General features: G+C 34.5%; 3 protein-coding genes, 1 long non-coding RNA gene and 2 pseudogenes across 4 annotated transcripts; 3 read left to right on the forward strand and 3 right to left on the reverse strand.

Moving 5' to 3' along the window:
* Positions 1 to 459: 459 nt before the first annotated feature.
* On the forward strand, positions 460 to 1,269 carry LOC142620593 (uncharacterized). Its single transcript, XM_075793948.1, has one exon. The coding sequence runs from the start codon at positions 460 to 462 to the stop codon at positions 1,267 to 1,269; it is 810 nt and encodes a 269-aa protein (XP_075650063.1).
* A 4,183-nt stretch (positions 1,270 to 5,452) lies between these two features.
* On the forward strand, positions 5,453 to 36,607 carry LOC142620594 (uncharacterized; annotated as a pseudogene).
* A 15,816-nt stretch (positions 36,608 to 52,423) lies between these two features.
* On the reverse strand, positions 52,424 to 58,194 carry LOC142621311 (RAF-like serine/threonine-protein kinase 20). The gene is made up of 11 exons (XM_075794630.1): positions 57,989 to 58,194; positions 57,209 to 57,387; positions 56,979 to 57,126; positions 56,423 to 56,545; positions 56,227 to 56,314; positions 55,803 to 55,853; positions 55,629 to 55,691; positions 53,352 to 54,013; positions 53,135 to 53,240; positions 52,957 to 53,038; positions 52,424 to 52,838 (listed from the first exon to the last, which is right to left on the reverse strand). The coding sequence occupies exons 2-6, from the start codon at positions 57,250 to 57,252 to the stop codon at positions 55,849 to 55,851; spliced, it is 408 nt and encodes a 135-aa protein (XP_075650745.1). The 5' UTR covers positions 57,253 to 57,387; positions 57,989 to 58,194; the 3' UTR covers positions 52,424 to 52,838; positions 52,957 to 53,038; positions 53,135 to 53,240; positions 53,352 to 54,013; positions 55,629 to 55,691; positions 55,803 to 55,848.
* A 294-nt stretch (positions 58,195 to 58,488) lies between these two features.
* Positions 58,489 to 60,355, reverse strand: LOC142618744 (uncharacterized; annotated as a pseudogene).
* Positions 60,356 to 60,556: 201 nt separating this feature from the next.
* LOC142620595 (serine/threonine-protein phosphatase 7 long form homolog) lies at positions 60,557 to 61,724 on the reverse strand. Its single transcript, XM_075793949.1, has 2 exons — positions 61,156 to 61,724; positions 60,557 to 60,587 (listed from the first exon to the last, which is right to left on the reverse strand). The coding sequence occupies exons 1-2, from the start codon at positions 61,722 to 61,724 to the stop codon at positions 60,557 to 60,559; spliced, it is 600 nt and encodes a 199-aa protein (XP_075650064.1).
* Positions 61,725 to 64,117: 2,393 nt separating this feature from the next.
* On the forward strand, positions 64,118 to 67,933 carry LOC142619213 (uncharacterized). Its single transcript, XR_012841461.1, has 3 exons — positions 64,118 to 64,328; positions 66,225 to 66,267; positions 67,572 to 67,933. It is a non-coding gene; the product is annotated as an uncharacterized LOC142619213 (long non-coding RNA).
* Positions 67,934 to 72,089: the final 4,156 nt, after the last annotated feature.

Raw genomic sequence — 72,089 nt, forward strand, 5'->3', positions numbered from 1 at the left:
TTAAATATCGATAGTTATATTATCAATAAATTGTTTAAATTGTAATTTTTTTTTTTTGGTAGTTTAAAATTATGCATAATATATAAGTTTATAAATTATATAGTAAATAATATCTAATAATTTAACATGCGTATTAAGAGCGTAAAGAACATGTAATTCAATAGTTATATTTTCAAAATATGTAGTGATATTTATTTAATTGAATAAGATTATAGCCTTAAATTACAAAAAAAAATTTGTAGCTAAACTTTATCCTATTAAAATTGAATTGAAGGTTAAAAGGAGGAAAAGCAAATCTTTAATCATAGAAGGTGATGAATAAAACCAACTTCACCGTGTTAAAACACAATTGAATGATTTAGATGAACCAATCTACTGGTGGGTTGAACCTAGCGCCAATTGTTTACCCCAGTGCCAACCCGTGTGAATTTAGCTAAAAGAAAAGTCAATTCTGACAACATGTGTTATTGCTATAGACGCTGGCCTGAAATAAGAGTGCATGTGCTGTGGGAGTGTGGTGCTGCACAAGATGTGTGGGCGGGTTGCTTGGTTAGGATTCAAAAAATTCCTAATGGCCAAAGTGACAATTTTCAGCTGTTTGGGGATCTTATGGACAAACTTACAAGGCCGGAATTTGAGTTCTTTCTTGTTCAGGCTTGGTTTATATGGAATCAAAGAAACATAGTGATTCATGGTGGGAGTTTCAAGGAACCGGGTTGGCTTAACAAAAGAGCAACAGAGTTCTTGGAGGAGTTTCATCAAACTCAAGTGCAGCTGTCTATCTCAACACCCCTATCGCCCAGAAGCAGTTGGCAACCCCCTCCAGCCTCTGTGTATAAAGTAAACTTTGATGCTGCCATTTTTTCTAATCTGAATTGCTCAGGCTTTGGTGCAGCTATGTCAGTCAAAGGGCTACTTGTCACTTGCAGCGAGGAGGCAGAAGTTCTTGCTTGCAGAAAGGCGCTGGAGTTCTTAGTGGATGCAGGATTCTCAAACGTGATTATTGAGGGAGATAATGAAAATGTTATGCGGGCTGTTTCTTCATCGTCTCGGAACCACTCTTGGCTGGGCAATATCTATGAAGATGTTAAATGGCTTATGCGTGGAATGCAAGTGGTTTCTGTCAACAGTGTAAAGAAGGGTGGAAATGAGGTAGCTAATGTACTTGCTAGACATGCTAAGAATGTTGTAGACGAGATGTTTTGGATAGAAGACTCCCCTCCCCCAGCTGTCAAAGCTTTGTACCATGACTCTATTAATATTCAATGAATAATATATCATTGAGGTGGCTTTCAAAAAAAAAAAAAAAACAATCTCCTAAAGATACAAAATTCTCATTAGAGCACAATTGGTATGTTACAAAATAATTAATTTTTTATTTAGGTGTTATCATTTTATATTTGATAATTATTATGTCAATACCATTTATTCCTTTTGTAATTTATAATAATTATTTATTTCATTATTGTTTATCAAATAATATATATATATATATATATATATCTTATAAGTTTATGATAAACCCGTGCAACGCACGTGCCTTTAACTTTTTGTTTTTTTAAAAACAAACACACACATACAAAAGAGGAAAATGGGTTCTAACATAAACATACACCACAACTCCACTTAAACTATATATATATATATATATATATATATATATATATTTGAGTGGTAAAGGAGCACACAAGTAGGCATGATATAGGGATTTTTATTTATTTATAAATAAATTTTGTTATTTTTATTTCGTTGTATTGTGCGTTCATTACATAAATAAACATTACAAATATTTACAGACATATTGATTCAAAATATAGTGCTTGCCAAATGTGATGTAAAATAGAAGATGAGTTCCAGTTGAGTTTAGACTTTGGAGGGGAATGGGTTGGACATCATAGGCCCCCAAGCCCAAAGACTAGAAAAGCATGAAAGAGAACCTTGGGCCGGGCACAAGGAGGACACATGAAGAAAGACAATGGCCAGGCAGTGAGCACTACAGGAAGAGAAATGTCTAAGAAACTAGCAAGGAATTTTCTACAAAGGGCTCGGGGGCATGGTCTTTCACAAGCCCCAAGCCTTTCTCCCCCCTTTCTCATCCCTGAACACAACTAAAGTCCAGCTGAAAGACATAAGCAAAACACCCAAATTTTACCATGCATTTCTTCTTATAGATGTATAAAGAGGCCCATAAAACTTTACGAATCCCAATCAGACTGCTCCACTCCTAATCTCACTAAAATCATATCTTTATTAAATTTCAAAAACTTTGCCTTTGATTAATTATAGTAAAACAAGCATAACCTACCAGAGTTTCCCTTTTGAACTTACTGCACATATTCCTTTAAAATTTCACCTCTTTTTTTTTTCTTCACTTTATCCATACACTTTTCTCATGCTATAGTTTCAAAAATGGAAATTAACTTTGTTTTTCATGTTCTTATTAAGGCCTTGAGACTCTTAGAGTCCTACCTACTAAGGTGTTACAAATGCCTTGACAGTTCCATCTTAGGATTCTTGTGACGATGCATGGGGCTTAATAAGTCCCGTCTCCTTAATCATTTGGACATCTTGGAATAGAGTGACAAATACTTTTAAGAGATTCTCTTCATGAACTCGTATGTCAAAAGAGTTTGTACATGTGGATTGATTTTGTATCAACTCTATGCTAACTTGTCTTTCCCTTAATAGACACATTAGCCTTCTTTCTACTTCCTTCTTCATGTGTCCTTTGTTGTTTAGTTTTTGGGTACTTGAGCATGTTACACTGGGGATCAAGGTTGATGTTTCTAGGTCAAAGAATACCTCCTATTCTAAGTAGTGGCAGATTTTTGGTCTTTTACTTATGATGGTTTCCCATTCTTCATTAGGTCTTCTTTTCAAAATGTATTTGGGTATGGGCCAAGTCAGGTTATTTAGAGGGTTATCTGGGTTCACAAGATCTAGATGGGCTGAGTTCTTTTTCTTTTTGGATAGAGATGGGTGGGTGCACAAAATTTGTAAGTGGGTTATTAAAATTTTTTGAACTCTCTGAGATAGGTAGGTCATTTAATGGGTGGGTTGGTGGGGACAAGTTTGGAGTTGGGCTATTTGTGTTAAACCCAACTTCTTTAGGATGTTTAGGACAAAAGACCATCCCATTATTTCCTTTTTATTTCTTCATTGAGCTCGCATACACTTGACCTATACCTGTATTATCATGTATTGGTTTGCCTAAACCAAAGACGCCATATGTTAATGTTGAAATTAAGTAAAAATGGTTCTTGCAAAAATATGTACCATATAATTCTCCACCAAAAATTGATATAAATGTATAGTTTAGAAATGCAATCAACAAAATTAAATTATTTGGAATCAAAATGAAAATTAGCCATTACTTAAAAGATACAAGTCTAGTAACTAGTTACTCAAAGATACAAGTCTAGTTAACTAGTTACTCTTGAACTTTCAAGAAGTGTGGATTAAAATTGTAAAAAGTACATGACAATCCTCCTCCATTTAAAATCAAAATTCATATTAACCACAAAAATATAAGCCACTTTTCTATCAACCTTAATCTAAGTACACAGACATTTTGGTTAAAACATAACATGTTAGATCTCCTTCCTTAAAAGCAAAAACTTATATATTAATGTCCAACCACTTCCAATCTTTTTTCAAATCACCCTTATCTTTTTGACTTTATACATGCACTTTTATCTTGATTAACTTCACAAAGGAAGATAAGCTTGGTTTACATGCCCTTATTAAGGCTCTAAGGGCCTTAACTATTGAAGCTTTACAAATCTTGATAGTTCCATCCTCGGATTCTCATGGCGATTGATGGGGTTTAAAGTCGCTTAGTAAGGCTTGCCGCCTAGGCCATTTGGACATCTTGGGATTAGAGGATTAAGGTCATTGTTTTTGAGTTAAAGAATACTTGCCCCTCTTGACAACATATTCTTTCTAGGGTGTGTTTAGGTATGAACCAAGATGGGTTTTGAGGGTTATTTGGGCTCACAAGATTTAAATGGTGCAAATTTTTGTCTAGGATAGAGATTAGATGGATTGGGGGCTCTTGCCTCTTGGAAGATGTAGTTCATTTTGGTGGGTGGGTTGGTGGATAAGTTTGGAGTCAGGCTATTAGGATCTTTAAGACAAAACACCATTATATTTTTTATTGCTTTTTCCCATAGAATCCTCAAAATAAAATTAAAATAAAATCTAATTAGAAACAACTGTGGTCCAATGGAATCGATCAACGTTAATTTGGTGTCAGCACCATAATCTCCTAGGGGAGAGGTGGGGACACAATGGAATTTTAGCCTAATTGTTGGGTTGTAAGTTGAGTATAGCCTAGACATATTTGGGTTTGTCTTTGTGGTCAACTTTTAATGTTTGAGTGGTTTGGAAATGTAGCAGTGAAAATATGACATGAAGGTTTGAAAAGATTTTATTTAACTAAAGGAGCGAATATCACTCTTACGAAGAATACTTCATTTGAATTTAATTGCATTTTTTCTTTCTTTTATCATCTGTATTTATGTTGCTAATATACTAGAAAAACTTGAGAAAGATTTTTTGTGAGCCAGGATGAGAGATGAATCAAAATTTCATTTGGTGAGCTGGGGGGAGGGGGGGGGTGGGGGGTGTTCTCCATTGAACAAGAAAGGATTAAGGTTTCTTATGTTGAGGTGTACTAGTAGAGTTAAGTACGGGGTAGTATAGAGTGGATGGACATCTGTTGTGGTTAGAAGGTCATTTAAGGTGATTTTGTTGAAGTTTAGAGGAGGTTGGATTTATTTTTTTAAACATGTTAAGTTTGTTATTGATGCTGGCCTGAGGCTGTGTTTGGCATGATTATAGTTTGGTGAGTCTTTTTTAGTTCCCTGACTTGTTTCTTTTTGCTGCAAACAATGATGCTTTAGTTGCTTCATATCTAGGTGGCTCAGCCATTGAAATCCTTCAATTTGCCAATGCCTTTCAGATTGCAAATTTGAATTTGTGGCTAATTCTCTTAAATTTTTGGACTATCAGTTTTCCTATTGGAGGTGAAGATAAATTAAAATCTATTGGAAGTTTGGTTTGGAGAGTTGGGGGTTTGTTTGTTTTATGATGCCTTGAGAGGGTCTGATCGTGTGAAGTTTCACGGGGGTTGGTAAGGTGCCTCAAAAGTTTGAGGTTCTTCGGAGGATATTGATGATAAATTGGTGTTGTTTGTGCAGAAGTAGGAAAGTCAGTTTATCATGTTTTACTCCATTGTTTGTTGCAGGGGAGCTATGTTGGTTGTGTTTTTCTCGAAGTATTTTTCTCCATTGTTTGGTGGCAGGGGAGACGTGGTGGTTGTGTTTTCCTCAAAGTTGTTAATACCATACCGGTGTATCATTTCCGGATTTTATATGTATAAAAGCTAACACTTCTTTGGACAAAACAAATTCAAATGATTCATCTAAAGATAATGATGTAACAAAGAACAATGGAAGAGGTAATTTAGTAAAGTTTTGAATATTTTCGTTCTTTGTAAGAACAAAAGGCAAATAGCATGTCAGTACTTATTCATAAAAAGGTTCAAATAGGTAATTTTTGGTGAATTAATGCTGTGTGCTAGTTGATATCCGCCAGGTAATATTAGAAAAAACAAAAAAAAGGTTCTGATCTGTTGATCTTATTTTTCTTTCTGGAAAAAGAACAAGAACGTCACAGAAGCTTGGTTCTCTTCTGTACACTTGGACCTATGGTTCTAGAAAGTTCCAAAGCACAAATCAAAGGTGGCAATCAACTTGCGCTTCGACCATGTTTCAATAAGCTTTTGCTCAAATAGCACTTCTTTACCATGTAAAAACAAGGTGGAGGGTAAGATCATGGGGTTATGTGACTTACCCTAAAAAAGAAGGAAAGTATAGGAATTTTGATGGCATAGAACATTTTTGATAGAGACGGAGCCAGGACTTGAAGTTAGGGGGGACAGCTTTGTTGTTGGACAAAATTATTTTGTTTAAAATTTTTTAAATGGTCAAGTTGTTTGATTTGAGTAAAATTGGTTGATTGAGTTTAATTGTTTTCAGCTTTACTATTGGTAATTTTTGTTGTTGAATAATTTTTTTGGACTTCTTTATTTGCTTTAGATTTTAGATCTGGCCTTTAAAAGGAGTAAAAGGCTAGAAATACAATTTTTTTTATAAAAATTATTAATGTGGTGAGTGGTTATTAGTAAATAAAAATGTGATATAAGTAAGAGACCTAGATGTAAACTAATAAATTTTTACTACTTTAATAGCTTGTAAAAATGTTATTGAAAAGTTTGTGGCTAGAATAGTACTCTTAAAAGAATCAATTATAATGTTAAGGGGGCAAAGTGTGATTTTATAGAACAAAAATGCTAAAATTAGTGCCTATTTATATATTAATTTTTTTTTTTATAAAAAAAAATAGGGATGGCCATTGCCCCCCCTAGTCCAAGTCTCCCTCCCGTCCCTGATCCTTGACATATTAGGTTGTTCTTTTTTAGATCATGGTATGAATGGATGATTCCTTTAGATAGTGTCTCTTCCTATAACTTTTATTTATTTACTTGGATCTTATGAAGTTTATATTGTAATAATTTAGGAGTGGCTTTAATACAGTCGTAAATCTTCCTATGTATTTGATCATCTCCTTTATCTAATTAAGTTATTTACTTATAAAAAATGAAGACTTCAAAAAATTTAAAAGTATTGGCTTTATCATTTTATGCTTTATTGTACACCATGACCAAATTGATTTTAACAGAAATATGAGTAGTCTGGACATCTCCACAATCAGATCTTTCTACTTCGTTAAAAGTGTCACAACTTTTAGCATGAACTTCATATCTTGTTTAGACATGTCATGGGACCAGCTCCCTTAACTGATAGATTCAAACTCCAGCATTGGCAATATGACATGATGAATGCCATGACATGGGTTGGTTGCCGACCATCATCCAAAAAGCAATGATCAAAGAAAAATCAGTAACTTGCAGTTGACAAAATATCATAAAAATTTATTAAAATGATCTCAAATTGGATTGCTCAGTTTTAGTGTCTGGTGTAGCTTTTGCTAGGCAATTGTAACGAGTGAAGATAGTTTTTATAGTAACTCATGAGTATGTATTATATTGTATTTCCCAATGGTTCAAACCACTTGTAATGTGTTCTGTTAAATTTTCTAATGTTTTGTGTACCTATGCATCTTTGGTTGGTTAGTTGTTTTGACAATTACTATGATTTCAGTCTGTAACTTCTTCTGGGGATAGGAGTGACTGCTTGAATAACAAAGTAGGATTTCAGGAAGAAAGAGGAGGGTTGTGAATCATTTTTGTGAAGAGGCTGCATGTTTTCAAGATAAGTAAATTCTTTTTGTTACTTGTTTTATTCGTCACTAATTTTGGTCATTTATATCTGCTGAGTAATTGTTCAAATTTTATGGTTTCTTTGATTAACTGGATACTTTCTATTTGACATGTGTATTAATTCTAAAAATCTATATCTTGTCAGCAACCACCTCCTTTTTCTATTGTTTTTCTTTGATTTTCTATCTCCACATGTCACAATACTGTAGGATTTCAAATGTTGGCTTGGCTTATGTTTGCATTGTTGTCGCCCTCGGTTATGATCTTAGTGTCTCATATGGATTAAGTATAAGCTTAACCATATATTTATAAGCTCTTGCCCCTCCTCTTGTAAGCCAATTTTCAAGGGTGAGATCTAGCCATGGGTTTATAACATTTGGTATTAGAGCTAACCTCTTGGGGACACTTTCCTTGCAAGCTGGTTTTCAAGAGTGAGTTATGCTCATGGGTTTGTAACACCCTCCTCCTCCTTCTCCTTCTTTCTGTTCGTCTTTTCCTCAATAATAATGCTTTCTAACTTGTCAACCTGTTGTAATTTCAAATCTTTTTCTAACTTGTCAACCGGATGTAATTTCAAATCTTTTGCTTTGTCGTGTATGACAAACAATCTCTAAAGTTCAGTCTCCATATCAAAGTACTAATGGAGCTTTTATAGGTTAGGTTCCATCCTTTGCATCCTAAAATAATTGCAAGTGGGAGCTTCGATTATGGGATGCAAACACAACAGAGTGTATAGGATCACGGGATTTTTGTATATTTTACTAACTCTCTTGTTCAGTTACCTTCTGCAATAGTGGCTGCAGTTTTCAGTTAATAATATTCTTTAAGCTTATATTACTACTCATGTGGATCTTACTGCTACTTTTCTTGTAACAGATCGCCGTATTGCATCCATTGCTTTCCATGCTAAATGGGATATCCTTGCTATTGCACAGGACACAAGGTATTAATTTTTTTCGTACAACTTTTCTATAGTTCTATCATGCTTAAAGGTTTTTCTTTTGATCCTAATTTTTTCTTTTATATTTAAGTTCATAAGTCATGACTTTGTAGATCTATTATCAGCTTATCGCTGACAAATCAAATCCTGTTCAGTTATACATATGGCAGTATAAAAGAGAGGAGAAGCTTCACAACCAAACTTTATATTAAAGACAAGGCATTTGCATTGAGAAGTGCATTTTCACCCTCATGATGCTCCATTTCTGTTAACTGCTGAGGTCAATTATCCAAAAAACATTCAACACCTTTGGGTTTACTTGTGATATCCTCCTCCAGCTATTTTTATGGCAAATGCTCATTCCCGTGAATGTGTTAATGATTGCTGAACTACCTCTCATATCCTTACCTTTCTTCTTTGTGCCTCCATTTGCCATAAATGGTTCGACTAGCATGCAAGTCTTTTGCTTTAATGTAGTTTCAAGTGGATGCAAATGAAGTGCAGCGACATTATCATAGTAAGGTTTCTCCTATGGAAACATTTTGTACTATTCCTACTGGCTCACACAATGCTACTAATAATCATTTACCTAGTAATGACCCCACAGTGGATGCAATGGAAACTTATTAAATATCGCCTATTGGGAGAAGCCAACGGGGAAGCTCTACTAACTTAGATACTACTGGTGGTCAATACTGTGATTCGTGGAGTACCTGTGTATATTCCAAACAGCCGGGATCTTGCTGAGATTGGACACCATCAGTTCTTACCTAAGAGAGATCCAAGTGGTTGGGAGCTACCTTTTTTGCAAGGACGGTTTGTGGGTTAAAGCCAAGCTGGTCTTCCTTCAGTGCTACCTCTTAATGATGATGGCAGTAGTCATGAGCCATCAATTCAATATATAAATTTTTCCATCTTGGCATCTCATCTGTCTACGTAAAACGACATCAGCCTGCCTAGCATTTCTGGAAGATCTAGCTTGCAATATTACTTGTTAAACTCCCACTTCTCTGTATCTGGTTCTTTGAAGGGTGCTACTTTGGTTAATGCCCCAAGTGATTGGGTTGGTACTCAACCCATTATCAGTAGAATCCAGTCAAAAATCACCACCTCACTGGTTGTTGTAGCTACTGCAGAGCTACCTTACACTGCGAAGCTAAGGGTATGGCCACATGATGTTGAAAATCCTTTTTCCCCACTTAATGCTAAAAGATGTTGCTTACCTTACCCCATGCCGTCCTATGTAGGTAAGCAGGAAATTTTAATATTCAGATACAACTGTTACAGAGCTTTAGTATTGTAATAAGTATTAGTGCTGTGGCATGGGTGAGGTCATGGGTTCAAGTCCCATTATGTGTGTGTGTAACTTAACAAACCAAAAAAAAAGGGTGCCTTAGCATGGCTTTCAATTTTCAAATATCTATTGCATTTTCTTTTGGACAAAGGCCACCATTTTTATGGACCTGTAATATTCTTTATTAGGAGTGATGTCATTTTAAACAGGGTGTTGCATTTAACATTTTTTTGGGCTGCAATTGTATTTGAAGTGAAATGAGTGCCCATTTTTCGCCTTGTAGGAGATTTTTAGCGGCATATGTGGCATGCACTCTTCCTCATATGGAGGCTGATCCAGGATATCAAACTCTAATCCATCAAGATCCTGGAGCTGGAATATCCCCAACACAACATCTGATCTCAGCTTACCAAGTCATATACGAGCTTCACACTTATTCTCTTGAGAAGGTAGCATAAAGCTTCATTCCCATCATCAACTCGTCATGCATTCAACATTTCCCTTATGTTATTGTTTTTCCTGTTAAATTTTTATGTTGGTGTGTCACCTTATGAACTTGTCTATTTTACTTTTGCAGCTTTGGTTTTGTGCTTGTATCACAAGCCATAAGAGCTGCTCAGGGTTTGACTTCTATCCAAGTCAGTTGTCTTTCATGGATAAATGGAATGTGCATCTGAATTCATTGTCCTATTGGCTGGAAATTTGTGTCAAGTTCTCATATTTCAGTCTTTTAAACCACAATTCTTCATTGATCCATAAAATAACTGGGTTGCATGTCACCAATCCAACAATTTAGGCAATTGCAATGGGTCCATTATTCGACAAATGTATTAATTTTTACTTAAAAGTTTACTTTTTATTAGAAAGTGTATTCATAATAGGAAAAAAGGAAATTTAGAGACCTCAATGATGTACCGGTGATTTCACCAGTGACACAGTTCAGTGTTTTATGCACGAGTTGTTCACATATATTATACTAGTTTAAGTTTATACACCATGTTCATTGACATTTTTGTGTTAACATTGCTTCAAAAGGAATTGCAGGACGCAAGACGTCTCTGTAGTTCAATTGTAATCCACCAGTTTGACCGGTGATTCAAATTGTTTAATATAGTTTGACCAGAACTAAATCAAGACTGGTCAATGAGAGAATGGTCAACAGTCTAAGTAGTCCAACTGTCCAGTTATGGGTTAAGACATTGCTCATTACAACTGTGACCTATATAGTATAATAGGGAAGTCTTTGGCCCTTTTGTTTCTGGAATGGCATAAAGTTTGTAATAAGGTCAAAATGTTTCCGTTACAAATTCTGAAGGTGGGTGGACATAGGTTTGTTTTTGTATACTGCTTTTTCCCCTTGCTTCTTTATCTTACTTTTGAACACTCTTAATTAGTATGAGTAATGCAATTGCCATATAAAGTGATTGTTTCATAGAATTTTACAAGCCAAATTCATGAATTTTATAAAGAGAGGATTTAATTGAGGATGCTCAAAATTTGTGTGGGATTTTGCATATTGTGCAAAAAAACAAACCCAACCCCGTCCCCGTGGGTGGTCCTTTCTTTGCCTTCTAAATCTAGTTCTAAAATTTGACGTACTTTGTGAATGTTCATTTGGTTTATTTAATTGATTGAAGTGTTGATACTTCAATGTCCTGTTTGCATTGTTGTCTAAGATCCCAGAGGATTGGTACAACCAAAAAACTTCATATTATTGTGAGCTGAACATGTGCATTTGTTGTATTTGCAATTCTCACCTACATTTGAGTACACATCACTTGCCCAAGGTCGACATCATGGTTCTCTTCTTAAAAGCATTGTCAATGATGGGGAAACAACATTACATATTACACTATTCTGGAGGTAAAAACATTTTCTTGGCTTTATTTGTTACAATAGATTCCTTTCATGAATTTTCTTTTAACTGCTACTTTACTATGCTAGAAAATTTCTCTGTTAGACTCAGTTCTCTACAGAGTTTTAGATATGGAACTCGTGGGAGTGCTTCCAAGTGCAAAGGATGAGCTCTGGTCAATGTTGTTTGCTTTCATCCATTTGCTGGAAGAGGTCTATTTGATGGAAGAAAGGTGTGGCTGGGTACGTTAAGAGAAATCTTGGTTATAATCAGTGTTGATATTATTAAAATAGCTTTTTTACTGTTGAATACAGGAAAAGGGAAGCATAGGGTCTTGCAGTGTGATGGTGCTCGTGGTGTGAATTGTACTGGATTAAATTACATTCCTGAGGAAAACATGGCTTTTGTAAGATAGTGATCAGTTTGTGGCCTATTCTTCCTTTTTTTGTTGTTTATGATTTTTATTTTTGAATATGAAATGCCTTGTTCTTTTTACATTTTTATGCATATTCCTCCCCCCAAACTCTCCCTTCCCTTCTTTTTTTCTTCTTATTTTTCTTTTATTCCTCCTTTCGTTTTGTCACAAAACTATTTCTAACTTAATTGTAAATAATATTGTAGCTTAAAGAATTTTAACATGCTAACAAAGCGGGGGCTTATCTTCTACTTGTCATGTAGGTGGTTTCATTAGTGTGTGTGTGTGTGTGTATTATTGTTTGATATTTACAGTAATGAGAGAGGGGATTTGAGCCTTGGTTCTCCTTGTAAAGGAAAGCAGAAATGCCACTAAACTAGGCTCTTGGCAGTGATCTTACTAATATGTAATGTAAAAAAAGCCTTTTCTATTTTATCTAGGCCTACTTTTGGGCGGAAAAGATTTGTCAAATTAGTATATAAAGCATCCCAAATGCAAATTTGGGTGTGTTAACTAGTAAGTGAGATTAAGGTTCCCTAAAAGATTAACCATTAGAATTGCTGCTAAATGACTAAAAGAGAGGTGCTTCTTTATAAAAGCTCTAATTCACTAAATTATTTGAAACTTAATTTATAGAATTTTCCCTAAAGTATAAACCATCATAACAATGAGGTACATGAACTCTATTATTCCCTTATTATTACTCACAAAAAAAAGTAATTTATATATTTTACACATTAATTTTTGTAATTTTTTTTTAATAAATTTCAAAAATAAAAATGTTGAGTCAAACACTATGTAAAAAATATTATTTGAAAAGTGAAAATTATTTTCAAAAAAATATATTATTTGAAAATTGTTTTTATATTGTTTGAAAACAAAAAATAAATTTTCTTTCTATCAAATATGCCTCAAAATGTAAAACAAAAAGATACGACTTAAAATAAAAACTATTAGGGCCCGTTGGGTAGTCGTGTTTAAGTATTGTTGTTCATTTTTTAGTATTGTGAAAATACGTATTTGAGTATTATAGAAATACGAAATATGTGTTAAAAATGTTATTATTATTTAAACACTGAAAATTATTGTTTAAAACTCATTACCAAATAGAATATCTCTAGAAATGCATTGCACTGTTGAAAACCCTCATCCACGCAAGTCTTTTTTCTTTTTGGTTTTTTAGAATGCCACCCACACAAAGTCGCTAACAACTTTGACCAGTGTGATATCATATGAATGATAAAACGCAACCTAAATTTGATAAATATAGAAACAAATGTTTTACTTTTAATAATAAATAAATATGACGTGACAACTTGTCAATCCAAAAGAGTGAAAAGACACAATCAAATAATTTAAAAAAAATGTATTTTATGGAACTAAACCAACGTATCTCTGGTGGCATTATTTGACAACTGATGATCAGATTTGATTGACTGATTTTCTTGAGGAAAAAGCAAACACAAAAAAGTTCTTATGCGAGCAGCTAGAGCCACTTAGTTACCAGTACTGCTACAATAACCACTATGCTTACATCAGCATGTCATTATTGTTTCTGGGTGGTCTACAGTCACACAATACAATGATACAATACGCATAGGATGGATACCCACTCCTCAATATAATGATACAATAGGCATAGGATGGATACCCGTAACAAATTCCATTGATAAAAAATTCATATTTATATAGGTAGTATCAGAAATTTCAAAATAAACCATTATTTAAGAAAAATTAGAAAAAATATGTGCTCTTTTTTTTTAATGATGTTCAAAACAATTTTGTTCATAATGACAAAAAAGAAAAAAAAAATAACATTTTTGTTTGCCATAATATAAATTCAATACAATAATTCCCCAATTTTCAAAGTTACAGGTTTTTATACAAGCTTTTTTTTTTTTTTTCCCTTTTTTTTGAGAAACAAAAAAGAATTGACAAGTTAGGGTAAGAAATGGAAACTTTTCATATTCCTTTTTATTTAGTGGATAATATATTCAGAAATTTGGATTAATATCATCAAGATTTAAGACACTTCAAAAACTATTAATTTAATTCCTAAAGACAACTTAACCCCTCCAACCCTCCGCTATCTATTATTTCCAATCAATATGCAAATCTTAAAAACTAACATTATATATTCCCCTATATGTGTGTGTTTCTCAAATGAAAAAAAATTATATATTATAATTAATAATCAAAATTAAAAATAGAAAAAAAAAAGAGCATGCCATGTAAATTCATTTAAATATATGATATTAAATCACTTTAAAATTGGAATAAAAATTGCAGCAACCAAAAAAAAAAAATCCCAAAATTTGAAAAAGATGTTGAAAACTTTGTAACACTTTTTTTTTTAAAGGATAATCGATGTTATTAGTAGTTTAAAATAGTGTAAGAAATTATTCAAACTACAATCCAGCTTCTTCCAAAACAATGGGCAAATCTAGTATGGTAATTACCTAGGCTAACAGCACTAAAAATTTGAACGATTAATGAGAGCATTTAGTAAGGTTAAAGTTGTGGAACTGCGTTCATAAAATATTAATAAAAAAAATTTGAGGAATTGCTAAAATAGCATCAGGACTGATCCAAATATAACCACACATTTCCAGGAAAACAAATTATAGTCTTGCTCATATTAAAGTATCTAAGCAAGAAAACAACTTTCGCAAAATTAAAAAGTATCTGAGCTGCAAGAGCTTTAAGAGCATCTATGCACACTTTTAAGTTGCTTTCTACCACAAAATGAAGAGCATAGATAGAAGTTGGAGAAAACTATACATGCACTCAGAATACCTAAACTTTCTATTGATTTAAAGCAGAATAGTTAAAAGAAAAACAGAAAGCCCTATGTATTCTTAAAAAAATCCTTTACAAATTCCCAAATACCCCATATAATTGAGCTACGGCTGCCATTTCCATTACCGTTTCCATTGCCATTGCCATCTTCTTTGTTCTCGTCCCTACCTCCAGCTCCCATTTTCTTTGTATATCTCCATCGCCTGCTTTCACCACATTTCTCTTCATTTTCTCTTCCATCTTCAGATTATCGAGCACTTCACTGGCATGAGTTAACATAGAGCTTAGGATAACATCCCTTTTTAGCTCGGAGACCCCATGAAGAAAATCAGAAGCTTCCTTATCCTACACGGTAAAAATAAAAAGTTAAAAACCGAGGTTTTTTGAGGAAAAAAAATGTAACTAGAAAAAATAAAATGAGAAAATACTAGTTTAATCGACGGATCCTGCAGTTTTGCCATGTGAATCAAACATGAAATGGTCTCCTCCGAGCCGTCAGTAGCAAGGGAGGAAGCCACGACAGTGAGATTGGCAACCTATTGAACAAATGTGATTACCAAAGAGATGGTGGCTAGCTTCTCATAACCACCACCTTAAAAGCCCTCTTTGAGCTCTTCTTTTGTCACTTTCCTAGCCACTAAATCCTCTCCATTAACTCCTATGGTAACAGACCCTCTTGTCACCGTTGTAGAAGTCTGTACGAATACTTCAAATCCCCGAAGGAAATGAAGTATTTTGTACACTGCACCGGCGGAGTGAGGAGAGAATCTTTTCATTTTTTTAGGTTAAGGTTGAGAATGTAGGAGAAGCTAATATTTTGAGGGTTTCAGCTTTTGGTGTTTGTAATATTTGATCTAAGGGTATCAACTAAGAAAGCAAAATGAGAGAGAAGATAAACGACTTGAACTGTGAGAGAAAAATAAGAGAAAGCTTACACAGAGAAAGTATGAGTATAAAAGAAAAGAGAGTAGAAGGTGATAGACTTAAAGCCTACACACTGAGAGTACGAGTATAAAAGAAAAGAGAGTGAGTATGAGAGAGAAAAATGAGAGAGAAGGTGAATAAAAGATTGTGAAAAATGAGAGAGAGAGAGAGAGAGAGAGAGAGAGAGAGAATATGAGTATAAAAAAAAAGAGAGTAGAAGGTGAAAGACTAGAATGTGATAGACTTAAAGCCTACACATAGAGAGTACGAGTATAAAAGAAAAGAGAGTGAGTATGAGTGAGAAAACTGAGAGAGAAGGTGAATAAAAGATATGAAAAATAAGAGGAATAGAACCTGATCCCCTCTTTCAAAATAAGAATACTGACACGCCAACCATTACGTTGAGTGCCTTTAACATTTATTTCATCATATCTATTTTATTTATTTTTTAGTTTAGAGTATAATTTTCAATTTATCATAATGCCTCTCACCTAATATATTATTATTTGATTAATTGGATAATTTTATTACCTGTTTAAGAATTATGCTTACATGGGAATATACAATTTATAAATTTATGTTGAAAATGATTTAATTTTAGACAATTTCTATTTGAAAGATTACTAAAGAAAAATGTTTTACGGCCAAAATGGGCAATTAGCCATAGATGCTGAAGAATATAGTTAGTAGGCATTGGTTCGAAAGTATATATAATAGTAACATCTCGACTCTTAGAAAGTTGATTTTGGGGCTATAAATCGAGTTTTTAATGCTCGATTTTTATGGTCTGATTCTGTCCGATGTGGCATTTTTTCCACATGGCGGCTACTTGGAAATCGAGTCTCTAAGACTCGATTTATAACCAAAAAAAATTTCCCCTGCCTCCATCCATTCCCAGAGCAAAACCCACCACCAAAAAAAAAAAAAAAACGAACGCACTCAGCCCACCTAGGTCGCGCGGCCTGGGGCGCGCTGCCTGGGCGTGCGGCCTGGGCGCGCGACCCAGGCCACGGCGCACCCAGGTCGTGCGAACCTGGGCGCGCGCTGCCTGGGTCGCGCGACCCAGGCCACCGCGCGCCCAGGTTGCGCGGCCCAGGCCACCGCGCGCCCAGGTCGCGCGCCGCGCTGCCTGGGCGGTGGGCTTACTCGCGTCCGTTTTTTTTTTTTGGTGGTGGGTTTTGCTCTAGGAATGGATGGAGTTAGAGCAAATTTCATTTGGCTTGTAAATCGAGTCTTAGAGACTCGATTTCCAAGTAGTCGCCATGTGAAAAAAATGCCACATCAAACAGAAACAGACCATAAAAATCGAGCATTAAAGACTCGATTTATAGCCCCAAAATCGAGTCTTTTAGACTCGAGATGCTAGTAAAAAATATAATTTGTAAACCTTAACTACTAATTATATTGTTTGAAAATTAGTGTTATTTTACTATTTTCTCCATGTTTTACACTATTTTATGCTTTATTATTTTCTAATAATCTTGTGAAAATGGTGAAAAATCATTTGAGAGTTGTATAAATTTTTTAAGACATATTTTTAGTAAAATTTTGTTAATGTTTACCATTTAATACCTTTATTTGTATTTTATTACTATTATAAATTGTATTCAAGTCCATCTCATAAACTAAAGCTTTTTTTTTTTTTTTTTAAGAGAATAAACTAAAGCAATTTAATGTTTTAGGTCATAGACTTCTACTAACTATATAAAAAAGAGCCAATGGCCCCATCTACAGTAGTCTTTGGTTTATTCAACTTAGTGAGGAAATTGTTTTGCTTGAGCTTGCTTTTTAAATATTTGTATGTGCCAACACAATATTGCTGTACTGACTCAAAATATTTTTACAATATTTTTACGATTATTGAGGTGTTAAATCTTTATTATTTAAAACAAGATAATAATGAGATTGGGACCAACTACAATTGAAAACATATGTGTTGTGAAAATGTTATAATATCTTATTGTTGTCACAATATTTTCACAATTTATGTATGGCAACAAGTGCCTTGCATGTGTATTCCAAACTAGTTATCTATATAAGTTTTAATTCCTACCATGTACTATATAAGTCCCAAATGGTCTTAAATTTAAATCTCATGGAATCTCATAGCTCCCATTTTGAATCCATCATCTGTCCAAGATTCCAAGTACTCTAAAAGAACCCCAAATACTCATCAAAATAAATAAATAAAAGAACCCTAAATCCATGATCCTAAGGCAAAAAACAAATCACACACATGCAAGCCTAGACAAGCTCAACCCTCGTTAGGCCGAGTACAGTGAGTAAAGGACAACCTTGGACAAAACTAATTTGACTATATGGCCCCACACATGCATGCCTCATTTAATTAATCTATATAAGTGTCCTCCAAGTCTTCAGTTGTGCTAGGGCCACATAAATGGCCACAATATTGTGCCACAACTCGCCATATGGTGAGTTATGATTGGCAAAGGTGTGTTAGTGGACTATATGAGGACACACTTTTGCTAATCACAACTTGCCATATGGCGAGTTGTGCACAATATTGTGGCCATTTATGTGGTCCTAGCATAATTCTCCAAGTCTCATGTGTAGATGCAATTAATGATGCAAAACCAGCCTGAGAAGGGAGAAACAGTCTAGTCTCTGTGGATAAAGCTTATATATATTTTTTGAATTTAGATAATATGAAAACCAGCCCTTTTTTTTTTTGTAGGATGCCACTACCATTCCCACACACCCTAACTCGACACTTGCCATCACCCTAATATCTTGACCGTCCATAAAATTTGATGAGCCAAGAATTTTATGTTATTTCCTTTTTATTTGTTTGAATTGATTTTGTTTAATTATTTTCGGTGCTTTATTCCTTCAAGAGTTAAGTATAAATTGTTAAAAGATAACTTAAACATAGTTACTTAGGTATGGTTTCTTAAATTTTCTAATTAAATTCAATTATGCAATTGTATTATATTAGTTATTGAGTTACATTAGTGAATTTTTGTATACTTTTGGAGTAATTTTTTATATATTATATTAGATTAGTCAATAGAATCATATCTATATGTATATGTATATGTATGTATGTATGTATGTATTTTGAATTTTAATTTAAGAAGTCAAAGAACAATATCTAAGATTAAGAAAACCTCTATAAATTTATTCAAATTTATTATAGAGAGCGTGAATGCATAGTGTAGGTCTTCCAAAGTTGACAAAGTTGGGAACCTTCTATAGTAATGTTTTTATATTTGAATTTTTAATGTACTATGTCAGAATCTTACAATGTAATTATAATATAGATGGGGTGGGTGTTAAATGAGGTTCTTCAACTATGCAATTTATACCCATTTGCAACAAACGTACGAAGGCAAGCGAGAGAAAACTTATCGAGTAGTTACAAGTCTTAGAACCCCACGCTGCATGCAACCCAATAAAATAGAGAATAAAGAGAGCCAATTTTATGAATTATTGATAACCCACTTGCAACTTGCCACTTACAGTTGAAACACATACTATTCTTTTTTCTTTTCGTTTTTTTGTTAACGAAACACATACTATTCATTCTGTTCTTTTACAAATCAAAAAAAAAAAAAATGGTGGTGAAGTAAAAACACACACATGACACATACATAAAAAAAAAAAAAAAAAAAAACCACATGAAAGTAACAAAGACCCATAAAAATAAAACCACATTGTTCAAGAAAACAAGACCACGTTGTTCAAGATATGACATATGAGTAATACTAAGACCACATAATTTTTTCACAACTTGCCATGTAGTGAGTTATGAGTGGTAGAGGTATGAACACACATGGATCTACTACCACACCTCTTTCACTCACAACTCTTCACATGGTGAGTTGTGGCCACAATTGTGTAAAATATATGGTCTTAGTATTTTTCTACACAAAAATGAATATTGATAAAGAATAAATTTTTTGATATTTTAAATATGTACCTAAATAAAATGGGTGCAAAGTAGTTGAGCAGTAATATGAATTGGGGTCACAATAATAACCCCATAAAAGCTCTAATGGTACACATGGAGTTGGGATTGGAGAGAGTCGTATCATAAAGCTTTCTTTCGTATGTTGGTCTTGGGAATGGGAGGAGTGGGTACCAAAGGTAGACCTTGTGGCTGTGGTTTTAACATTTTTTTTTTTTGGAAGTAAAATAGGATAAGTCTATAGAGTAAGAGAAGAAGGAATGACTGTCTGTTCAAAATTCCCTATTTGTAGGCATCATCAATCTTTACAAATGTTGGTTGCCTTAACTTTTTTCTCTCTAGGCTTCAGTGAAGCCTAGGGGTGAAACTTCTTTGCCTTTAGGCAATTTTCTTTCTCTGCTCAGGCGGTGGAACTTAGAGTTTACGCACGAATGGATGCAATCACAAACAAGTGTGCGAACCTTAATCTTTCGGAGAGGGAAGGAAGCGAAGTACATCTTGCCCCCCCAGGGGTAGACCAAGGTTTGGTGTTGGTGGGGAAATTTTGTACCAAACGAAGAGTGAACTTAGAAGCTATAGGGCGGGGATTACGATCAGTGTGGAGAACAAAGAGAGACTTTGAGGTCAGCGATATGGGAGAGAACAGAGTGCTTTTTTTGTTTCAGGAGAAGGAAGATCTAGATAGGGTTCTATTACAAGGGCCGTGTTCCTTTGACAAGTACATCCTTCTGCTGCATAAGCTTGAGATGAGTGAGTCAGTCTCTACTCTAACCTTTCACAAAGCTGCATTTTGGGTTCAGATTCATGGCTTACCAACCTTGTGCCAGACAAGGGAGGCGGGTTTGAGTATTGGAGGAATCTTGGGAAAGGTAGAAAAGGTGGATGTAAGGGATGAAGGATTTAGTTTGGGCTGCTATCTGAGGATTAGTGTAACATTGGATATTTCGCAACCTTTAAGCCGGGGAAGGAAGGTGCGTATGGGGGGCTCAGACCCACAGTGGGTTGAGTTCAAGTATGAATGTCTACCCATTTTTTGCTACTTGTGTGGAAGATTGGACCATGATGAGAAGGAGTGCATAGATTGGCTCCGCAGTGTAGGTTCGATGAACGCAGAGGACAAGCAATATGGTCCTTGGATGCGTGCCGTCCATCCCTATAGAAAACGCAAGTGGTGCTCGGGCAGTAAACTGGAGAGAAAGCAAGCCTTAGGCAGTCAAGTGTGGGGCTATCGGAACGCGCGTTGCAGCCGAAGCAACAAACGGCAGGTCCTGCTGTGCGCCGTTAATTCCACAGTGCAGCGGAGACCATCATAGATAGGGCTGACATAGAAGGTTGGAAACTAGAAAGCGGGAGAATCAAGGAAAAGCTGACCGAGGGAAAAGAAAAACCGGACTTCGAGGAGTAGCTGAGAGAGCTTGATGCCGAGATATCTGGTAAAGCTGACACGGGATGTAACGTAGGGAAGGCTCACAAGGTACGGGAACTAGAATTCGAGGTGAAGGTGTCAACGAACAAGAAGGAAGTTTGGGGAGGGGAAGACTCAACGCATGGACTTGGGCATGGGCTAAATAGTAATGGGCTGATGGTGCTTTGGGCCGAACTAAGGCTGATGATGGGTTTGTTGATTTAAAATATCCACCGGCTCAAGTAGTGGAGGCGCAATTATTACTTAGGCCTAAGTTACCATGTGCAACTGCACGAGGAAGGAACAAAAAAGCTAGGAGCCCAACCCGAACAAAGCCTTATGCACATGCAAATAAGACTGAGAAAGAAAACTTGGGGGTGGGTACGTCCAAAATGCAAAAGGGGAACGTCATGAAGGAGATAAACCGTATGGAGGTGGAGGAGATAGTTGCGGGTCCTAAACGAAAGTCACGGGCTCTCTTGGAAGAAATTATGGAGAATGTTGAGGTTGGGAAGAGACCCAAGCTAAAAGAGGAAGTTGCTGCGTTTGGTAAGTTGCTGGCCACAAAAATGAGATCGGCGGCGGCTACGGTGCAGCCCACCGGGAACAATGAGTGCTATATGTTGGAACTGTTGAGGGCTTGGGAACCCTTGGACAGTTGGCACTCTCCAAAAAATAGTTTTGGAGGAAAATCCCACCCTGGTTTTCCTAATGGAAACCAAGCTTAATGTGGAGGAAATGGTGGAGATTAAGCGTAAGTTGGATAGAAGCCATGGCATGATTGTCCCTAGCGTCCACCGGAGTGGAGGTTTAGCCCTTTTATGGAAAGATTCGTTGTTAGTAGAGGTGCAAACTTTCTCTCCTAGACACATAGATGTGATCATTATGGAGGACGGAGGAAATAAGAAATGGTGTTTTACCGGGTTTTATGGCCACCCTGAAACCAGCAAAAGAGGCGAGTCTTGGGCGCTGCTAGTGCACTTGAGTACAAGGAGTGGGCTGCCTTGGGTTTGCATGGGAGATTTCAAGCTGATAATCCATAGGGGAGAAAAGGTAGGAGGAGGTGAGAAACCTGAATGGCAGATGAAGACCTTCTCCTCAGCTATCAACAAAGCAAACTTAGAGACGTGGGCTTTGTGGGTCCAGAATTCACTTGCAGTAGGAGGTTGGGGGCGCGTTGGTGGGTCTGTGAGAGATTAGACCGGGCCTTGGTATCTACTAACTGGGCTTCTTTGTTTCCTCGGGTTAGGCTTTATAATGTGGCTAATTGTTCATCAGACCACAAAGCCAAGTAGGACTAAAAGAATGCCACCCACGCAAAGCCGCTAACCACTTTGACCAGTGTGATATCATATGAATGATAAAACACAATCTAAATTTGATAAATATAAAAACAGATGTTTTACTTTTAATAATAAATAAATTTGACGTGATAGCTTGTCAATTCAAAAGAGTGAAAGACGCAGTCAAATAATTAAAAAAAAAATGTATTTTATGGAACTAAACCAATGTATCTCCAGTGGCATTATTTGACAACTGATGATCAGATTTGATTGACTACTTTCTTGAGAAAAAAGCAAACACAAAAAAGTTCTTATGCGAGGAACTAGAGCCACTTAGTTACCAGTACTCCTACAATAACCACTATGCTTACATTAGCGTGTCATTATTGTTTCTGGGCAGTCTACAGTCTACACAATATAATGATACAATAGGCATATGATGGATACCCGTAACAAATTCCATTGATAAAAAATTCATTTTTATATAGGTAGTATTAGAAATTTCAAAATAAACCATTATTTAAGAAAAATTAGAAAAAATATGTGCTCTTTTTTCTTTTAATGATGTTCAAAACAATTTTGTTGATAATGACAGAAAAGAAAAAACAACATTTTTGTTTGCCATAATATAAATTCAATACAATAATTCCCCAATTTTCAAATTTACAGGTTTTCATACAAGCTTTCTTCTTCTTCTTTTTTTGTTTTTTTTTTTTTTTTTTTTTTTGAGAAACAAAAAAGAATTGACAAGCTAGGGTAAGAAATGGACACTTTTCATATTCCTTTCTATTTAGTGGATAATATATTATGAAATTTGGATTAATATCATCAAGATTTAAGACACTTCAAAAACTATTAATTTAATTCCTAAAGACACCTTAACCCCTCCAACCCCCCGCTATTTATTATTTCCAATCAATGTGCAAATCTTAAAAACTAACATTATATATTCCCCTATATGTGTGTGTTTCTCAAATTAAAAAAAAAAATTATAATTAATAATCAAAATTAAAAAAAGAAAAAAAAGCATGCTGTGTAAACTCGTTTAAAATATGATATTAAATCACTTTAAAATTGGAATAAAAATAGTAGCAACCAAACAAAAATCCCAAAATTTGAAAAAGATGTTGAAAACTTTGTAACACTTTTTTTTTTTGAAAGGATAATCAATGTTGTTATTAGTTTAAAATAGTGTAAGAAATTATTCAAACTACAACCCAGCTTCTTGAAAAACAATAGGCAAATCTAGTATGGTAATTACCTAGGCTTACAACACTAAAAATTTGAATGATTAATGAGAGCATTTAGTAAGGTTAAAGTTGTGGAAATGCGTTCATAAAATATGTAAAAAAAAAAAAAAGTTCAAGAACTGCTAAAATAGCATCAGGACTGATCCAAATATAACCATACATTTCCAGGAAAACATATTACAGACTTGCTCATATTAAAGTATCTAAGCAGGAAAACAACTTTCACAAAATTAAAAAGTAACTCATATTAAAGTATCTAAGCAGGAAAACAACTTTCGCAAAATTAAAAAGTATCTGAGCTGCAAGAGCTTTAAAAGCATCTATGCGCACTTTTAGGTTGCATTCTACCACAAAATTAAGAGCATAGATAGAAGCTGAAGAAAACTATACATGCATTCAGAATACCTAAACTTTCTATTGGTTTAAAGTAGAATAGTTAAAAGAAAAACAGAAAACCCTATGTATTCTTAAAAAAGTCCTTTACAGATTCCCAAATACCCCATATAATTGAGCTACAGCTGCCATTTCCATTGCCATTGCCATCTTCTTTGTTCTCGTCCCCACCTCCAGCTCCCATTTTCTTTGTATCTCCATCGCCTGCTTTCACCGCATTTCTCTTCATTTTCTCTTCCATCTTCAAATTATCGAGCACTTCACTAGCATAAGTTAACATAGAGCTTAGGATAACATCCCTTTTAAGCTCGGAGACCCCATGAAGCAAATCAGAAGCTTCCTTATCCTACACGGTAAAAATAAAAAGTTAAAAAATGGGGTTTTTTTGAGGAAAAAAAATGTAAGAAGAAAAAATAAAATGAGAAAATACCAGTTTAATTGACGAATCCTGCAGTTTTGCCATGTGAATCAAACCTGAAAGGGTCTCCTCCGGGCCATCAGTAGCATGGGAGGAAGCCACGGCAGTGAGATTGGCAACCGATTGAATGGATGCCATTACCAAAGAGATGGTGGCTAGCTTCTCATAACCACCACCTTCAAAGCCCTATTTGAGCTCTTCTTTTGTGACTTTCCTAGCCACTAAATCCTCTCCATTAACTCCTATGGTAACAGACCCTCTTTTCACCGTTGTAGAAGTCTGTACGGATGCTTCAAATCCCCAACAGAAATGAAGTATTCTGTACACTGCATTGGCAGAGTGAGGAGAGACTCTTTTCATTTTTTTAGGTTAAGGTTGACAATGTAGGAGAAGCTAATGTTTTGAGGGTTGTAGCTTTTGGTGTTTGTAATATTTGATCTAAGGGTATCAACTAAGAAAGCAAAATGAGAGAGAAGATAAACGACTTGAACTATGAGAGAAAAATAAGAGAAAGCTTACACAGAGAGAGTATGAGTATAAAAGAAAATAGAGTAGAAGGTAATAGATTAAAGCCTACACACAGAGAGTACAAGTACAAAAGAAAAGAGAGTGAGTATGAGAGAAAAAAAAAATGAGAGAGAAGGTGAATAAAAGATGTGAAAAATGAGAGAGAGAGAGAGAGAGAGTATGAGTATGAAAGATAAGAGAGTAGAAGGTGAAAGAGTAGAAGGTGATAGACTTAAAGCCTACACATAGTACGAGTATAAAAGAAAAGAGAGTGAGTATGAGAGAGAGAAATGAGAGAGAAGGTGAATAAAAGATGTGAAAAATGAGAGGAATAAAACCTGATCCCCTCTTTCAAAATAAGAATACTGACACGCCAACCACTGCGTTGAGCGCCTTTAACGTGTATTTCATCATATCTATTTTATTTATTTTTAGTTTAGAGTAGAATTTTTCAATTTATCATAATGCCTCTCACCTAATCTATTATTGTTTGATTAATTTATTATTATTTGATAATTTTATTACCTGTTTAAGAATTATGCTTACATGGGAATATACAATTTATAAATTTATGTTAAAAATGATTTAATTTTAGACATTTTCTATTTGAAAGATTACTAAAGACAAATATTTTACACTTGTTTATGCTTTATTATTTTCCAATAATCTTGTGAAAATGGTGAAAAATCATTTGAAAGTTGTATAAATTTTTTAAGACATATTTTTAGTAAAATTTTGTTAATGTTTGCCATTTAATAACTTTATTTGTATTTTATTACTATGATAAATTGTATTCAAGTCCATCTCATAAACTAAAGCTTTTTTTTGTTGGAGAATAAACTAAAGCAATTTAATGTTTTAGGTCATAGAATTCTACTAACTATATGAAAAAGAGCCAATGGCTCCATCTACAATAGTCTTTGGTTTATTCAACTTAGCGAGGCAAAACTCACCGTTTTGCTTGAGCTGGCTTTTTAAATATTTGGATGTGCCAACACAATATTGCTGTACTGACTCAAAATATTCTTACAATATTTTCACGATTATTGATGTGTTAATTCTTTACTATTTAAAACAAAATAATAAAATATGAGATTAGGACCAACTACAATTGAAAACATATGTATTGTGAAAATGTTATAATATCTTGTTGTTGTTACAATATTTTCACAAATGCTGAGAAATCAATTCCTTATAGATCGAAGTAAAAGAAAATGTCAAGTTCAAAAACTTTCACAATAATTTCAAAACAAATCTTAAATGGAAAGGTATTTTTGATGGATAAAAAAATGATATCAGTAATGAGACCAATTTAAAACCAGTAACAATTTGTTATCAAAAAATTGTTGTGAAAATATTGTAAACGTAACATTTTTCTAGAATAAAATAATAAAACATCAGATCAGGTTCTATCACTGCTAAAAATAAAAGTATCGTGGAAATGTTATGATATTTTTTTGTGCTCCTAGACTTCTTTTTTATTCTAGTCAAATTGAGTGAGTCAAAATTCATTATTTTAAGCACCATTTTAAAGTGCGGTTTTCTTATTTTTTTTGTATTTAATATACAATTTAAAGTGGTGGTTCCAATTTAAAACCAGTAGCAATTTATTATCTAAGATTTGTTGGAAAAATATCGTGAACATAAAAAAATAAAATATCAGACCAATACCTACCACAGTTGGAAATAAAAGATACTATGATATTGTGTTGTGTTTCTAGGCTTCTTTTTTGGTTTAGTAAATTTGCTAAGCCGAAGTTCATTGTTTCAAGCACAATTTTCTTCAATTTGCGTGTTTGTTTATTTGTTTTTTAAATGCACAGTTTAGAACCAGTAACAATTTACCATCTAAAATTTATTGTGAAAATAAAATATTAGACTAGGATCCATCATTGCTAAAAATAAAAGTATTGTAAAAATATCGTGAAATTTCCTTGCATTGCTATACTTATTTTATTTGGATTAGTTAGTTTTGTTGAACCAAAATTCATTGTTTTATACACAATTTTCTAGGGCTACATTTTTTTATAACACATTTTTTAATGTTTAAACACACACACACATAGTTTTATACACAAATAAAAAGAGACAAAAAAGCACTTTCACCCTTTTAAGTTTGGGTTAGTTTCATTCATTCCCTAACTTAAAGTTGAAGATTTTCCACCTTTATATTTTATAAAGGAGCATATACCCCTACTATTACACCCTTAGATAAACCCTAATGAAATTTTTATGATTTCTAGAATATTCTATTGTGCAATGTATAAAATACACCCCACGAGATTTTAATGTCCCAAAAAATTTCTTCGTGTATTTTGAATTTTATGTCCCAAAAATTTTCTTTTGTTATCTTCTTTTTTTAATTTATTTTCTTGTTTAAAAGGGCTTTTCATATTAAAACTTAAGTTAAACATCATATTAGTTATGCTGCTCATAAAATATGATAATAAAGAAAGAAGTATGGATAACAAAATCTTCATTGTAAACGATTGTAGGTATTTCATTTGATTAAGAGTTTCAATTGTAGCATATATTATCATTCATTGCGAAATTTTATATATTGTAACAATGTTTTATCAAAACTAAGTTGTTTATTGTTAGAAGATAATGATATTTATTATCATTCTTAGTATAATATTTACTGAGTAAATATTACATTTAGCAAATAGGTCACTGTTCGCAATGGGTGAGTCCATAGTGGGGTAAATCGCTGGCCTAGGGAGTGTTAAATAGCTATTCTAAATTTAAATACACAACTTTGTACTTCTTTCAAAAATAAAAATTACATCTTAATTTTCTCACTAAATTCGCAACAAGTGCCTTGCATGTGTATTCCAAAGCAGTTATCTATATAAGTTTAATTCCTACCATGTACTATATAAGTCCCAAATGGTCTTAAATTTAAATCTCATGGAATCTCATAGCTCCCATTTCGAATCCATCATCTGTCCAAGATTCCAAGTACTCTAAAAGAACCCCAAATACTCATCAAAATAAATAAATAAAAGAACCCTAAATCCATGATGCTAAGGCAAAAAAAAAGAAAAAAAAAAAGTCACACAGATGCAAGCCTAGATAAGCTCAGCCTTCGTTAGGCCGAGTACAGTGAGTAAAGGACAAGCTCGGACAAAGTTAATTTGACCATATGACCCCACACATGCATGCCTCATTTAATTCATCTATATAAGTGTCCTCCAAGTCTCATGTGTAGATGCAATTAATGATGCAAAACCAGCCTGAGAAGGGAGAAGCAGTCTAGTCTCTGTGGATAAAGCTTATATATATTTTGAATTTAGATAATATGAAAACCAGCCATTTTTTTTTCTAGGGTGCCACTACCATTCCCACACACCCTAACTCGACACTTGGCATCACCCTAATATCTTGACCGTTCATAAAATTTTACGAGCCAAGAATTTTATGTTATTTCCTTTTTATTTGTTTGAATTGATTTTGTTTAATTATTTTCGGTGCTTTATTCCTTCAAGAGTTAAGTATAAATTGGTAAAATATAACTTAAACATATATAGTTACTTAGGTATGGTGTCTTAAATTTTCTAATTAAATTCAATTATGCAATTGTATTATATTAGTTATTGAGTTACATTAGTGAATTTTTGAATACTTTTGGAGTAATTTTTTTTATATTATATTAGATTAGTCAATACAATCATATATATATATATATATATATATATATATATATATATGTATGTATGTATGTATGTATGTATGTATGTTTGAATTTTAATTTAAGAAGTCAAAGAACAATATCTAAGATTAAGAAAACCTCTATAAATTTATTCAAATTTATTATAGAGAGCATGAATGCATAGTGAAGGTCTTATAAAGTTGACAAAGTTGGGAACCTTCTATAGTAATGTTTTTATATTTGAATTTTTAATGTACTATGTCAGAATTTTACAATGTGGTTATAATATAGATGGGGTGGGTGTTAAATGAGGTTCTTCGACTATATAGTTTATATTAGCAACAAACATACGAAGGCAAGTGAGAGAAAACTCATCAAGTAGTTAAAAGCCTTAGAACCCCACGTTGCATGCAACCCAATAAAATAGAGAATAAAGAGAGCCAATTTTATGATTTATTGAGAACCAACTTGTAACTTGCCGCGTGTAGTTGAAACACATACTATTGTTCTTCTTTTTTTGTTAACGAAACACATACTATTCATTCTGTTCTTTTACAAATAAAAAATAAAAAATGGTGGTGAAGTAAAAATACACACATGACACAGACATAAAAAATAAAAAATAAAAACCACACGAAAGTAACAAAGACCCATAAAAAAATAAAACCACATTGTTCAAGAAAACAAGACCATGTTGTTCAAGATATGACCTATGAGTAATACCAAGACCACATGATTTTACATAATTTTGTCACAACTTGCCACCTAGTGAGTTATGAGTGGTAGAGGTATGAACACTCATGGATCCACCACACCTCTTTCACTCACAACTCTTCACATGGCAAGTTGTGGCCACAATTGTGTAAAATATGTGGTCTTCGCATTTTTCTACACAAAAATGAATATTGATAAAGAATACATTTTTTGAAATTTTAAATATGTACCTAGATAAAATGGGTGCAAAGTAGTTGAGCAGTAACATGGTTTGAGGTCACAATAATAACCCCATAAAAGCCCTAATGGCACACATGGAGTTGGGATTGGAGAGAGTCGTATCATAGAGCTTTCTTTCGTATGTTGGTCTTGGGAATGGGAGGAGTGGGTACGAAAGGTAGACCTTGTGGTTGTGATTTTAACCCTTTTTTTTAGGGGGGAGGGGGGGGGGGGGATGCAAAATAGGATAAGTCTATAGAATAGGAGAAGAAGGAATGATAGGAGTGATTATTGAAATTCGAGATTTGGCCTTTACAAATTTGGAAGAAGAGAAGCCATCATTTAAATAAATTAAAAAAAAAAAAAACTGAAAGTGGAGAAGAAAACAGTGTAGTTGATACCATACCGGTATTGGATGTACCGGTCGGTATGTACCTTACCAATATGTATACCGGTATCGAAACACCAATGTTTTGTACCGGTTTAGATACTGGCTGCACCGGCCATGTACTGGCCATACCGGCCCATCTCAAGCAATACCAGCCGGTACTGGATGTACCGGCTTGTACAGAAAAAAGCTTTTTTTTTTTTTTTTTTTTTTTTAGTTTTGTAATTTTTGAATTTTTCTAAAGGCAAAATGATAACTTATTTGCATTAACTTATTAGCATTAACTAAATTTTAAGGCTTAAAATTCCTCTTTAAAGTTTTGTAATTTAAGGTAACAAGCTGAGAACGAAAATTTTATATTTGTAATGGAAGCATGGCTCTTGTACTAGATATTGAATTAGTGATTTTGCTGGTATAGCTTAACCCAAACATGACCAATTAAATAATTGTGTCATGACCTTTCCCGATAATAGTTAAAAAATTAAATTAAATTAAATTAAAAAAAAACCATAATAAAGTAGGATGATACAACAATAACAATATTACTCACTTGACAAGCTTAATAAACAGTTTGTATCTGATTGACATGGAGGTGACACAAATACAACCCATTAAACTATATTTTTTTTAAAAAACCTAATTAATATTGTTTCTCATTACGTGAAATAGTTTTTTTTTCATGACATTAGTTTTTGTCCATCATATATTGATGAGAATATTTCTTAGAGTTGTCATGCATCCTTGGTGGGATTCATAGGGCTGAGAATTAAAAAAGAGGTAAAAAGAAAATAATAGCATTTAATGAGGGTGTACTGCAGTTGATGGTTTCAATTTTTTAATGAAAAGAAAAAGTATATCGATGGTGGAGTGGTTTTAGGTTTGTTTGAATTTTGAAGTAAACGTCATTGTCAAATTCCCATGTTAGTGCAACAAGAAAGGAAGGGTTTCCCTACCAACTTTGTTTTCACACAAAATGCAGCGCCTCAAACCCTACTGCAGCAACAGCAAGCATACGTGACTGTGATGGCTGAAGTGCTGAACCCAGCCCCTAAGAGGCACCACCTCCTGCAAAAGCACACCTTTTTTGTCTTTCCCTGCTAGCTCCAGTACAAACTAAGACAAAGTTAATTTGACCATATAACCCTGCACATGCAAGTCTCATTTAATTTATAACCTCCAAAATTTTTGTTGTCAAATTCATTAATTGTAATAGATGTAGAAAGTGTCCTCCATATCTCATTGTAAAACCAGTGTGCAGGGAGTAGCATATGTTTTGATAGGTACCGTGTCCTTAAGGGCATTGTTTATTTTGTGCCAGTGGCGGTGTTAGTGGTGGCCCTTGTGCATAGAAGCTAGTCTTTTTTTAAGGAGACTACTCTCATTCCCTCACGCCCTAACTTGACATTTGGCATCACCCATTCACCCTACCCTAATGTCGTGAATGTCCATAAAATTTTACCATTTGCCAGCCCCAGTCCAGATACAACAGCCAAGAATCTTATGTTATTTCCTTTTTATTATATACTTCGAAAGAGTAAATTGTACAATTTGATAGAGATAACTTAAATGTAATCTTCTAAAAAAAAAAAAAAAAAACTTAAACATAGTCCCTTAAGTAAGATGTCTAAAATTCTCTAACTAAATTTAATTATGTTATTGTATTATGTTAGTCATTGAGTTACATTAGTAAATTTTAGTATCCTCTGGAAGATAATTTCGTTTATGTGTGTGTGTGTGTGTGTGTGTGTGTGTGTGTGTATTTGAATTTAAATTAAGAAGTCAAAGTACAATACTTAAGATTAAGAAAAGCTCCTTAAGTTTATTCAAAATTTAAATTAGAGAGAACATAAATGCATAGTGAAGTTCTTTTCATGGTGACAAAGTTAGTAACCTTCTATAGTATTGTTTTTATATAGTTTGATTTTTTTAATGCACCACATCGGAATCTTACAAATGTAATTAAGTTAATGTATTTATTATATATATATATGTATTATTTTTTTGGTGAAAATGAATATATATTAAAACTAAACAAGAATAGAAATCTCATAGCAAGGTTTGATTAGTTACATGCCATTGAGTTCATCCTCAAAAACAGAATTATCCTAAAAAACAGAAGCAATCATCCAAGATAGGAGACACCAAAAACCGAAAAATAAAAAACCAAAAACCCTAAATAACTTTTGCTATAAAGGAAGTATTTTTGAGAAGTTACCTCATTAGTAGTCGTCAAAACTTGGCAACTTGTAGGTATCTTCTTTCTTTGTGGTTGGACCAATCAACCCAGGCGGTCGGCAGCCAACCACCTTCTTATGGATCTGCAATATCGTCGAGTAGGTGGTGACAAAGCTAGGTCTTGGTTCATTTTTCTCTGTCCCAGTCCATCCATCATTTTTGGTACCTAACAATGAAAATTAAGAAAGCATTAGATTAGATTAAGCTTAAAATTTATTAGAAATGCAAAAAAAAATCGAAACAAACAAACAAACTAACTAACTAACTAGAAGACTTACCAGCATAATGTCAGGACTCTTAAGTTTAATGGTTTCCCACAACTTCATGCCCGTTGTGGTTAAACCCACCGCAAGTAAAGATTCCACTACGGAAGGCACTTTCACTGTGTCTTCCAAGGTGGTCATGGCAAGTGTTGATTTTTTAGCAAATCCGCCTCCGTCAACTTTTTTTGAAAAAAATATTTTCAAATCGTTTGCGGTTAGGTTATGTTCCGACAAATCTTCCTGGTGCACAAAAACGGTGACAGTATTTTGACGTAAAAAGGGCATTTCTTCAACCACTGCTTTGTTGAGCAGTTGAAGGATTCAGAACGTTTTCATTGAAAAATTTTGTGGAGAGCAAAAAAATAGAAAGAAAGATGACGTTTTGGGCTTGAAGTGAGAGAGCAAAATGAGAAAGATGATGTTTTAGGAAGGGCTTGATAGAGAGAAAAATGAGAGAGAAGGTGCGCTTGGTTTCAGCCTATCTTTAATATATATATATATATATATATATATATATATATATATATATATATATATATATATTTTTTTTTTTTTTTTTTTAAAGCCATGTGAATTGAACCTGGGATCCCCTCTTTCAAAAACAGAATATCGACACGTTAACCACTACGCTAAGCACAATTGATGAGTCTTTCTTGGATTCTCTATTTTATTTAATTTAAGTTTAGAGTATAATTTTTCAATGAGGTTCTTCTACTATACCGTTTATACCCATCGGCAACAAACGTACAAAGGCAAGCAAGAGAAAACTCATCAAGTAGTTAGGAGTCTTAGAACCCCATGCTGCATGCAGCCCAATAAAATAGAGAAACAAGAGAGCCAATTTTATGATCCATTGAAAACCCACTTGCAAGTTTCAACTTGCAGTTGAAAGTTGAAACACATTCATTATGTTCTTTTACAAACAAAAAAAATGGTGGGGAAGTAAAAACACACATACACCACACAAAAAAAAAAAATCCACAAAAGTAACAAAGATCCACCAAGAATAATACCACATTGTTCAAGAAAATGAGACGTGCTTATGAGTAATACTAAGATCACACAATTTTTTTATCTTTTAAATATGTACCTAAATGAAATAGGGTGACACAACAATAACAACATTACCTACTTGACAAGCTTAATAAATAGTTTGTATTAGATTGACATAAAGATGACACAAATACAACCTATTTAACACTCTAAAAAAAGCAAGTCCTAATTAATATTATTTTAAATTTAAAAAACTCTCATAACATGAAATAGTTTTTTTTTTTGTTCATAAAATGACATTAGTTTTTATCCATCATATATTGATCAGTATATTTCTTAGAGTTGTCATGCATATGGCTAAGAATTAAAAAAGAGGTAAAAAGAAAATAATAGCATTTAATGAGGGTGTAATGTAGTTGATTGTTTCAATTTTATAAAGAAAAGAGTAAGTATAACGAGGGTGGAGTGGTTTATTTGAATTTTGAAGTAAACGTTATTGTCAAATTCCCATGTTAGTGCAACAAAATTAGATAGGATTTCTCTAACTATGTTTCTATTCTTTAACACACAAAATGCACAGTTGCGCATCAAACCCTGCAGCGGCTGCAAGCTTACGTGATTGTGTAGGCTGAAGTGTTGAGCCCGACCCATAGAGAGAGACTCAGTGTCAATCAGAGGCATACATTTTTGTCTTTCCGTGCTAGCCCCAATATCACCCTTGTGCTAGTGCTCTGCAATAGCCAATAAGCAAACTAAATGTACGGTATTTCTAGACTATATTTGATCATTCCTCTTCTAGCATACATGCAAACTTGGTATCATAAGATGTCACATGAACCTTCATTCATAAATAACTTTCACAAAATTACTAGCAAAGTTTCACATGAATCCAGTCAAAAATCACCACCTCACTGGTTGTTGTAGCTACTGTAGAGCTACCTTGAACTGTGAAGCTAAGGGTATGGCCACATGATGTTGAAAATCATTTTTCCCCATTTAATGCTGAAAGATGTTGCTTACCTTACCCCATGCCGTCCTATGTAGGTAAGCAGGAAATTTTAATATTCAGATACAACTGTTACGGTGCTTTAGTATTGTAATGGGTATTAGTGTCGTGGTATGGGTGAGGTCATGGGTCCAAGTCCCATTGAGTGTGTGTGTGTGTGTGTATGTGTGTAACTTAACAAACCAAAAAAAAGGGTGCCATAGCATGGCTTTCAATTTTCAAATATCTATTGCATTTTCTTTTGGACAAAGGCAACCATTTTTATGGACATGCAATATTCTTTATTAGGAGTGATGTCATTTTAAATAGGGTGTTGCATTTAACATTTTTTTGGGCTGCAATTGTATTTGAAGTGAAATGAGTGCCCATTTTTCGCCTTGTAGGAGATTTTTAGCGACATGTGTTGCATGCACTCTTCCTCATATAGAGGCTGATCCAGGATATCAGACTCTAATCCATCAAGATCCTGGAGCTAGAACATCCCTAACACAACATCCGGTCTCAGCTTACCAAGTCATATACAAGCTTTGCACTTATTCTCTTGAGAAGGCAGCATAAAGCTTCATTCCCATCATCAACTCTTGTCATGCATTCAACATTTCCCTTATGTTATTGTTTTTCCTGTTAAATTTTTATGTTGGTGTGTCCATTATGAACTTGTCTATTTTACTTTTGCAACTTTGGTTTTGTGCTTGCATCACAAGCCATAAGAGCTGCTCAGGGTTTGACTTCTATCCAGGTCAGTTATCTTTCGTGGATAAATGGAATGTGCATCTGAAATCATTGTCCTATTGGCTGGAAATTTGTGTCAAGTTCTCATATTTCAGTCTTTTAAAACCACAATTCTTCATTGATCCATAAAACAACTGGGTTGCATGTCACTAATCCAACAATTTAGGCAATTGCGATTGGTCCATTATTCAACAAATGTATTAATTTTTACTTAAAAGTTTACTTTTTATTAGAAAGTGTATGCATAATAGGAAAAAAATGAAATTTAGAGACCTCAATGATGTGCCAGTAATTTCACCAGTGACACAGTACAGTGTTTTATGCACGAGTTGTTCACATATATTATACTAGTTTAAGTTTATACACCATGTTCATTGACATTTTTGTGTTAACATTGCTTCAAAAGGAACTGCAGGACGCAAGACGTCTCTGTAGTTTAATTTTAATCCACCAGTTTGACCGGTGATTTAAATTGTTTAATATAGTTTGACCAGAACTAAATCAAGACTGGTCAATGAGAGAATGGTCAACAGTCTAAGTAGTCCAACCGTCCAGTTCTGGGTTAAGACATTGCTCATTACAACGGTGACCTATATAGTATAATAGGGAAGTCTTTGGCCCTTTTGTTTCTGGAATGACATAAAGTTTGTAATAATGTCAAAATGTTTTTGTTACAAATTCTGAATGTTAGTGGACATAGGTCTGTTTTTGTATACTGCTTTTTCCCCTTGCTTCTTTATCTTAATTTTGAACACTCTTAATTAGTATGAGTAATGCAATTGCCATATGAAGTGATTGTTTCATAGAATTTTACAAGCCAAATTAATGAATTTTATAAAGAGAGGATTTAATCGAGGATGCTCAAAATTTGCGTGGGATTTTGCATATTGTGCGAAAAAACAACCCCAACCCCCCCTCCCCCTGCCATTGTGGGTGGTCCTTTCTTTGCCTTCTAAACCTAGTTCTAAATCTTGACGTGCTTTGTGAACGTTCATTTGGTTTATTTAATTGATTGAAGTGTTGATACTTCAGTGTCCTGTTTGCATTGTTGTCTAAGATCCCAGAGGATTGGTACAACCAAAAAACTTCATATTATTATGAGCTGAACATGTGCATTTGTTGTATTTGCAATTCTCACCTACATCTGAGTACACATGACTTGCCCATGGTCGACATCATGGTTCTCTTCTTAAAAGCGTTGTCAATGATGGGGAAACAACATTACATATTACACTATTTTGGAGGTAACAGCATTTTCTTGGCTTTATTTGTTTCAATAGATTCCTTTCATGAATTTTCCTTTAACTGCTACTTTACTATGCTGGAAAATTTCTCTGTTAGACTCAGTTCTCTACAGAGTTACAGATATGGAACTCATGGGAGTGCTTCCAAGTGCAGAGGATGAGGTCTGGTCAATGTGTTTGCTTTCATCCATTTGCTGGAGGAGGTCTATTTGATGGAAGAAAGGTGTGGCTGGGTACATTCAGAGAAATCTTGATTATAATTAGTGTTGATATAATTAAAATTGTTTTTTACTGTTGAATACAGGAAAAGGGAAGCCTAGGGTTCTGCAATGTGATGGTGCTCATGGTGTGAATTGCACTGGATTAAATTACATTCCAGAGGAAAACATGGCTTTTGTAAGATAGTGATCAGTTTGTGGCATATTCTTCCTTTTTTTGTTGTTTATGATTTTTATTTTTGAATATGAAAGCCTTATTCTTTTTACATTTTTATGCATATTCCTCCCCCCAAACTCTCCCTTCCCTTCTTTTTTTCTTCTTATTTTTCTTTTATTCCTCCTTTCGTTCTGTCATAAAATTGTTTCTAACTTAATTGTAAATAATATTGTAGCTTAAAGAATTTTAACATGCTAACAAAACAGGGGCTTATCGTCTACTTGTCATGTAGGTGGTCTTATTAGTGTGTGTGTGTGTGTGTGTGTGTGTATTATTGTTTTATATTTACAGTAACAAGAGAGGGGATTTGAGCCTTGGTTCTCCTCGTAAAGGAACGCAGAAATACCACTAAACTGGGCTCTTGGCAATGATCTTACTAATATGTAATGTAAAAAAAGCCTTTCTATTTTATCTAGACCTACTTTTGGGGGGAAAAGATTTGTCAAATTAGTATATAAAGCCTCCCAAATGCAAATTTGGGTGTGTTAACTAGTAAGCAAGATTAAGGTTCCCTAAAAGATTAACCATTGGAATTGCTGCTAAATGACTAAAAGAGAGGTGCTTCTTTATAAAAGCTCTAATTCACTAAATTATTTGAAACTTAACTTATAGAAATTTCCCTAAAGTATAAACCATCATAACAATGAGGTACATGAACTCTATTATTCCCTTATTATTACTCACAAAAAAAAAGTAAATTATATATTTTACACATTAATTTTTGTAATTCTTTTATAATAAATTTCAAAAATAAAAATGTTGAGTCAAACATTTATAATGTAAAAAATATTATTTGAAAAGTGAAAACTATTTTTCAAAAAAAATTTTATTTGAAAATTAATTTTATATTGTTTGAAAACAAAAAAATAAATTTTCTTTCTATCAAATATGCCTCAAAATGTAGGAACAAAAATATACGATTTAAAATAAAAACTATTAGGGCCCGATTGGTAGTAATGTTTAAGTATTGTTGTTCATTTTTTAGTGAGATGAAAATACGTATTTGAGTATTATAGAAATACAAAATGTGTTAAAAATGTTATTATTATTTAAATACTAAAAATTATTGTTTAAAACCCATTACCATATAGAATATCTCTAGAAATGCATTGCACTGTTGAAGATCCTCACCCACGCAAGTCTTTTTTCTTTTTGGTTTTTTAGAATGCCACCCACGCAAAGTCGCTAACCACTTTGACCAGTGTGATATCATATGAATGATAAAACACAACCTAAATTTGATAAATATAAAAACGGATGTTTTACTTTTAATAATAAATAAATTTGACGTGACAACTTGTCAATCTAAAAGAGTGAAAAGACACAGTCAGATAATTTTTAAAAAATGTATTTTATGGAACTAAACCAACTTATCTCCGGTGGCATTATTTGACAATTGATGATCAGATTTGATTGATTGATTTTCTTAAGGAAAAAGCAAACACAAAAAAGTTCTTATGCGAGCAGCCAAAGCCACTTAGTTACCAGTACTACTACAATAATCACTATGCTTACATCAGCGTGTCATTATTGTTTCTGGGCAGTCTACAGTCTACATAATACAATGATACAATAGGCATAGGATGGATACTCGTAACAAATTCCATTGATAAAAAATTCATTTTTATATAGGCAGTATCAGCAATTTCAAAATAAACCATTATTTAAGAAAAATTAGAAAAAATATGTACTCTTTTTTTTTTAATGATGTTCAAAACAATTTTGTTGATAATGACAAAAAAGAAAAAACAACATTTTTGTTTGCCATAATATAAATTCAATACAATAATTCCCCAATTTTCAAAGTTATAGGTTTTTATACAAGCTTTCTTTTTTCTTTTTTTTTTCTTTTTTTCTTTTTTTGAGAAACAAAAAAGAATTGACAAGCTAGGGTAAGAAATGGACACTTTTCATATTCTTTTTATTTAGTGGATAATATATTTTGAAATTTGGATTAATATCATCAAGATTTAAGACACTTCAAAAACTACTAATTTAATTCCTAAAGATAACTTCACCCCTCCAACCCTCCGCTATTTATTATTTCCAATCAATGTGCAAATCTTATTCCCAAAATTTGAAAAAGAGGTTGAAAACTTTGTAACACTTTTTTTTTTTGAAAGGATAATCAATGTTATTATTAGTTTAAAATAGTGTAAGAAATTATTCAAACTACAATCCAGCTTCTTCCAAAACAATGGGCAAATCTAGTATGGTAATTACCTAGGCTAATAGCACTAAAAATTTGAACGATTAATGAGAGCATTTAGTAAGGTTAAAGTTGTGGAACTGCGTTCATAAAATTTATAAAAAAAAAAAAAGTTGAGGAACTGCTAAAATAGCATCAGGACTGATCCAAATATAATCATACATTTCTAGGAAAACATATTACAGACTTGCTCATATTAAAGTATCTAAGCAGGAAAACAACTTTCACAAAATTAAAAAGTAACTCATATTAAAGTATCTAAGCAGGAAAAGAACTTTCGCAAAATTAAAAAGTATCCGAGCTGCAAGAGCTTTAAGAGCATCTTTGCACACTTTTAAGTTGCATTCTACCACAAAATGAAGAGCATAGATAGAAGCTGGAGAAAACTATGCATACACTCAAAATATCTAAACTTTCTATTGATTTAAAGCAGAATAGTTAAAAGAAAAACAGAAAGCCCTATGTATTCTTAAAAAAAAATCCATTACAGATTCCCAAATACCCTATATAATTGAGCTACGGCCGCCATTTCCATTACCGTTTCCATTGCCATTGCCATCTTCTTTGTTCTCATCCCCACCTCCAGCTCCCAATTTCTTTGTATCTCCATCACCTACTTTCACCACATTTCTCTTCATTTTCTCTTCCATCTTCAAATTATCGCGCACTTCACCGGCATGAGTTAACATAGAGCTTAGGATAACATCCCTTTTTAGCTCGGAGACCCCATGAAGCAAATTAGAAGCTTCCTTATCCTACACGGTAAAAATAAAAAGTTAAAAAATGAGGCTTTTTGAGGAAAAAAAATGTAAGAAGAAAAAATAAAATGAGAAAATACCAGTTTAATCGATGGATCTTGCAGTTTTACCATGTGAATCAAACATGAAAGGGTCTCCTCCGGGCCATCAGTAGCAAGGGAGGAAGCCACGGCAGTAAGATTGGCAACCAATTGAATGGATGCCATTACCAAAGAGATGGTGGCTAGCTTCTTATAACCACCACCTTGAAAGCCCTATTTGAGCTCTTCTTTTGTGACTTTCCTAGCCACTAAATCCTCTCCATTAACTCCTATGGTAATAGACCCTCTTTTCACCATTGTAGAAGTCTGTATGGATACTTCAAATCCCCGAAGGAAATGAAGTATTTTGTACACTGCACCGACGGAGTAAGGAGAGAATCTTTTCATTTTTTAGGTTAAGGTTGAGAATGTAGGAGAAGCTAATGTTTTGAGGGTTGCAGCTTTTGGTGTTTGTAATATTTGATCTAAGGGTATCAACTAAAAAAGCAAAATGAGAGAGAAGATAAACAACTTGAACTATGAGAGAAAAATAAGAGAAAGCTTACACAGAGAGAGTATGAGTATAAAAGAAAATAGAGTAGAAGGTAATAGATTAAAGCCTACACACAGAGAGTACGAGTACAAAAGAAAAGAGAGTGAGTATGAGAGAAAAAAAAAATGAGAGAGAAGGTGAATAAAAGATGTGAAAAATGAGAGAGAGAGAGAGAGAGAGAGAGAGAGAGAGAGAGTATGAGTATGAAAGAAAAGAGAGTAGAAGGTGAAAGAGTAGAAGGTGATAGACTTAAAGCCTACACATAGTACGAGTATAAAAGAAAAGAGAGTGAGTATGAGAGAGAGAAATGAGAGAGAAGGTGAATAAAAGATGGGAAAAATGAGAGGAATAAAACCTGATCCCCTCTTTCAAAATAAGAATACTGACACGCCAACCACTGCGTTGAGCGCCTTTAATGTGTATTTCATCATATCTATTTTATTTATTTTTAGTTTAGAGTATAATTTTTCAATTTATCATAATGCCTCTCACCTAATCTATTATTGTTTGATTAATTTATTATTATTTGATAATTTTATTACCTGTTTAAGAATTATGCTTACATGGGAATATACAATTTATAAATTTATGTTGAAAATGATTTAATTTTAGACAATTTCTATTTGAAAGATTACTAAAGACAAATATTTTACACTTGTTTATGCTTTATTATTTTCCAATAATCTTGTGAAAATGGTGAAAAATCATTTGAAAGTTGTATAAATTTTTTAAGACATATTTTTAGTAAAATTTTGTTAATGTTTACCATTTAATAACTTTATTTGTATTTTATTACTATGATAAATTGTATTCAATTCCATCTCATAAACTAAAGCTTTTTTTTTTTTGGAGAATAAACTAAAGCAATTTAATGTTTTAGGTCATAGAATTCTACTAACTATATGAAAAAGAGCCAATGGCTCCATCTACAATAGTCGTTGGTTTATTCAACTTAGTGAGGCAAAACTCACCGTTTTGCTTGAGCTGGCTTTTTAAATATTTGGATGTGCCAACACAATATTGCTGTACTGACTCAAAATTTTTTTACAATATTTTCACGATTATTGAGGTGTTAATTCTTTATTATTTAAAACAAAATAATAAAATATGAGATTGGGACCAACTACAATTGAAAACATATGTATTGTGAAAATGTTATAATATCTTGTTGTTGTCACAATATTTTCACAATTGCTAATAAATCAATTCCTTATAGATCGAAATAAAATAAAATGTCAAGTTCAAAAACTTTCACAATAATTTCAAAACAAATCCTAAGTGATAAAGTATTTTTGATGGATAAAAAAATGATATCAGTAATAAGACCAATTTAAAACCAGTAACAATTTGTTATCAAAAAATTGTTGTGAAAATGTTGTAAGGGTAACATTTTTCTAGAATAAAATAATAAAACATCAAATCAGGTTCTATCATTGCTAAAAATAAAAGTATCGTGGAAATGTTATGATATTTTTTTGTGCTCCTAGACTTCTTTTTTATTCTAGTCAAATTGAGTGAGTCAAAATTCATTATTTTAAGCACAGTTTTCATGTGCAGTTTTCTTATTTTTTTGTTTTTAATATACAATTTAAAGTGTTGGTTCCAATTTAAAATCAGTAGCAATTTATTATCTAAGATTTGTTGGAAAAATATTGTGAACGTAAAAAAATCAAATATCAAACCAATACCTACCACAGTTGAAAATAAAAGATACTGTGAAAATGTTTGATATTGTGTTGTGTTTCTAGGCTTCTTTTTTGGTTTAGAAAATTTGCTAAGCCGAAATTCATTGTTTCAAGCACAATTTTCTTCAATTGGCGTATTTTTTTTTTCTTTTTTTTTTAAATGCACAGTTTAGAACCAGTAACAATTTACCATCTAAGATTTATTGTGAAAATATTATGAATATAACATTACTTTAAAATAAAATAATAAAATATTAGACTAGGATCCATCATTGCTAAAAATAAAAGTATTGTAAAAATATCGTGAAATTTCCTTGCATTGCTATACTTATTTTATTTGGATTAGTCAGTTTTGTTGAACCAAAATTCATTGTTTTATACACAATTTTCTAGGGCTACATTTTTTTATAACACATTTTTTAATGTTTAAACACACACACATAGTTTTACACACAAATAAAAAGAGACAAAAAAGCACTTTCACCCTTTTAAGTTTGGGTTAGTTTCATTCATTCCCTAACTTAAAGTTGAAAATTTTTCACCTTTATATTTTATAAAGGAGCATATACCCCTACTATTACACCCTTAGATAAACCCTAATGAAATTTTTATGATTTCTAGAATATTCTATTGTGCAATGTATAAAATACACCCCACGAAATTTTAATGTCCCAAAATATTTCTTCGTGTATTTTGAATTTTATGTCCCAAAAATTTTCTTTCGTTATCTTGTTCTTTTTTAATTTATTTTTCTTGTTTAAAAGTGCTTTTCATATTAAAACTTAAGTTAAACATCGTATTAGTTATGCTCATAAAATATGATAATAAAGAAAGAAGTATGGATAACAAAATCTTCATTGTAAACGATTGTAGGTATTTCATTTGATTAAGAGTTTCAATTGTAGCATATATATCATTCATTGCAAAATTTTATATATTGTGACAATGTTTTATCAAAACTAAGTTGTTTATTGTTAGAAGATAATGACATTTATTATCATTCTTAGTATAATATTTACTGAGTAAATATTACATTTAGCAAATAGGTCATTGTTCGCAATGGGTGAGTCCATAGTGGGGTAAATCGCTGGCCCAGGGAGTGTTAAATAGCTATTCTAAATTTAAATACACAACTTTGTACTTCTTCCAAAAAAAAATTACATCTTAATTTTCTCACTAAAATGGCAACAAGTGCCTTGCATTTGTATTCCAAAGCAGTTATCTATATAAGTTTAATTCCTACCAATGTACTATATAAGTCCCAAATGGTCTTAAATTTAAATCTAATGGAATCTCGTAGCTCCCATTTTGAATCCATCATCTGTCCAAGATTCCAAGTACTCTAAAAGAACCCCAAATACTCATCAAAATAAATAAATAAAGGAACCCTAAATCCATGATGCTAAGGCAAAAAAAAAAAGAAAAAAAAGTCACACACATATTTTTAGAAGTGTAATGAGAGCGGGTTCTTCTTTATTTAGCAAACAATTGTGGTTTTTTTTTTCTTCTTCTAAGTTTGGATGACAGCTTCAATAGTAATTTCTGGGTTTGGGTTTGTACAAGTCTGCCAAAGGACCATTTTTTTTTCTGGGTTTGAAAGTTTTATTTTTTATTATTAATTTTTCTTAGTTTTTTCTTTTGCTTCTTTCTTTTCTGGACAGTTGGCTTGCTGACTCCAACTGTATAGCAATTTGATTTAATTTCTTGCATTGATTTTTTTTTTTTTTCGATAAGCAGGAGAGGGTTGATTTGATTTTGTGGATGATTGTTTTGGGTATTTGCAGTCCTATTGCTGGGATTTTTTTATGGATGATTTATGCATTTGTATATTTCAAAGGGCTTTCATTCTCTTTTGACATGCAAATAGAGTAGAGATTCTCAGACCACACCACATGGAATACATGCGTGTTAAATGGAAACTGACACACTTTTTGGAAAAATTGTTGGGTGCATAACGCACATTGATCTAGCCCACACAAGATTAGAGCTTCGGCTTGAAATACCCCTAGGTTTAAGTAGAGACAAAACTAAAGGATAGTCTGGTAAAAATATACTAGCCTCATCCCACGCGCTTCGCGCATGAGATGAGGCTTTTTTTTTTTAGTGGTAGTGGCAAAAAAAAAATCTATGTTTTTTATTATATATATAATTTTTATTTTGAGAATATAATTTATAGGTGGATAAATAAATTTGAAAATCAATAGGAAAGTGATCCTATTTCTTAGGCAATGTTTTAGTGGAAGTTAGGGTTTTATTTTTATCGGATTGTCCTTTAGTTTTGTCTCTACTTAAACATAAGTATGCAAGGGTATTTTAGAACAAAAACAATCCGGATTGTCCATTAATTTTATTTTTGGATAAACGTGAGGTGTTTAACTTATTTTTCTATTTTAAAAAAAAAAACAATAAATATATAGTTACTTTGAAGAAGTGGATTAGTGGAAGAATATTCCTATTTTGTAGGCAATATTTTAGTACAAGTTAGACATGTATTTTTACCAAACTATCATTTAGTTCTGTCTCTACTTAAACATAGGGGTGTAAGGGTATTTTGGAATAAAAAAAAATACGGCCCAAACAGGTGCAGCTGCTTAAATAGTAGTATAGTATATCTAACTTGCACTAAAATATTGCCTACAAAAACACTCTTCTACTAACCCACTTCTTTAAAGTAACTATACATTTTTTTTTAATAGAAAAACGAGTTAAACAACCCAGCAACCCCACGTTTAGCCTAAAAAATATGGTTACTCTCCTATTGATTTTCAAATTCATTTAACAAGTTTATACTTCATGTTTATTGTACTTATCATTATTGTGTACGTTTTAAAGTCTCTATTAATAACACAAACACACACATTTTGTATCATAGGTTCATGGCAAATGCTGCTGAAAAGCAATTAGAATGTGGAACAAATAACATTGCTCCACCAACTTCTCCACCGTAGCCGGCATAATATTAATAAGTTCGCATATTCCATGTTTCAAATGTAGTGAATTATTTTACAGTTTTATCTGATGTAAATATTTTACTTTTCTACATTGATCCATCAACTTTTCATAATAGCTTTTGTAAAGGTCATCACATGCATTTTGTAAGTAGTTTTATTGTTATGATTTCCTTATGCATTTTCATTATATGCACTATTTATAAGATTTATTCAATGGATCTTTTTTCCTCCCCTATAGGTTAATACTAAATTATAGCATCATCTTCCAATTAATAACACGTTGATTACTACGTAAACAAAATTAGCAAAAATGGATAGTAATTACAGAATACTAGCCTTTGAGCATGCGCCCACGCGTGTGCTCAAAGGCTCTTCTATTTTTTGGATAAGGGTTAATTTAGAGCATCTATTATAATTTGGGATTACTACATTTTTCAATCACAAAAAAAAAAAATCTAAAGGTGTGATGAGTATTATGTTTGCAATACATACAATAATTCGTCATATTTTATAACAATACAAAAATGTTAGCATAATATAATTAAAACTAACGGAAGATATCCTCATATGTCTTCAAGTAATGCCAAAAGTAAATCCCCTAAAAGCCACCAATAAGAAATCTGCACAAATATAAAAACAATACTACATTAAAATCGTAAAGTAAAAACATTAACTATGTTATAAGAAACATTTCTAACAATGCATTAAGAGTAGCCACACCAATAAATTAAAATCACAACTCCTAATGTATAAGTTGTAGAAAGCAAATATAGATTTTCATGTGTAATATAATACAATTAGTTGACAACACTAGCTCTATTCCCCCATAGCTCTATTTTCATGTGCAAATATAGATTTTGGCTAAGCTTTGGTCTTTGACTTTCACAGATCTAAGCCTCTTTCTATTCCCCCACAGCAACCCAAACAACCACTAACCTTGTCATCACATTCAACCAAAAACCTTGTCACCAATACTAAAAAAAAAAAAAAAAAAAAACCCTTAGATTATGTCACCAATGGGCATTCATCAAAAGCCTTTACAAACTATATACAAAGAAAATTCAATTGATGGGTCTCCTATTAACCAAACCCATATAGCCAACAAACTAATAATATCAACAAAGTGCAAAGAGAGATAAACTCCAAAAACAATTCATTTATGTCACCATGTCCATTCCTAAAGTATTAAGCATTAATTTGACTTAAAAAAGGTTCCTATCAGAAACGCATTTCCTATAAAATGAAAAAAAAAAAGAAGAAGAAGAAGAAGAAGAAGAAAGCAGCCAGTTTAGCTCAAACATTAAAAAAATTTCAACATGCATATCGCCCAAGCAAGATGGAATCAATTTAATAAAAGCTCTTAATCATATATGACAATGAACACCCACGTGGGGGTGTATGTATATTACCTAAATCTATAACTTTTCATTTATCTAGATAAATTTTAGACTGTAACCAAATCTCATAGTACCTTTCAATCAAGATGGAAAGGTCAAATTACACCTATTATGCATCAATTTTAAACTTTTATGTTAAGTACATATATACCAAAATACTTAAACTTCTACCTTAAAGTGCATTGACAGTATTTAAAGTAACATTAAAGTGCTTCTGTTTAAACTAACCAGTGCCATCATGATCCTCATCAATACTAGTGTTAAATTCTAATTCCACAAAACCATTCACTTCACCTTTCACTTCACTTGTAATGTCATTCATATATCTCTATAGTCTATATCCTCATTCTATGCTAATCCCAAAAGATTTGAATTTAATCTTATGATAATTGATAACAAAGGACCCCACCCCCCAAAAAAAACAACCTTCATCAACCTGGTTTTAGAGACAATGCCATCCTAATATTCATTTCTTAGATTGAACACTCATTTTATCATCAAAATGGATGATAGAAAAAAACTAGTAATTAGGGAAAAAAATCTCATCATTTGTCTTGCAAGAAATATTAATAGAGTAGCATAACGTATCTAAAACATAATCTAGAGAACAATCCCCCATTAAATCAAGTCAAATAACAATCAAAGGACACAATCCCATTATGAAATCAGAGTATCATTACCTAAGCAATAATCAACACAAGAAAATTTAGAAAATGGGTAATCTCATTTTGAGTTCATACATTACACCTAATGTATAGGAACTTGTACACTACATATATCTAACACTAGTATCAATGTGGAAACCAAACCAAGAGAGTGAGGATCCAAAACTAGAATCATCCAAACAATAAGAACCATAGAAATAAAAAGAATTACAGCAATTGATAAGTACGTATATAAGAAACTTTCTTCACAACCATTACACAGTAAATATCAAATACCCAAACTAAACAAAAATGCATATACCCATTACTGTATCAAACAAAGAAATACCCAAAGGAACTAGAATCATTAAACAAAAATTAACAAGAAAATTAACTCAAAAGGGGAAAAAAAAAAACCCAGGCTTGGGGGTGGGAGGCGAAAGGTCGCCGGCTAGGTGGAAGGCGAAGGGTCGCCGGAAGCGTCACAAACTGAAGCGTCGCCGGATGAAGGATGAAGCGTCGCCGGATGAAAGATGAAGCGTCGCCGGCGAGCTGAAGCGTCACCAACGATCGTTGGCGACGCTTCAGCGTCGCGATCGGCGACGCTTTAGGTCGTAGATCGCGATGCTTCAGGTCACCGATCGTTGGCGACGCTTCAGCGTTGCGATCTGCGACCTGAAGTGTCGCCGATCGTGACGCTCAAGGTCGCGATATATATATATATATATATCTTTCTCCTCACTTTCTAAAATAGATATATATATATATATATATATATATATATATATATATATATTTACATACATACATATATATATTTATATTTATATAAATATATATATATATATTTACATACATACATATATATATATTTATATTTATATATATTTATATAAATATATATATATATATATATCTATTTTAGAAAGTGAGGAGAAAGATATATATATATATATATATATATATATATATATATATATATATATTTTTTATTCATGACCTAGGAAGTCTTTTTGCTAGCTTCGGTGAATTTATCTGCTTCCTTCTCTCCATAATTTGTATTAAATTTGAGTTTGTATATCACATATGGTATATTTAACTGTACATTAATGCCTTGATTTTGAAATTAGATGATATGTCTAATTTTGATTACTCATGATCAAATTGCACTCATTCATTTGCACATCCTCATGACTTTTGTTGTTTGGTTTGATATTTTTATTTATATTTTTGTTAGAACTGAGTCGAAATTTGGTAATGGGGGTGAGTTTTGTCTTTAATTTTTTTATTTGTTTGAGTACGAAATGATAATGATTGAGTGTGTTTGTATGTGATGTGGGGTGAGTATATGCAATTGTGGGGTGAGAAGTTGTAATTTTTGTACTTTGAGTAGATATTCAAGGTTTTCTAATTGATGTTAAATAAAAGAGATAAAATATGTCACTAACATATTATACTTTACTCTCTAATAGGTTCACAATCTCTGAAGAATATTGATATAAATGTATACTATGGTGGACCCCTTGACAATCCTGGAGAGATTGACGGATTCCCATTTAGAGGGCCGGGTATTGAATGCTACTACATGATGATACGTCGTAAGTTGAAGACGTTGGATGATTTGAAGAGGAAAATAATGCACTCATTGAGTTTGAACCCTGCTTGGTATGACATCAAGATTATTTATCGTTACCCATAAGAAGTCCTTCATGAACGGATAAATTACAGGTATATGGCGATCAAAGAAGACAAACATGTAAAGATGATGTTTAATAGGATCCAAAAAATGCCCCAAGTAAATGCTGCTGAGTTGTACGTAAGTTCGGAGCCGCTTGTAGAAGTTGATACTGAGGTGGTGCAACAAACAACTACGGCTTTACAATTTACAGCCCTAGATGATGGATGTACTACAATGGGAGGGTATACAATGGGAGGTTATACGCTCCCATCTCAAGATCATGTTGCGAATACTGGTGAACCCCTCCATCCTCAAGAGACACATTTAGCGGAGGAAGACGAAGACGAAGATCATGCTGCGAATGATGGTGAAAATATTGATGACGTGGATGAATACGAAGAGAGGATTGAGCGAGGCGACTTTGAGAACGATAGTCGTTCCCAATTTTGAAGAGGAAAATATGGAGTACCATGATGAAGGTGATGCAGACGATGATATTGGCATCCAGCATGATACAAATACGACCACTGCCTATAGACCTCCTGCCGACTCATTTTATGCAAATACTTGGGAAAATATGGTTGATCCTTCACGTCTTCAGATACCATTTGTTTCTACTTGGGAAGATGGGATGCATTTTCATAAAGGGTTGACTTTTGCAAATAAAGAGGCGGTAAAGCGTGCATTGGTAATATACGCAGCAAATGATAATAGAAATTTTATAATCCGAAGGTCGACCAAAAGTAAATTATGCGCTGCATGCGTTGATGACAATTGCAAGTGGTACGTTGGGGCATTCATGAAGGTTAAACTTAATGGTCTATGGATGGTCACGTCTTATGTGGGTCCACACACTTGTATACCCTTTGGCCTGCGAAGAGACGGTAAAATGATGGATTCTAATTTTGTTGCATCAGAAATTGGGGGAAAATTGCGACAAAATCACACTGCTCGTATACAAGATCTCTGGGACATCATACATACTAAGTATAAACATGAGCTTTCTTACTATAAAGTATGGGACGCAAAACAAAAGGCAATTGCTAAGATATTTGGGGATTGGGAGGAGTCTTACCAAAGGTTGCGAAAGTTGTTGTTGGCATACTTGGATCAGGATTCGGATACCCAGTACAACTATCACACCATACCTAGGCCATACGAGAATTCTGCGTTACTGCGCTATGTATATTGGGCATTTGCTCCATGCATTGCTGCATTCCAATATTGCAGGCCAGTGATCAGTATTGATGGGACTCATTTGTATGGTAAATACAAAGGGGTTTTGATGATTGCAATGGCAACCGATGTCAACCAAAAGGTTTTGCCTCTTGCCTTTGCTGTTGTGGACAAGGAGTCAGAGGCTAGTTGGGGGTGGTTTTTAAAGTGTCTCAGGGCTTCGATTGAGCATGTTATACCTGCCAATGGCATTTGCATTATTTCTGACCGACATAAAGGTATCAAAAATGCCATTCGACAGTGGCCTAGACAGAGAGACGGAACAGAACAGGTATATCACCGATATTGCCTTCGACATGTTGCTAGCAACTTCAACAGACGCTTTGATGACCCGATTCTAAAGGCATTGGCCTTGAAAGCTGGATATGCAACCCATGAAGCTAAATTTGAATCCATAATGCAAATCATTAAGGAGGCCGAGATTAATTTACTGAGGGGTGTAGACCCTACTGATCGCCATGTTGCACGCTGTATGCCATACACATATTTAATCAGTGAGGATTTGGACAAATGGACCCAGTCACATGATGGTGGAAGACGTTATGGGGCAATGACAACCAATATCTCTGAGTGCTTTAATGAGGTACTTAAAGGTGCCCGTAGTTTGCCCATTGCGGCAATGGTTGAGTTCACTTGGTCCAAACTTGTTGCATATTTTCACAATCGACATTAAAAAATTACGGAAGATCTCTCTCGAGGTAAGGTGTGGAGTGATTATGCAATGGAGATATATAACAAAAATGCGCAGAAAACCGCAGGTCACACTGTGAGCAATTTTAATCATGAAACTGGTGTATATCAAGTGCTTACCCCGTACAACGACCATAGAGGTGGAGGGGGAAACCACAGTCATGAAGTGCACGTATTTGATAGAATATGTGGTTGCGGAAAGTGGCAAAACTTGAAGATCCCTTGTTCACATGCAATTAAAGTTCTTCAAGGTCTGCACCTCGATGCGATTAGCTATATTGACCCATGTTACAGTTTGAACAACGCCATTCACACATATTCACATCATTTTGTGGTGCCAAAGTCAGAGTCATTATGGAGGGACGTTCGCGGACCACGGTGGGTGCCTGACCCATAGCTATTGCGGGCCAAAGGTCGTCCTGTGGCCTCAAGAATAAGGAATGAAATGGACGGGGTACGACGAGAACGGGGAAGCCGGAGGGAAGATCCGGACTTGAGGGAGATTCAACCGAGGCAGCGATGTGGAGTGTGTCATTAAGAAGGGCATAACCGCAGAAGCTGTCCCAATTCCTGTGGGGCTTCGACAAGTGGTAGTGCTACAAACTAGGCAAGTGCCCTCACTGTTTTTATATAATATGCATACTATTTCATTTGGTTTTTGTTCTTTGCATTTGGAAAGTAATGACTGTATTTTCATCTAATCAGGCGAGCGGAGACTCGATTGAAGCTTTGGCAATGTACGTGGGACTTGTGGTTATCTTCTATATGGATAAGTGTTGAATGTTGTTGCTAAATGTTGTGGTTATCTACAAGTGTTATTTTGTTTATTGCTGAATGTTGTTGCCGAATGTAGACTATGTTAATTTCAGTTAGTCTTCAAGGTTTGAATGCTTTTGATGACAAGTTTATTGCCGAATGTTGTTGTAATTGAACTATTTGCTACCCATTGTACTCGTTACATTAGTTGCGTTGTACAGCTGTTGCCTATAATGCCAGCAATGATATTACTTTCGCATTAGTAGCAACTACTTTGGCAACTATAATATGCCCATGAATAGTAACTGTTTTAATCCGGTTGTTTGGTTCTGATGTACTCTCCCTTTGATTGGTATCATATGCTTGTATCTAGTTGTTTACTGCCCATATGATGTGTTCTGGATCTAGTTTACTGCTGCAGGGGAAGGGAAAACTAGTTCTGGTTTATTGCTGCAGGAGTAACTGCCAAAGAAAAAAAAAAAAGGCTTGGCACTAGAAATCGAGTCACTAAAACTCGATTTACATTGCAAATATACGTAAATAAAGACCAATGTTGGTATGAAGCGAGTGAGAAGGAAATCGAGCCTTTATAACTCGATTTCTGTCACTGAAGCAAAAATCGAGCATTTTAAACTCGATTTCCTCTTAAGGGAGTGAGAAGGAAATCGAGCCTTTGAAACTTGATTTCTGTGGAAATAAAGTTTCAAAGACTCGATTTCCACCTAATTTTCTCAAACCCACTGAAGCAAAAATCGAGCCTTTTAAACTCGATTTCCTGTGGAAATAAAGTTTCAAAGGCTCGATTTATACTGGCTTTTTTTTTTTTTTCTCATTGTGCGAAAAGGAATTATTATTATTTTTTTCCAAATTTGATAACTAGTTCCTGAACACTATAAAATAACAAAAATGAAGCTAATCTTTAATGTTTAATTCCAACTTCTGGAATTAAATAGTTTAGTTTCAATTTTTAAATTTTTCCCTCTTACAAACCACCTTATATCATAGGCATGCTACTGGCCTTATACATGGCTTATTATCAACAGAAGAATCTAGATTTTTGTATAAATAAAATCATGCATATATTAATTGGAAGTTGGCCTAAGTTAAGTACTTGAATTGGATTGAAGGCTGATGTAACTCAAGAAGTTACAACATAAATAGCATAGGTATCTGAAAATTGTATCCATCATTTATTTGGAGACTCTTGCACCAATACAACAACAACATCACAGCTTATTAATTAGGTACACCAATACATTTTATGATAGCAAAAAAAAAAAGAGACCATAACTCTTTGAAGATGCCTCAAGACAGTTAACCACGAAATCAACGCCATATGTTGAAAGTGGTGCAAGTCTCCAGCGACCATATGTCCATAAACTCACATCATAACCCACACCGCCAGATAAAATCAAACATTGGGTAGAAATGTTGCTGATTTTGTCATCTTTTGGAGGTTCATATGTCGGCCGGTTTTCAAGTTCTGCTTCAGCAGCAACGAGGTTGTCTTGAGCTTAATGATTCTTTCTTGACGACATTCTTCTTGCTCCTCAGGTCTTCCATTTCTTTATATTTTTCCCTCGTACTTGCACCCCCTATAGAAAATGTAAATGAACCTCCAAACCTGAGAATAAATACAATCGTGTGAGAAGAAACGTACACCTACTGTGAAAGATCACCAAGTATCTTTCTTCACAAAATCAATAGCTGACTTTTCAAAAGGTATAAGATAGAACACTTACTTTAGCATACATTGCCCGCAATTTCGTGAGTGAAGGTAAAATCAAGCGAAGACATAATCGAAATTCAGTTGTAATAATGTACCTGATTACAATTTTGATAATCGTCTTCACATGAGGAAGAAGGTGAAGACATAACCAAAATAGAATAGTTGTAAGTTTAAGACGAAGAGAAACTCACATTAACACCCGCTGAAGACAAATTTTTTGTCATCTCCTCTCCAAACTTGTCCTTTCCAATGGAGCCAATGTAACCAATTGCACCATTACATTTGGAGCGTCCACAACTATCAGACAAAAAAGGGAGACGAGGGTAGGGAGAATTAATCAATTCTATTTTATACAAATTTAGCCTAAAAAAAATGTGAAAGATGTTTCTTGGAAATACGAAACCAGACCTGGATGGCTCAAACTTGATTGAATTCCAATGTAGCACCTAAAGTCATCTGTGTATGATATGAGTTCCCCATTACAAAAATCAAGAACACCAAATAAAATCACGTAGGTCTCTTTCATAAAGACATATTAGTAGCGGTATCAATAGTAGTCCTCTCAATCTTCTACTGACTCCTTCGTCGTTTGGATGGCTCAAAACAAGCATCACTTTCAATGACAGTATCACTCTTGTCTCCTAAATCCTCAGGTTTACATTCATTTACATTTTCTATAGGGGGTGCAAGTACGAGGGAAAAATATAAAGAAATGGAAGACCTAAGGAAGCAAGAAGAATCTCGTCAAGAAAGAATCATTAAAGCTAAAGAGAATCTCGCTGCTGCTGAAGCAAAACTTGAAAACCTGCCGCCATATGAACCTCCAAAAGATGATGAAATCAGCAACATTTCTATCCAATGATTGATTTTATCTGGCGGTGTGGGATATGATGTGAGTTTATCGACATATGGTCGCTGGAGACTTGAACCACTTTCAATATATGGAGTTGATTTCGTGGTTAACTGTCTTGAGGCATCTTCACAATGATAAGGTCTCTTGGCAAGCTATTTTCAAAGTTTATTAGGGATGGAGGGACAAATCCAGCTTCAAATCCATATTTGCTATTGTCCTACAAAAATCAAGAGTGCGTACATTTTTAAAATTGATGGAGCACTAAACAAGGCAATTAATCATGTTCCATTGGCATATTAGTTAGGTAACAGTGGGCAGAAAGGCAATCACTTTAAGATGTAGAATTTTTTAGTGACTTAAAGTCTTGTTTAATTAATAGTTCAATGCATATATCATTTCCAATGGTCATGTGAGGATCTTTTTCTTCTTCTTTTTGAATAATGTTTCTTGGTACTGTAACTCCCCCCAAAATCACTGTGTACATATTTCTGACTTTCTACCCCGCATGCATTTTCCAATATGTGACTATGGAAACGTTGAAAACTCTTCTCACAACTAATGCATGTCCATAGTTATAACTAATGAATGTCCAGAAAATTATTAATTAGGATGAAACTTAAGATAGATAGAGTAAGCAAACAAAATTACAATGAGAATGACAGTTTTCACTCAAACACTATTGCAAATATAGTAAAACGCATAAACTCTACATAATATATTTATATTTTTACAAATTAACAAAATGCACAACATTAAAAAGATAATATTTCTTTACCAATAAATAATTGTTAATCATTAAAATGCGTTAATTAAAATTTGAACATTGTAAGATGAAACATTCTACTGGTCAGACGAAGTTTTTTTTTACTTGGTGGAAGGCCTGACTTCTTTTTTATTTAATTAGTTTTTTACCGTATTATAAGAAAAATATATATATAATTTATTTTTTTATTTGAAGAGGCCATTGCCTAAATAGCCCAATGCATGATAAAAAAAAAGGTGAAGAAAAAAAATCATAGTTGACATTAGAATAAGGAGGTTTATTGCTATTAATACCATTAATCTTGGTATGAAGAATAATGCACACTGTTTAAAATATGGAGGTACAACCCCCGTTGCATAAACTATGTACTACTTTTTCCATTACAATCGTCAATCACTACTCTTCACAGGAACCAACAAACTGAACCTACTTAAAATTAAATTAACAGATCCAAGGTTTTATATAGTTTGCGGAAAAAATGTTGTTGATTTATAATATATATTAACGTGAAAATATTAACCACTATAGTTTGTGTCTCTGTAACTTAAAGTACCCAAGGAAATACAAAAACATGGAAGCCTATATAAGATGGTCAATATATAATCAAGATAACTATTTTTTTTGAAGAGAAAAGAGTATTACATATTTTAATAGGTCAAGTTTCAAAAAATAGGCTGCCGCTAATTAAAATTTTTTTTGTCGTCGAAAAATGCATTTTTCAGAATTCCTCATTAAATTTTATTTGTAAACCTGGATTTGGAGTTCGAATTTGTACAGGTCACATAAATCAAGGGTTGTGCTGAAATTCGTGTTAATAGCATACGCTTGCAAAACATTTGAAAAAAATGACCCAAACAGGAGTCAACTTAATTCATTTTTTTAAACATAAAGTAATAAATGTGGCATGTGCCAAAAAAGTCTCACAAACAATAGTAAAATACCAAACAGTGTAGATAAAAGTGATAATTTTACCAAAAAAAAAAAAAATTTCCTTCACAGTTATATAAATGTATGAATGGATGTATATTTATACGTATGTGTGAATATTCAAAATCAATCAGCTTCTTACTGCTGCTAATTCCTGCTCATGCTTTGGGATAAAGGCAGTATGAACTTTGCCATTTTTGAAATCCTGTGATAAACCGGCAAAACTCGCAAATTAGATCCATTTTATTTCAGAATAACATACTAAAATGATTCCAAATATATAGAAAACCTTAGAAGGTCATGATTGTTGATTTACCTCATTAGGCAGCCAGTTTGAATTAAGGTATATACGCAGCACTCAATTAGCCTGCAAATACCACAGATCATTTTTTGAACACAAAATGTGCAACAGAAATGGCTACATATTTGTGTTCAGGGAGTGAAATAGAAAAATAGAACTATACATTTTGTAGAACATCAAGAAGATTTTAACCAAAAGTTATATATACATAACTTAGAACATGCAATGACTTTATAGATATAGTTGCTAAAGTGGTTGGATCATTCCACGGGTCCTCCAATTGGAAGAATGATACGTCCCATACCAAGACATTACCACCACTGTGAAAGATTGTATTGTGAAATTCCATTTGATACTAGTTTTCAGTTTTGCTTACCAAAAACGTGAATGTGCATTTCACAATCAGCAATTATTTATTGTTCAGTGTTATAAAACTTACCAATAATGGCACCACAATGCATATTTGCATAAGGCTCCTCACCAGTCAATATCTCCCACATTGAGATGCCAAATGAGAAAACATCAACCTGCCAAAAGCATATACCATACAGTTGATTGCCTTACCATTTGGCTGGGCAACAAATAATTTAATCCTTCATTTACTTCACTAAAACATATAAAATGGTCCTACTAACCTTCTCAGAGACCCGGCTACTGCTACCATTCAACAAGTCTGGTGCCATCCATGGAAGGGTTCCTCTCACACCACCAGATACAAGAGTATTGCGTTTAATTCTAGATAGCCCAAAATCTCCAACCTGCAAAAACAAATACTTGGAAATTATGATCAAATAAAAAAATAAAAAATCAAAGCAGTTAATCTGAGAACTTAACTGAAATTGGCAGTACATTCCAAAACAAAATCCCACAAAACTTCCAAGTGCCCATTTGGTACAGATTATTTTTCAGCTTTTAGAAAATGGGGTCATTTGAAAAGGCTGTAACTAGAAATAAGTAAAGTCAAAAAACAAACTGTACTTTGAAACAGTGTGGTTTGCCACTGCATTACCAAAAGGTTCCCAGCAGATTTCATTTCAGCCCAATTATGTCACCATAGAGCCTCGAGGGTGGAAACTACCCTCTTGGTTTTTATATGATTTGCAGCTCATTTCATTATGACTTTAATAGCCTTTAACATCAAGTAAGTCACCTAGGGAGCATAGTGTCATCTGAAGATCTATCATATTTTACCTTGCATATGGGTCGGTGTGGATCCCTCAGGTTGACAAGCAAATTGTCACATTTCAAATCAAAATGGACAATATTTTTTGAATGCAAGTATTCCATGCCAAAAGCTGCATCCATGGCAATTATAAGCTTTTTACAGCGATCAAGCAATCTGCATAAATCCCAAGATTTGAGAAAACATATAGATAACTGTTGGAAGCAAATATACAGTAAAGACTTGAAAGCTAAATTACCTATCCTTCTTAAGTAGGACATGTCTAAGTGACCCGTTCACCATAAACTCTGTCACAGTTGCCAGGGTTCCTCCAGCTCCATCTGGTACTACACCATAAAATGCAACGACATGATAAACAGTCCCATATGTACCAGCTCCTAACTCTCGTAGTTCTTCAAGATCAGCATTCTTTATAATCTGTATATCAGATTCAGAAAGCTGATCATATTTAAAAAACAAATAAATAAATAAAACTATCACATTATAGGAAACTTAACAAGGGAATAAAATGCCAGAAACAAATATAATTATACTTTGAAAAGTATTACTATACATAGGTTGATACAATTATTCAAAACAAAACAGTAAGTAATTACAAAAACATGAGTGGCCAATTTTTCAGTCTTGATTGAATATTTCTGACTTTCAAACAAACTGAAGCACACCCCAACACAAGTCAAGGTACTTGATTTTTATAAAAGACTCTCCAAAACCAATCAGCAAAACTACAAAGATAAAAAGCAAAACTCCCAGAATTAAATTAAACAATGTTTCAGAAATTTAAGCAGTTTGATTATAAAAACAATCATTAAAAAAAACAAAAAATTAACACCCCCTTAGATATCTGTGTTGTTGCTGAGAACTTGTAGGCAAACTCTACTTTTCATCTAGACTAAACATAATTCAACCACTTGGCATGGTTGAGGTTGAGTTCTTAATTTAATAGGAAAAAGAAAAACACAAAAAAGGATCTTAAAAAAAAAACGCATAAAAATAAAATTTCATTTCTTTTTCCCACCTTATCAGACCAACCAAACAAGAGTAACAGAAGCCTCACAAACAATACACACCCACATATCAAGAACCAAGCTTTTTATCAAAGTAAATTCCACCCAGCATTAGTCAAGCTGAAAAAGCCGAAAGGACAAAAAAATTAGGTAAAGATCACTAAGTAAACCAAACAAACTTTAGAGCATACCTTCAGCCCAACAACATAGAAAGAGAAAAGAGAGAGAGAGAGAGAGAGAGAGAGAGAGAGAGAGTTAATGCTATATGAGACCAGCTAACTTGTTATCAAACATTAAGGGCAAACAAACAAAGGCTTCAAGAAAACCAAGTTTAGCTAGAAACAATGCAGCAACAAAGCATACAATTAAAAAGAGAACATAGAGGAAGAGTATATTACCAGCTTTCATTTTTCTCCCTTGAAATTCAAAATCAGCTCTAATTGAATCTCTAGTCAAACCAGTTTCTGGGCCCACTAAAACACGATCTTCTTGTATCATCTAATTAGGCAAGGTTGACTTTCCAACATTAGGCCGTCCTACAATTGCTAACTGTAATGGCAGCTTGCTTTGCTCATCCTCTCTACAGCTACTGTCCTCGCTATTGCCCTGATTATCAGTAAAAGAACAACAAAGAATTGCATTAAACAAATTCCATCTTTTTAAAACCCAATGGTGTCCAAAGAGTAACAACTAGAAATTAGAAATATTCCTTTTTTTTTTTGTTTAGGGGGGGGGGGGGGGGAGTGCAAGGAGGTGGAGGATGGGGATTGGGAGGAACTAAACTTACCCCAGCTTCAAGAAATTCAGTCAAGCAAGGAAGCTACAAATAGAGTCCAAAGCTACCTCCAGGGCACAGAATTCAAATGGAGACTCTACATACCATAATTTAGATCATTCATATAACAAGAAATAAAGAAGGACTGACAAGGATCGTTCTAATATTGAGAAAATTAATAAGGATGAAAATAATGCACACTTCCAAAACAACAATAAGAGTCTGACCTCTTCACTAATGAAGATTGTTTTGATTCAAGTTTTAACCATTAAATTAATATTGCTTACCATCTTCTTCACCCGCATCAATGTCATTTTGGCCCCCTAGGTACACTTGATCAATCACCTAGTTCCAATAATGTATGTTAAAACCATGGTGGAAAACAAAAATAATATCATGCAGTACACAACAGTAGATTGAAATGTGAAAAGAGGAATACCACTGGGAATAAAGTGTGTTGTTTCACATTAAGCATTGAGTTACCTTTTTTGAATCTTATGTCGTCTCGTATAATGAGGAGGAGGTCTTGCATGTCCTTCGTCAGATGCCTCGGGCCCAGCATTGTGTCCATGTTTGTGCCCCCTGTCCCACAAGAAGGTGCTTTTGATATGCGTTTCAGCCGACCTTCTGTCACTGCAGGTAACCCAACAGTCTGCTTAGCCTAAACATGGGGTGGGTCGATGGCTGAAGAAGGGCCAGTGGGGGTACTGTGGGAGGGTGGCTCTTGCTGCATGTCAGGTGGGGTTGGATCAATACCCAGGTCAAAGGATGGAATAGGTGACAACTGAGGAAATGACTGTGGGGTGGGTGGACGAATGTCGGACCCAGGACAAGGATGTGGGGTGGGTGGAGGGATGGTGGGGCAAGGAGATGGATGTGGGGTGGGTGAAGGGATGGTGGGGCTAGTGGATGGATGTGGGGTGGATGAAGGGATGGTGGGGCTAGGGGATGGATGTGGGGTGGATGGAGAGGGATCAGGGGTAGGGACAACCCTCGGGGTAGCAACAGGTCGACGAGGGTGACATCTGGCCGGAGCTGTGCTCGTGCTTGGGCCTTCAGTAGTACTTGGGCCCGTAGGGGTAGCTGCCTCCTCATTCAGGGCCTCAGGGATAGGAGGTTGTACACGTTCAATCGCATGCACGGCAGTCAGCACCTCAGTAATGTCCTTGTGGTCCTCCGTGCCCATTGGGTGACGCCTCAACAAACGGACATATCCTTCAATCTACACATGAAAAACCACACATTAGTAATGCAACAACAAGCACAATGCCAATCGATAATAAATACAATGTTGGTTCTGAATTTGATTCCAAGCAACCATTATTGCAAATTATAAGGAGACTAAGTGCTAAGCAAAAAATGTAGTAACGTATATCATGTTCTCTAAACAGTGGTTTCATGGTAGGAAGTACAGTAAGATGTAGAAGACATTGAGAAGTTACCAGCACAGTCACTATAGCACTGAGCCTATCAATGAACCTCCGAGTTACCCTTTTGAACCAGTCGTGGTACTCGTGCTGTGGAGGCATATCACCAAGTACTGCTTCACAACGCCGTTGAAGGCGATTACCCCACTCATCGATATGCACAGCATGTTTTCTCGTCCAATCAACACCGATCTTCCCCCTCAAATCAATGTCATGAAGCACTGTGTCAGTGTCAACATCGCGGGGAATTTCTTGGATCATCCCAAATTAACGAACGACACGATCCGGTATATGTTTTTCTACTAGGTGGAAACATACAAGCGGCACCGTTGCCGTCCACACGGCCCTCCCTGCAACGCACCACGGCGGAAGGTCCTCTAACTCAGCTTCATATGGCTGTCACACCACCTACAACAGCCACAAAACAAGTACACAACACATTAGACAACAATGTTTATAATTCAAAGCTCACCAAGCCTATATCTTGTTCCTAAACATGTAAAACAATGCATTTTCATACCTGAGCTGGCAACATTGAAGCTATTTGCTCGCGATACCTATCCCTGAAGATGTGGGCGGGCCTATTTTTCTTGTTTGGAACCCACAACCACCTACAATCAAGAAAAATGGATCAATATCTACAACTTTCCTACTAAGATAATTCCAATGTTAAAACTATAATGTAATCACATATAAATACTGAGATGTACGTTATAGATATTTACTTAATTAATAATATCACTAGAATAAGAAACAGTCCGTATAAAAAACAAAGCACGTTCAAGCCACATGACAGTCATTTTTTGCTCGTATATTAACGTAATCATATATATTGAACCTCAGTTTAAAAATTTGTTATGTTCACATAAAAAATTACTAGAAGCCTTTAAAATAAATAAATAAAATTAAGTTACATGATTATGGGCTTAGGTAATGATCACATAATGTATATCACTCTCATGAGGTAGAAACTTACTTCAGGGATAGTGGACCATGCACTGGAGGACCATAAGCACCCATTGGTGGGCCATGCTCAACTGCTGGACACAAATAGGGGAACCTAGCCCATGCCCAATACTGGACCAATAGTAAGCACCCACCAATCTGACTGGTGTCCTCGCTTGCCCTGCATAGCTCTCGGTACAACCATGCAAGGCAAGCACTTCCCCAACTGTACCTTCGTGGGTTGCGAAGGTCTTCCAACTGCTGCACCCACATTAGATGCACCCTATCGCCGGATTTTTCCATGAAAATTGTGTCCCCCAGTAGCGCTAGGATGTAGCATCGTGCGTACTTATGCAGCTGATCCTCTTCAGCATTAGGCGGCAATGGATTAGCAACTTGCTCCAAAAGCCGGTTGATGAGAATCCTCTGGCCAGTAAGTTGCTTATGGTTGCCTTCATTTCTAGGTTCAAAGTCAAGGAAGTCCCGGCACACATCCACCCAAGTTTTCTGCGTGCTCCCTGTTATAGCGTCACCATCAACAGGAAGCCCGAGAAGAACCTCCACATCCTGCAATGTGATGGTGACCTCACCATGTGGCATGTGGAATGTGTGAGTCTCGGGCCGCCATCGCTCCACTAAGGCCGTTATCAGGCCATGGTCAATCTCTCTACCCGGGACCTAAAGGAGTCCTTCCAAACCAACTGCCTTGATGATGTTCCTGAGTCGGTCGTCAACCAGTGGCTCTCGATTGGAGAACTTTGAACTACGGCTACGGCAGGTAACAGACCCTGGATCCTGCACAAAACAGAACCATGGATTAATATATGACACCAAATGCATGTACATTGTATGAATTAAATGCATGTACATTAGTTAAATCTTTAGTGTTGTGTTTTACCTGCCCATTCCAAATAGCTTCAGACCGATGCTTCAACTGCTGTGACAACACCGACGTGTCAATGGGTCCAGGCTGTGTATAGTCAATCCACCCAGCATTTGTAGCAGCCATACTACACAAGAAAGTAAAAGAAAGTCAATAATTGAAATAGAATAAAATAAAATATCCCAACACAGTAAATGCAGGCAATGCAAGAACTTAGCAAATAAAATAAAAAATATAACACTACAACAATATTACATTAATAAACACCTATGGGGAACATACCATGAAAATAAAGTCTTTATGTGCTGGAAAATGAAGCAAGGGTAAATCCACTCATTCATCAATATACACATGTTCCATATTGCAAAATTCTGACTCATAATAGAAGTCTCTGGTCTCCTATTCTAGAAAGTTTTTATTACTTACACCTAAGAAAATTAAGTGGAATGTGAAAAATGAGTTGACAGTTTCTTTAGTGTGAAACTTTTTTTCTCATGGACAGAATTAGGGTGCTAAATCTTGGATTCTTAAGGATCATCCCCCACCCCACCTCTGCCCCCTAGGATCTTTTAGTTTTTTTGTTCCCAAGGTTTTACAATTTGGCAAGTGCCCTCACAGCTTGTTTTGTGATCAAAAGGTCCAAAGAACAACCAAATAGATTGAATGTATCTAGCTTAACACAGAGCAGTCCAAATTAAATCTACTAACTTATAAGCCATTTAAAATCACTGGCAACATTCTTATAGGCCATAGCCAGTGTCCAGGTGAAAATAAGATATTATACCTAATAATTTCAGGAATTCCCTAGCAGTTATTTTGCTTGATAAATATCATGTCAGAGACTTCCTAGTTCAATCAATCAGTTTTTAAACATCATCAGCCTATCAACATGAGAGCTTCAAACCCAGCTCTAAATAATTTATTTTCCAACCTTTTCATCTCCTAAATCATAATGCATACTACAACACTAGTCCATCTAGGGAAATAAAAACGATCTCTTGATTTATCACATCTCAACATGTACTCTTTCAATACAGTGACATGAATATATTCTACTTGGCACAAAAGAAGGCTGTATTAATTTCCCACCTCTTAATATATAAATCAAGTAATAGTATAACACTAGCTCATATACTTGGTTAGCTCCTAATAACCTGCAATCCACATATGTCCCATTTTACCATATTAACGAAAAACTATTTGGCTTATCCACTATAGAGTGCAGACAACTTCTCTTTGTTCTGCATCATTTTTACTACTTAATTAAATAGCAAATAGTTACATATGCCAGTTCAAAATGAATTTTTTAAGTCTTCAAGCTTCACAGATCTAAGGAAACATGATTCCAACTATAGAACATGACAACTCCCATCATATACAACAGGTTCAATGTCCAACTATGAAAAAATATAAAAAATCAAACCCACAAACCAAAATAGAAAAAAACTTTCATTTTTCCCACTGTTTCTCGGCAACCAAACAGCGACTGAAGACAAAGCCACTCACCTTTCCTTTTAGTTTTGAGAGACGCGGTCTGAATCGAATGCCGTGGCTTTGTGAAATCTTTTGGCGAAGCGAAGGCGATCAATGTGGAGCTTGAGAGTGGAGACTGTGAGAGAACAGTGAAACAGGAGAGGCTGCGCGAGGGAGAGAGGAGAGGCTGAGGTTCAGTGTGAGGGAGAGGGTGGGTGAGAGGGAGGAGTCTGCTCTTTGTCTCGGTGAGTGAGAGTGGAGAATGTTTACAGGTGAGAGGCGTTAAATTCGAATAAACCCCAAAATGAAATCAAGTCTAAGAGACTCGGTTTCTGTTTTCCACATGGACAACGTGGACCAACCACGTCAGACCTAGATGGCCACGTCACATAAATCGAGTCTCTAAGACTCGATTTCTAGGTGGAGGCCACGTGGGCAAAACGCCACATCATTCTGGACAAACTGAGTCTCAGAGGCTCGATTTATAGCCCAAAATCGAGCCTCTGAGACTTGAGATGCTAGTAAATTATATAGTTTAGAAACCGGACCTGCTAACTATATAGTTAGAAACTGAGAGTTAATTTGCTATTTTCGCCAGACAAAACCCATTTATAGTTTTCCTCCCCGTTTTTTGTTAAAAATTTTCCATCCCACCTATTTCAACACCAAAGACACCCGACTCACATAGTCATCTTCTTCCTCTTCTTCTTCGTCTTAGTCTAGGGAGTCGCTTCCTCCATTTTTTTTTTCTGCCACATTATTTTCTGCTGGTTCAAATGATCCAGGTGCCTAGCACGGAATAGCATTCACAATTACTCTTCTCTTCTCTTCTGTGTTCGGCCAAATAGGTTCGTGTTTTTTCTATATTTCTCTCTGCTTCACTTTTTGCCTTTCTCCAAATCTTGGTTTATATACTCTACTTCTACTATATTGTCAAAAATCTTGCTCCTGAATGATATGAATTTGGATTGGGAAAAGTACTAATTATTGTTAATATTTTGGTTTTGTTTCTGGTTAGGGGTATTATATTTGTGATTTCATTGCTGGGTTTTGCCTGATTTTTTGTTTGGGATTCTCTTTTTTGAGTTGTTGTTAGAGAGATATCTGATATTGGATCCTTTTTATTATTCGTGTGCAGTGAGCTAAAATGTATCTGCAGTTTTATATAAACGAGAATGGTGACAAACTCTGTTATACTTAATGTGAAGTTATTGCATATGTAGACTATGTGGTCTGCACTTCAGAAATATAAATTTGATGCTTTTGAAAGAATTAAATGTATTTCTTGTTGTCGCTATTCTGGTTCACATTAAGGAATGGTGTTTTTATATATTTTGTTGAGAGCTAGTTTTGAGTTTAACACTATTAAAACTTTTAGATTTAAAATGGGTAACACTAAGTGTCAAATGGAATGAGGTTGATGGAATAGCGAAGTACTTGTGCGACCTTGCATTTGTGTTTCAGAAGTAAATTAAGTTATATGCATTAGATGGAAATTAGAAGAGGGGTTTTATCTAGAGCTCCTTGCAATAATAAATTGGATTGAGTGGGGGTGTTAGAACCAGATTTTATTGTAATTTTTGTTAAAGAATCAATTTAGTTCGAAAATAGTTATGCTTTTATTGGAGTGAGTGGTATTAACATGCATGTGAATATTAATTATTGCAGCAAGGCATGAGTGTATCTATTGGTGCGTCTATTGGTATTAAGCTCTGATGTGTCAATACCCATAAATGAAATTCTGGATTAGATTTGCTGACAGGTTATATTAGGGATATGTTTCAATATATCCAGTTTGAGCTATGAACTCTTTACTGACTTTTTAGGTGCCAATTATAGGTTTCATTAGCTTTAAGATAAACACGTAAATGAAGGGTCTCAACTGACACATTAATTTTTGGGTTCATAACCATTTTTTCTATGTATCACAAGTTGGTAATGATAGAAAGGATATAGTTGATATATTAATTGTAAAGAGTTGGGTGGATGGTGAGGTTGTGGATTCAAGACCCATTGGGTGCTTGTGTAATTATCAATAACAGGTAGATGTATTACTTTGCTAAATAGGCTTCTTATTTTTTATTGCCTTTGCTAAAGTAAAAAAATATTCTGAGATTATATAGTCCCATGATCCTATAATTTTCATGAGCACCTGGTAACGTTTGTTGTATACATAAAGATAGGATCTAAAATTTATTTGGTATTAACTTGTAAGATTAGATCATTCTATAAGAGTGGCTGAATGCTGAAATTGGCTCAGTTTGGTAACTTGAATTAGTTGTGAATTTTTCAGTTTTTGAATTTGTTACTTAGGGCACCATGGAACCAGTTGATTTTATTTGATTTGACATAATTCTTTTGTTTCACTGATAAATTTTAACATTTATTACATGAAAATATTTAATTACACCACCTATGTTGATGCTAAACATTAATGGACATTAAGTTTTCTTGGGGATTAAATATTTTTATATTGATGCAAAAACTTCACCCTGTATGAATTCTACATAAAAATTAGGTGCAGAAAGTAGTCTCCTGTTGATCTTCTGGTTTTGCTGAAGTACATTCCAAACAACATGTGCAAAATTGCAACTTTGTATCCGTAAAGGGCTCAATATTTTATTCTGTAATGAGATAATACATACTTTATATCAACTCAAATTTGTTAAGAATTGTTAACCTTTTATACTTTGTCTTCTACTCTTAGTCTCTTTAATCAATTTCATTTCCTTTTCTCCAAGCAGAAAGAATCACCACTGGGACTGGCAACAAAATCTGCTCATCCAGGTAATATAGTTAAAATAATTTGATTGTGCTTGACCATTCAAGTGTAAAAGTTTGCTTGAAACTAAATTATGCAGTCTTTGGTTTTACTTTGTTGTTTCTTGATAACCTTATGATAGGAGACTTCTGATACATGTATAAAGATCAATATGAACTATAAAAGAAAATTGTAAAGATTATATGTAAATAAAAATGGACTAATGAAAGCACTTACATAGTCATTGTTTAATGTCTGTACTTGTAGCCACTAGGGACTCTCTTAAGACTTGCTTAGAAGCAGCTAATGCTATAGGTTGCTAATGTTAATTTGTCTGTATAGTTATATTTTTGTGTGTTAACTTGTTCTGTCTAATTGTTTGAATGGTTGCAGTCATTGCATTGCTTGGATTTTTTTAATCCTATGGCTCTTGAGCCCATGACCTCACACTCCATCACATTGTTGAGGAAGTGACAGTTGAGTTTGAGCTCACTGTCCCATTGCTGGGACTTTGTTTATAGGCTTTTAATACTATTGCTTTGGTCACTTCATTTAATTATAGATTTTGTTATCTACTTAAATTACAACTTGGCTGCAATATGGTTGTTGAATATGTTGTCCAGATGTTTTTGCGAGTTAAGTCTACATGAGAAATTGGTGCTGTCAGTTTAATCTACTTTTTTACTTGCATCATGTAGTTGCATATTTCTGTGTGATGGGTATCAATGCGTAAATAGATTATTGCTATGAAGAAATGATCTTTGTGGTTAGCTATTTGGTTGGACATCCCGCTGCTTTGTACATTGAGCACCTCATCCTGCTGGACTGGCACTTAATGTCTCAGTGTTCACGGTTCTAATTTTTGACCAAGTTGTCACATATAGTTTGTTAGAGGAAATAGAGGGGGAAACAAAGGAAGAAAAGAAAAGAGAATCTATCAAGTCTTGCCTCCCCCTCTCCACCACAAAAAAAGAAGAAACTATTACAAGTTTCTAATCATGAATAGTTAAGGGAACACCAAATGCTCCTTTTGGAGCTTCATCTGCTGTATAGATAGATGGAGTTGGTATAGAAAATCCTTCTATGTGAGGTTCAACATGGTGAATTTAGGTAGACTGATGATTATGTAGACATAGGGTGACTGTTGAAAGAAGAAAGCTTGCATATGCTCCCCTTTTTATTGAATGTTCCCATATCTCTCCGAACTCCCTTTTCCTGTCTCATGTTTTTGTTTGTTTTTTGTTTTGATTTGTTAATATATGACATGTCTTGCGGTTTCTTTCATCATAAGTGCCTTTAATCTGCCTCTGTCTCCACTTACTTGTTTCAGCCCGCTTCTCCCCTGATGATAAATACTCAAGGCAAAGAATTCTTTTGAAGAAGCGATTTGGATTGTTGCCAACCCAGCAGCCACCCCCAAAGTATTGAACTAATGTGGAGTTCAATTGATACTGTCTTGTTCTAGAGTATCTGGATTTGAAGTTTCATGCTAAATAGTGTTCTATTTGTCGGGATGTAGTAATTGTCTGATAACTGTGATATGTTAGGCCTTTAAATGCCCAGTGAATTTGAAAACTTACATTCCAGACATTGAATGAACTCAGAGAGAGATGTTGGTTTTACTTTTGAGATATTGTGTGGAATGTGAGCAAGGCTTTGAGGAATCAGAGGGTCTTGCGGTATTATTAAGAATTGAATTTGCGCGACTCTTTAGTCACAAGGTGTATTTAGTTGGACTAAAGCTCTCTAGGCTCACGCAAATTAGAGGCCATAAAAATCCTTAACCTTACATATATTTTTTTGAAAAGAAATAGCCCCACAGATCGCGCTCTAGAAGAATATGTCTATTATCAAAGGTTTTGTTCAAATTATACTTATGTAATATTTAGTAATTTTACACAGCTTAATAATTTTTTAATTGGATGTGTATTTTTCTAAATTATTTGTTGGATTATATCTTCTTAAAATCTCCATACTTACAAAATTTTATGATAAAAAATGCTTAGTTTTTATCATTAATAAAGTATTAAAATTTTAAAGCGGGGTTTTGAGGGTGATTTGGGCTCACAAGATTGGGCTCTTGCCTCTTTAAATATGCAGTTCATTTTGTGGGTGGGTTGGTGGATAAGTTTGCAGTCGGGCTATTAGGATTTTTAAGACAGAATACCATTCCAATTTTTTTTCCCTCGATTTATTCATGGCACTGACGACCTCCTGACCATAATTGTATTATCCTATATTAGCATGGGGACAAAGGTACCTACGTTAAAGGCAGAGAGAAAAACTGTGAGATTGCAGAAAAAAAAAGAAAAAAAAAAAAGGAATTTGCTGCATTCGTGTGTTCAGGTATACCTCTCTCTAAAACATTCATGAAAATAACCTACAATGCCAGAGTAGTTTAATAGATTTGCTTTAATATCCCATATGAACTCTTGAATCAGGTGATAAGCTTTTGAGTGATTAGTTGCTAGAGTTTACGCATTGGTAGTGGGGCTGGTCTTATGAATCTTGTTATCTATATCATGGTCAAGTTTCTAAACTTTTGTCAATACATGCTTCATCAGAGCCAAGTTGGCCGATAATTGTTGTAAATTACATTTTATATTTTCAATCAAGTTGGCTAGATATAGCCACGGTTATCATTATTTTCAGCATATCATTAATTTCAGATAATTAATTATGTTTGAAATCCATATTTTTGGTTACATAAGTTTTGGTAACTCTTCCATTACCATTTATCATTTTGTTAACATCTTTTGTTGGTAGGCCGAGCCTCCTTCTTAACTTATTTGTTCATTATTCTATGATAATTTGCTCATATTGATCAGTTACACCCCAGTTATCTGCTTCTTCTTGTTTTTGTGTTTAGCCCCAAAGTTTGTAACAGATGTGTACTATTAAGACGCGTAAGACCAGATCTGTGCTGTTTGTCAACCCAGTTAGACCCGATGTCTTGAGTGAATAGCCGTTTAGCTGGAGTGAGGCGTTGAGGCAAAAGTGAAGGACTGTGGTAGCAAGAGGTTGTAGTTTGCACTAGAGAAGGCGATTGTCTTGGTTTGAACACTCTGTTTCAGATCTATGGTTAGATCAAGTAATTCGAGGATATAGGTGATTAGGTTGTGATTGTTTAATTAGGCTTTTAATCCAAACCGATGAATAGGTTGTTTAGAAGTAACTCTTCTACCAGTACTAGATCATCCCTCCTAGAGATTCCACAAGAAGCTGGAATACTCAACTTTGAGTCTTATGAGTTATTAGATCTAGATCTAAAACTAGGAGATTGGAATGTCCCCAAAGTCCCCACCAACCAGATCTATAAGTCTTCATGGAGTCTTAAAAAGGCATTTAAGACAGATTACCATGTCAAGGCCACAGAACAAGTTTATGGAATTAACAAGGAGTATGAAACATGCTACTTGTTGTCACCGTCTGCCCTGTTAGCATATAGGAAGGAAGGACACAATTTTTCGCACTTAGGTTTAGTCCAGGTCGAAGTTAAACCTTTGATCAGAGAAGGGTTGAATTGTTCAATCCTCATGGCCCTTAGAGAGACTAGTCACATCTGGTTTGATGACAGTCTCTTAGGAACCATCTAAACCAGTCTTAGTTGTGGACCAGTACATTTTGATTGTTTCCCCAATTTTACAGTTAGCCTTCATGACCCGTATATCATGAAAGCTCTCACCTTAAATATCAAGACCCAGGGAACCCTTATGGTGCAGGGAACTCACCAGATAGCCTTGATATACAGAGTTTACTATAAGTGCATCCGGACGAACTTGAATGTTCAAGCACTTGATAAGAGAAAGATGGGAGAAACCACTCTTATCCAAACCACTGACACTAGATTTAAGATCCAAGTCCCTAGAACCTTGAAATGGGCTGAGGTCACATTTCCTACAAATTGGACTCTAAAGAAAGAGAATTACCCTCTACAGTTCCAAAACCAAGCCCAAAATCCAAACTTAGACTTTTTCTAGTAGTTAGCCGATGGTACGGTTAGACCTAGCTTTGACCAGTCTAGGTTCTAACCATCTTTGATCTACACCATCCCTTTAGGCAATCACCTATCCCTCTTAGAGATAGACCTGCATCCCAGTGTAGCACATCCAGACCTTTGGCACCATTCTCGAAGTCTAGGAGAGATTTAGGTTTAGAACTCCAAGGAGTCAAGACCAGATCCCAGGTTAGCACACCTTACTACACAGCTAAACAGGACTCAGTTGTCGATTAAGATGATGACAACAGTCAAAATACACCATCCCTATCCAAGACTGATATGGAAGATCCATTTCAGCATGAACCCCAAGATCCCTACATTGACCCATAACTCATGATGATTAGAAGAGACTTCACCCCTGCCTAGTGGCTCTAGGAAAGGAGTTTGATTCTGAAGAGAACAGAGTGAAAAGAGAAGCCTATAGAGCCAACCACACCAGAGACCAAAAGAAAGAAGTTTTGGAAAAATGGAAAGAATTCATGAAAGAGATATCCAGCAATGTCCCTTTCTTTGAATATTTTGAGAACCATTTTAAATGGCTCAAAAAGTCTTGTGTCATCACCAAAACCAATTGGACCAAGGAAGATACTAAGGAAGTTGTCTGGTCTAATCATCCACCTATGGAAAGCATAACCTTTAAACATCAAGGAAGTGATGTAGTAGCCTCTCCTTTCGAGTTTCCCACGAATGAGGAAAAACCAGTCAAGAAAGTGATAGAGCAAAACAACTACACCAACTAGTGTCTAGGTGTTATAGGAAAACAGCTTGATAGGATAGAAGATAGGATTGAAAACAAGGTTATCCTCCAGCCAGGAAACCATAGCAAATCTATCCAAACCCTAGAAAAGCCCTTAGTCAAGTTGCCCATGACTAGGCAAACCAATCTTAGGTCTAAGGATAAAACAGCCTTAGAAATAGTCACCCAGAAGCTTGAAGAACTTGTGAAGAAGGAACCAGTCACCCCTTCATTAGTCACCACTTCAACTAGTAAGGGTTCCTAGCTCAAGGTCTTAGATACCCGTACAACCTCTAGTAGTTCTAGTCAAGCCTCTTAAGAGTCTGACAGAGAAATAGGATGTCTTGAAGACCAGTTTTGTGACTTATAAGTAAAAAGGCTTTACCACTCCAAAGTAAGTCCAACCGGCCTAACTAAGAATTGGTATTCCAAACCAACACCCCCTGACCTCCAGTTTGAGGAAAGGAATGTTAGTAACCAGTTCTCTGTATCCTCTAGTAAACTCTATGAATGAAACATAGATGGTTTATTAGAATAGGAAATCCTAAACAAGATCTAGCATATGACCATGGTAGCCAATAACTACCTAAATGAAGGACGCCCCCACACAGAGGTCATAGAGCTCATAGCTTTAGGATTCACAAGAAAACTTCTGCAATGGTGGAACAACTGCCTAACAGAAGAATCAAGAGAAGACATCAAAAAGCAATCCAAAAAGATGAGGAAGGAACCCCTATCTTTGACGAACGCATAGGAAGAGGAATTCCTAATGGAGCTAATACCTTGATCTATATGATCATGAAACACTTCGTAGGAAAACATAGCAACATCACATCTAGGATTTACGACCAGTTGAGTAACCTTAGATGTAAAACCATTGGTGACTACAGGTGGTATGAAGATGTCTTTACTACCCGAGTCATGCACAGAAGCAATTGTAACTCTCCATTTTGGAAGGAGAAGTTTATCAATGGCTTACCCAGGCTCTTTGGAGAAAAGGTCAAAGAAACCCTTAGTACTCCCTTAGGTATCATAGATTATGATAACCTAACCTATGGAGATATCTCTAGCACCATCCGAAGTGAAAGGATGAAGATGTGCAGAGATCTGAA

The sequence above is a fragment of the Castanea sativa genome, chromosome 12, assembly GCF_040712315.1.
Source record: "Castanea sativa cultivar Marrone di Chiusa Pesio chromosome 12, ASM4071231v1".
NCBI classification, from domain to species: Eukaryota; Viridiplantae; Streptophyta; class Magnoliopsida; order Fagales; family Fagaceae; genus Castanea; species Castanea sativa.

Coding starts and splice junctions, on each gene's coding strand:
- LOC142620593 (XM_075793948.1), top strand. CDS start 460: ATGTGTTATTGCTATAGACGCTGGCCTGAAATAAGAGTGCATGTGCTG.
- LOC142621311 (XM_075794630.1), bottom strand. CDS start 57,252: ATGGTGAACGGGTCACTTAGACATGTCCTACTTAAGAAGGATAG. Junction 56,546..56,978: donor CACACCGACCCATATGCAAG/GTAAAATATGAT, acceptor TTGTTTTTGCAG/GTTGGAGATTTTGGGCTATC. Junction 56,315..56,422: donor GTAGCCGGGTCTCTGAGAAG/GTTAGTAGGACC, acceptor TGCTTTTGGCAG/GTTGATGTTTTCTCATTTGG.
- LOC142620595 (XM_075793949.1), bottom strand. CDS start 61,724: ATGCCACATGGTGAGGTCACCATCACATTGCAGGATGTGGAGGTTCTT. Junction 60,588..61,155: donor CATGGTCCACTATCCCTGAA/GTAAGTTTCTAC, acceptor TGGCTGTTGTAG/GTGGTGTGACAGCCATATGA.